The sequence below is a fragment of the Magnolia sinica genome, chromosome 6 (genome assembly GCF_029962835.1).
Source record: "Magnolia sinica isolate HGM2019 chromosome 6, MsV1, whole genome shotgun sequence".
Lineage (NCBI taxonomy): Eukaryota > Viridiplantae > Streptophyta > Magnoliopsida > Magnoliales > Magnoliaceae > Magnolia > Magnolia sinica.
This window is the reverse complement of record NC_080578.1, coordinates 48,328,681-48,387,491: the sequence shown is the minus strand read 5'-3', so window position 1 is coordinate 48,387,491 and position 58,811 is coordinate 48,328,681. Positions and strand designations below refer to the sequence as shown.

The 58,811-nt window shown below is 39.9% G+C and overlaps 1 protein-coding gene across 3 annotated transcripts; it reads right to left on the bottom strand.

The window, feature by feature from the left end:
• Positions 1–17,760: 17,760 nt before the first annotated feature.
• LOC131248749 (uncharacterized) lies at positions 17,761–45,749 on the bottom strand. Of its 3 annotated transcripts, none has more exons than XM_058249189.1 (4): positions 45,592–45,749; positions 29,597–30,486; positions 19,956–20,393; positions 17,761–18,347 (listed from the first exon to the last, which is right to left on the bottom strand). In XM_058249189.1, the coding sequence occupies exons 2-4, from the start codon at positions 30,441–30,443 to the stop codon at positions 18,154–18,156; spliced, it is 1,479 nt and encodes a 492-aa protein (XP_058105172.1). In that variant the 5' UTR covers positions 30,444–30,486; positions 45,592–45,749; the 3' UTR covers positions 17,761–18,153. The 3 variants fall into 3 exon arrangements, with proteins under 3 accessions (XP_058105172.1, XP_058105173.1, XP_058105174.1); XM_058249190.1 differs by lacking the exon at positions 45,592–45,749 and adding an exon at positions 42,469–42,534; XM_058249191.1 differs by lacking the exon at positions 17,761–18,347 and adding an exon at positions 19,213–19,445.
• Between the last annotated feature and the right edge of the window lie 13,062 nt (positions 45,750–58,811).

Below are 58,811 nucleotides of genomic sequence, written 5' to 3'. Positions count from 1 at the left end.
AGGTTCAAGCATCTCATGAATTCATGTCCACATCATGGTTACGAAATATGGTGGGTAATAAGCTTCTTCTATAATGGATTGACTTTGCCCATGCGCCTGTTTGTGGAGATGATGTGTAACGGTGAATTCATAAGCAAGGAGGCCGATGATGCGTGGGATTATCTTGATTCACTCGTAGAGAATGCACAATCATGGGACACCTCCCCAAGGCCCACCACTTTTAAGCCTACTCAGTCAAGAGAGAAGGGAGGGATATACGTCTTAAAGGAAGAAGACGACATAAGTGCAAGGGTGGCCAATCTCATAAGAAAAGTTGATGCCGTGAAACTTAAGAAGGTGGAAACAGTCAAATCCAATGAGGTTGTGGAAGTCGTTTGTGGTATTTATGCCAGCAACATACACTTAACAAATGATTGTCCTACAATTCCTATGTTTCAAGAATTATTGAACGAGCAATCAAACGCTGTAAACAACTATCAATGCCCATTTAGTGGACCCACCTGAAATACTTATAATTTCAACTAGAGGAACCATCCAAACTTTAGTTGGAGGAACGGACAAACGACCAATCCTCAAGAGCCCCTTACTCAACTTCTTAATCAAATGAGGCCTCAAGAGAATACGGTTAAAAAATTCATGCAAAACCAAGAGCTGTTCAACCAGAATATGATGCAAGCATTCTAAGATTTCAAAACAATAATGAGGATGTTTACATCGTCAATTCAAAGGATTGAGTCACACTTATCGATTGGGGAGAAATGGACTTTTCCAGCCCAACCCCTACCCAATCTAAAGCCGCAATGTGAAGTAAATGACTCAAGCTTGTCAAATTAAATAGAGCAAGCCAAGTCTATCACCACTCTTAGAAGTGGAAAGACAATTGAAAAAACTATTCCGGTGAGGACTGAAAAGCCTAAGGACTTGGAAGAAGTTGAGAGTGATAGACCTAGCATTGCTCCACAAGAGGAAGAACCGGAAAAAGCGTATAAGCCGATTGCGGCATTCTCCCCAACGGTTGATTGCACCAAAACATTTATCTAACTCTCAGGATATTTTGGAGGTGCTTAAACAAGTGAAAGTCAATATCCCTCTATTGGATGTTGTTAACAAATTCCTCATATGCCAAGTTCCTAAAATATTTATGTACTACCAAAAGGCAGCAAAATATATGAAAGAAAATTTTTTTGACAAAAAAAGTGAGTGCCATCCTCAAGAAAGATGTGCTACAAAAATACAAGGATCCCGGTAGCCCAACCATCACTCGTGTAATTGAGAATCATCGGATTGAACATGCACCCCTTGACTTGACTTGGGGGAAAGTGTAAGTATGATCCCGTACTCGGTCTACGAACAATTGAGTATAGGTGAATTAAAACCTACCTGAACCATACTACAAATTGTCAATCATTCGGTTCACGTACCGAGAGGGATGATTGAGGACATGTTAGTGCAAGTCGATAAATTCTACAATCCAGTGGATTTTATCATATTGGATACTCAGCTTATCATGGCTGTGAGCACTTAGATTCCAATCATTCTTGGTCACTCATTCCTAGCTACATCAAATGCCATCATCAATTGTAGGAATGGAGTTATGAATTTATCTTTTGGAAACATGACATTAGAGCTCAACATTTTTTTGCAATATGAGCAAACAATCAGAGGATGTTGTCGATACCCACGATGTTAACGTGATCGATTCTTTCGTAGAAGATGGAGAACTTTTGACTCTATACTTTGACCCTCTAGAGACGTGCTTGGCCCACTCCCCCGATTTAGATGATGACATGATTAGGGAGATAGATGCCTTGCTTAATGTAACACCGGTACTTGAAATTAACCAGTGAAGGCCATAATTTGAAACTTTGCCCCAAACCGATATAATGCCTTTACCGTCTAGCATCAAGGCACTAAAGTTTGACCTAAAACCTTTGCCTGCTGATCTTAAATATATCTATTTAGGTCAATACGAGACATACCCGGTGGTGATTTCTTCCCACCTTGATAAAAAAATAAGAAAGTATGCTCATTTCTACTGTCAAGGAACATAAAGGAGCCCTTAGATTGATGATTGCAGACCTCAATGGAATTGACCCTTTAATTTGCACTCACTGTATTCACTTAGAAGAAAATGCGAAAACCTCCTGACAACCACAACGACGTTTAAATCCTAACATGAAAGAAGTTGTTGAGGCCTAGGGACTTAAATTGTTAGATGTGGGTATCATATACCCTATATCCGACAGTCAATGGGTGAGTCCAACATAGGTGGTTCCTAACAAGTCAAGAATCACCATCGTAGCCAACGCCGATAATGAACTCGTGCCAACTAGAGTTACTTCTGGTTGGATGATGTGCATTGACTACCGAAAGTTGAATACCATCACAAGGAAGGACCACTTTCCTTTACCTTTTAGTGATCAAATTTTATAAAGGCTAGCTGGTCATTCTTACTATTATTTCTTGGATGGGTATTTGGGCTACAATTAGATAGAGATAGCCCTTGAAGATCAAGAGAAGATAACGTTCACATGTCCCTTTGACACCTTTGCTTACCGAAAGATGTCATTCTGTGTAATGCCCCTGCCATATTTCAACGATGTATGTTGAGCATTTTTTCTGACATGGTGGGGCAATATCTAGAGGTTTTCATGTATAATTTCTCTGTCTTTGGTCTACCCTTCAGCGAATGCCTTGAACATCTTAAACTTATGTTGAAGAGATGTGATGAGAAAAATCTTGTGCCGAATTGGGAAAATGTCATTTCATAGTTCCCAAGGAAATAGTTCTTAGACATATAATTTCGTCCATGGGAATTGAGGTAGATAAGGCTAAAATTGATTTAATCTCTAACCTACCTCTACCCAAAAGCATACGTGACTTTTGATCCTTTCTAGGACATGCTAGGTTCTATAAGAGATTCATTAAGGACTTTAGTCATCTCTCTTGTCCTTTATGCAATCTCCTACAAAAGGATGTTCCATACGAGTGGATTGAAGAATGCCAAGGAGCTTTCTCTAAGCTCAAGGCTATGTTGACCACCTCTCCTATCATGCAACCACTTGATTGGAATATTTCTTTTGAGATTATGTATGACGTGTCTGATTATGTTATTAGGGCGGGATTAGGCTAGATAAATGAGAAGAATGCCTATATGATTTACTATACGAGTAGAACTCTAAATTCTGTCCAAGTAAACTACTCTACTACGAAGAAGGAATTCTTAGCTGTAGTGTTCACTTTAGACAAATTTAGATCCTACTTGATCAAATTCAAGATCATTATCTACACCATGCGGCGCTGAAATACCTTCTCTCTTAGAAGGATGCTAAGCCCTGCTTGATAAGATGGATCCTTCTACTCCAAGAGTTTGACATTGAAATACATGATAAGAAGGAAGTAGAGAATGTAGTGGCTGACCATTTCTCTAGACTTGACCTACCCGATTATCTTGAGATGATACTAATAAACGACATGTTTCCTGACGAACAATTATTTAAACTTTCTTAAGTACCTTGGTTTGCTGATATCGCTAACTATTTTGCCACAGGTTTCACGCCGATCCATTGGACTGCTCAAGATAAGAAGAAATTATACACAGAGGTATGTAAATTTATCTAGGATGATCCATACTTATTCAAATATTACCCAGACCAAATTCTAAGGAGATGTATGCCTGACAACAAACATCAAAGCGTAATCTCCTTTTGTCATTCTCAGACCTGTGGTGGTCACTTTTCTGCTAAAAAGACCATGGTCAAAATTTTATAGTGCGGCTTTTATTGGTCCACTATGCTTAAAGATACTCATGAGTTTTTGCAAAGCTTGTGAGCGTTGTGAAAAATTTGGAGGATTGTCCCGTTGAAACATGATGTCATTGAACCTCATTCTAATTATTGAAGTATTCAATTGCTGGGGCATTGATTTCATAGGACCATTCGCCCATTCATTTTGAAACATTTACATCTTGTTAGCAATAGACTATGTTACTAAGTGGGTCGAGGCGATCCCGTGCTGGAACAATGATCATCAAACGATCATTTGATTCTTAAAAGAAAACATCTTTTCCCAGTTTGGAACACATCGAGCCATCGTAAGTGATGGAGGTTCATACTTTTGCAATAGGTTATTTGAGAACTTAATGAAGAAATATGACATCTCTTACAAAGTCGGTACCTCCTATCATTCACAGACAAGCGGTCAAGCTGAAATTTTCAAAACTGAAATCAAACAAATTCTGGAAAAAACGGTTAACCCCGATCAAAAAGATTGGTCAATTAGACTGTCTGATGCTTTATGGGCTTACCGTACAGCTTACAAGACCCCCATTGGAATGTCTCCCTTTAGACTTGTCTATGGGAAAGCTTGTCACTTACCTACGGAGTTGGAACATAAGGCCTACTGGGTGATTAAGAATTTGAACTTTAATTTGGACAACACTGGCTTGCTACACAAACTTCAATTGAACAAACTCGAGAAAATTCAAAATGATACATTTGAGAACTCAAGAATTTACAAGGATAGAATGAAGGTATTCCATGACCGGAACATTTTTCGAAAATCATTCACACGGGGTCATAAGGTCCTTTTGTATAATTCTTGTTTACATCTTTTTCTGGGTAAGCTTCGATCTCGTTGGGCCGACCTTTTTATTGTTACAACTGTTTGTCCTCATGGGGCCGTCAAGATACAAAATCCAATGAATGGAAACATTTTCAAAGTGAACGGTTATCATCTCAAGTCATTCGTTAAGAAATTTGACCCAGAGAATATATCCAGCCCTCTGACTGATCCTGTCTATGAGAATTGACTTCCTACTCTGATGGAGGTATAGTTAGGTTTATTACTTTATTAGGATTAGGTTAGATAAAATTTTATTTTCGTTATTCATACGTATCATTTTTAACCTTTGCATAGTAAGGACTTTGAATATTGCTGCATTCTTTCTTCTCAGGTACTATCTTTCTAACTCACTACTCATTTTCTTATATTTTTCTCATGTTGGTATTATTGATTATTTCTTACATTAGGGACAATGTAAATTTTAAGTCGGGGATGAGATTAGATGGATCTAATCAGTATTTTTCTAGGTTTTGAGCAAAATTTTCAAATTTTTTAGAATTTTCTGTTTTAATTCTCTCTTGAAAAGCAAAAATTCCATGTGATTTGAGTGCATGCTGAGTACTATGATAAAATATGAAATAAATATTTAGGAATCTAATGACTAGTTAATTAGTATCTTTTGATTAAGTTTTCGTAATTAGTTTATTAATAGAATGTTTTAAACATCAATTGAGTCTAGTTCATACTTCACATCTAATTTATATCATATGAAGTTATTTACTTTATAAGTAATAATATGCGAATTACTTGAAAGTGATTACAAACCAAATTTGGAGATTATTATCTACTTAAAAGGAATTAAAAGAAGAAAAACAAACCAGCTAGAAAACAATAAGATCATGGCTACCTACAGGATGCGTTTCAAATGAAAAATTCAGAAAAAGAATGAAAATAGGTGAAAGTCATTGATATAAAATCAAAAGCTGAAAAATAAGTGAAATAGGAGATAAAGATCAGAATCGGTATTTATGTTGAACTATTTAATGAACATGGCTAACATTATGAAAGGTATAACAAATTTATGGCATTTTAAGTTAGAACTCACTAAACACACTAAAAACTTAATGTTTTGACTTATTCTATTTGTTGAGTGATGAATGAAGGCCTAATTCATTTGATTGCTAAGGGCATTGGGATCTAGATTACCCATGTTTTATTTCCACACTTTGAATATTACTTACATGTATAGGCTTGCACAAAAAATTGTTATCTATGGGAGGGTTGGAATTTGAAAATTTTGAGAAGTTGTGTTCACATGTTTTGCTCGGAATTAGCAAAATGTTGGTTGGGGGTGTGTTGAGTGTGAAATATTGCATATTTCTCCTATTTATGCCTTGATTTTATGAACACGATAGTGTTTAATCGATCTAATTATGCATGTTTTCATGTGTGAAGTGATTTCAAGAGCTTAAAGTGAAAGTGATGCTAAAAGGAGGATTTAGAGCTCAAAAGAAGATAATGAAGAATTGGATATTTGGAAGTCACTAATAAAGAATTCACATGTCAAAGATTCGAGGAAACCAAGTGAGGATTGAAGAGAATTGAAGATTTGAAGTAAAGAAAATGAATCCTAAAAATTAGCTAGAAAAAACATATTCTGGAATTCCGAGTCTAAAAAGAGAAAGTCCTAAATAGACTTAGGTCCCACCGAAGTTCAATTTTGGTCCGACCGAAATCGTGCAAAACGGTCCAGCGAGAAGTGAAATTTTCTGCCTTAATTCAGTTCAACCGAAGCCAACTTCAGTCCAACTGAAATCGCGTAGAATTGTCTAACAAGAAAGTGAGATTTTCATCCTTAATTTGGTCTGACTGAAGCATAACTTTTTGCGTAAGATTAAAGAGGTTTCAAAGTTGGTCCAAGCAAAGCTTATAAATATGAGATTTTTTAGGAGTTTTAAAGCACAAATTAGGGTTGGAAGAGTAGAGCAAGGTGTTGGAGAACTTCAATGAGTCTTTCAATCTTTCCCAATCTTCATTATCTAGTTAGTTTTTATGTTTTCCTTAAGAGTTTTGATTTCAATCATGTCTTTGGTTGGCTAATCTCTTAGCTAAAGTTAAGAGGTGAAGCTTTTAGTTTGTTTAGATAATTATCTTACTTTGATTTACATTTATATTAAACTTCTATTGATTTATAGTTTGAATGAAGGAATATTTTCAGTTTTCTGTGGTTTATTGTGACTTCAATTATAATAGATGCTTAGAAAGCTTTTGATATATTCTTATCTTATTTTGTAATTGTGAGATTTGTAAAATTCGTGATCCACCATTGTCTCCTGAGTATGGTGGATGGTTGAATTCCCTATGATCATCACAATGGTGCTTCATGTGGGAACTAATTCAATGAAAAGTTTAAATTTGGTTTAAATGCTCTATCATCCAACTGTATATGATAGGACTTCGATTCCAGTTGTGTTTGTTGGATTAAGTAAGGTAGCATCTTAATAGCTACAAGTGGACCCTTGGCGCTCTAGTTTCATTCTTATTATTGATAATTCTTTCACAATTATTCTCTCTTATTTCAAATTCTAGTTTAGATCTTATTCTTGTCTAGTTCTAGTTATTGTCAAAATACCTACAAGTTAAGTCCCTGTGGATTCGACCTCGGCTTTACTGAGTTATTACTACATTGCGACCCTGCACTTGGGGTTGTGAACATTGGGCCACGGGTTAATGGTGTGAGGTTGGTTGGGCTTGGGTTGACCTCAATTTGATCAGACTTGCACAAATTACATCCTTACTACTCAAGTAGTGTAGAGCAAACTGGTTAGTAAACAAAAGATAGACCATTCGCAAAAATCACGACCAACCAATGTTCTTATTAGCAAGTTGGTGGGCAGCTAATGGACAGTCCAAATGGAAAATAGGGAGCAGTCTAAATGCGACTAAACCATCTCCATTAGATAGCGATTTAGATTGTCCTATCAATTTCATTTTTGGTGAGTCATTGTATTAGAACTGTTTGTTTCAATCAAATGTATGCATTTGATTAACATTTGTGATTATGATAGTGCGGATGTGACATATTCATACTCGACTCAAGTTTGATTGAACGTCGGTGCCCCCCACACTAAGATGGATCATTTAAGATCGAATTCTAAGATTCGGCCGCCCTTTCAACCGTCGGTTGTAATAGCGATTAGGCGATTTATAGAAGGGTAGGGGTTGGTCCTTGATGGATGCTATTTGTCTTTGTCTTAAAGACTTGTTCTTTCACCAGTAATTGCAACCAATGTATTTTTCAATGGAACGATTATGGACATATTAAAAATGAAAAAGGCTAAAAACAATGCCAATTTTTACAGATGTATAATTAAGCTCAATATAATCGACAAAATAACAACTAGAGAACAAAAATAAAAGAGAGATAAATACCTGAATCACCCATATGGACAAACGATTTAGGCAAATGGTAGGATGTGACCAGGGTATTTGATCCTCCAAGTAGTGACTCGATTGATCGGGATTCTACAACAGAAGGTTGCGGATATTTATTATACTCCTAAGCGTACTGTAGTGATGACAACAGTAACGATTTACATTAATTTAAACCTCAAACGTCCTACGATATAGCTGGACAAAAGCAAAGGTACTAAAACTACGCTAAGATAAAGATAAAGTAACGTTACGCTGTGAAGATAGATTATGTTTGGCGTGGGCCTAGAGCTCTTCATCGCATTCTTCTTTTCTAGCTTTGAGAGGTGGCAAGACCCTTCTAAGGTTTTCTTTCCGATATAGGATCCTTAGCAACTACGACGTTCAGTTGTTCTCTGATCATTCTCACCTAGCCAAGAGATCTCTATATATTAGAAACCATTTTCAGATCTCTTACTAGCGTGGCTATAGAGATCCATGGATCTTTAGGGCTCTATCTCATCCAATTGGATCATGATCCAAATCGCTTTCAAATCTCCCCCTATCGTGACCATGAAGATTTGTAGATCTGCTGGGACTAGTCCCGCTAGATCCGGATTGAGACCCAATCCATTGTTTCCCATCCGCTCAGATGTTGGTTCGATTCTTAAATCTTTATAACCGCTACAAGGGCACCGAACGTTTCAGGGAAGATCTCCCATTTTGGAAGGATTGTGAGAGACAACCTTACCGAGCATATTTGAATTTGCGATAAGATCCTTACCTCGGTGGGTATTTTATAGACTTATTGAGTGTACTACCTTGGTCACGCACTACATGAATTACACACAAATTAGAGTTATGTGTCATTTGTCGCCTTATCTTTTAATAAGACATGCGTATGGTTATGCGCCACTTTACTTTTGGTAGATGATATTTTGTTGAAGGATAAGAGAAAAAAGATATCATCAAGAGTACAATTTTGTCATCATTAGGTACGATTGCTGACATGTGGCGACATCTTATTGGTCCACGAGAGCGTTCCAAAAATGGGTGTAAACATCATGTATACCATTGCACAACTTTCACAGCCTGAAAGCATGGCCCATCTAAAAATGATGCCTCATGATATTTTCTCAAACTTATCCTACACAGGGTCATTAATCAATAAAAGAAAACCCAACTCATTGGTTAAGCATAATCTGCTTGAGCATGGGATTTTATGTGGTGTTTCAGTGAACACGTGACACACTGTGGACGTGGATCCTGGACGGAATCGACTTGTGGCTTCCACAGGATCCACCTCTTTTGAGGGCTTTCTAGCATTAGTATGTTTGAAAGGGTATTATGTTCGACTAGAGTCACTACTAGCCAATTACTTCGTCTCTGCAGTCGGCTAGACCCAATAAAAACCATAAGAAAGAGGATCCGAAGACACTCATCCCTTAAAATGACTCTTTGATATGTGGTAAGAGATTAGAGGTAAGGGACCACAGTTACAGATAGGGAAGGTGTTAGGCACCCACCATGCCTGTACAAATATATAGTATCTTCTTCATAGGATTTGACTAATTTTTAAGGATTGAGATTAGTTCTTACACACTGATGTATATAGTGTGTGTAATATGCCGTGTTTAATATGATAAACTAACCAACTAAAATTTCTAATGGACATGATTCAATTATATCGGCAAGTCACAGAGCATATGCTCATGGTCAATTAGGTGCTTGATGCTAATTGATGAAATGTTATGGGTTGAATAAGAAGGGGAAGTGGAGAAGGGAATCAGTGTCGCACAATGCTAATGTTAGAATTAGACGCAGCTGATTAAGGAATTGGATGATTGGATGGATAGATGTGTCACAAGGATTGGATTGGGATGTTAGGACTAGGGTTTCGATTGCTTTGGAGGCTTTGGATTGAATTGGATTTGGCTTGACCTGGATTGGGCTTTCCCCTATTACTCTCACTTCTCTTTGGTGGAGGTATAGAAATGGGTGGCTAAATGCGCGCATGCGCATGTGTGTGTATGTGTGTTTTGGGGTACCCTTGTTGAGTTGTGGATGATTATAAATGGGTGAGAGGGGGGCTATTTATAGGCTTGTGGGTTGGTTTTCTGTTAATTATTGGTAATTCCAAGGTTTAAAAGGCTTCAAAGGTTGGGATTTGAGATTGCCATACGGTGGAATCTCATGGATTGGATTGGGTGGTAAAAGAGTAAACATGTGTAAAGATAAAAAGAATCGAAGTCAATTCACAGATCCACATAAATAGAGCCGGCAAATGGGGAACTTAGGCACGTATAGGCCTCCCACCCTGGCAGGGGACCTGCCAGCTGTCCAGTGGCCCCCTGGGCGTCGCTGGGATATACATGGGTCCTCCTGCCTTGGCAAGGAGGATCCCCTATACATGTGAGGCCTCCTCTCGAAAAGCATTATGTTGCCGTATTCCTTGGATTCGGAATGAGCTTGGGTTTGGGCTTGGGCTTGGTTCAGGCCTAGTTCTGGGTTTGGCTTGACTAGGAGAATTAATTGGGTAGGCTGACTGGATAGGTTGACTGGGTGAACCGACTCAGCGAGTTGACTCATCAGGTTAACTTATTTTGACTAGTTTTTTTCTAGAGTTAGGTTCATAACCTAGGGCTTGGGTTAAGGTTTAGGGTTTGGATTTTAGGGTTTATGTTAGGGTTTGGGGTTTTAGGGTTGGATTAGGGTTTAAGCATCCATCTAAATCATCCAAATTTGACCAGTTTATCGGCCTGGGTTGGGGCGTCTACACACACCTGTACCTTGATCAAAACCATCAGATCATGGCCCAATGCTATAACCCTAAAACCACATGCAGTGCCCACGTGAAGGATGCTGGGCATGCAACAAAAGCTCCATGGGCCGGCAGTGATATGCATGCGACATCCGCACCATCCATCATCTGTTCCAACTACTCTGACAAATATCGCTGAGATTTTGAAAACCTTGCTATGATATAACAATAAATATATCAAACTATATTACCGCAAGATTTTCAATTCTTCACAGATTTTAAAATATTGCATTTTTATTGCAATAATATCGCAATTTTAACTAAAATATAGTAAAATTTTAAGGAAATTATTATATTAAAAAATTTAATTTATTTAATAATTCAGAAAATTTTAAATAATTAGATTTTGGCGAGCTTTTCCTATAATATTCTAAGAAAAATCTTAACAATTGAAGATTTCCCAATAATATCCGCAGTACATGTCTCATCTATTATTGGGCTGTCCAGCCTCAAATTGCATGGGACAGTATTATTCCTTGTGACGATGGTTCTAGATAGTGAATATCTGGATTTTGTCCAGAGCGGATCAATGCTCCTACAAAAGTTCTTAGTTGAAGTTCCCACTACCAATATTGTTGTCCTTTTTAAAAAATAAAAATAAATAAATATATATATATATATATATATTTAAAGTAGAGTGTAGACTCTTATTGTATTCCACGTTGAAGGCACCACAAATGTGGACTGTTGCTGTATTTCTGTTCAGCGTCTATCTATGGGCCACATATCGAAGTAGCCCTTATGAACCCACTTCTAGAAAAGGGAATTTCTATAAAAAGAAATTTTACACCTGCTTTTCCCTGCATCCAAACTCACATTCAAAACTGGCGTTTGGCTAAAAACAATCGTCAAACGCCGCCTTACGAGGTTGAGTACAAACGTATCCATAATATCTTCATTGGATGATCATTGCGAACTGGACCCCCATGAGTTGGTGAGACTTTGATCCTTAGGGAGACTTCTATTTGTTAATACGCAACGCATGCATGAGCTTAGAAAAGTAACATGTGGTCTATTATATATGGTTCGTGATAAACGGTCCAAGTTTGCGTGACCCATTTTTAGATGGTTGTTAACCAAAAGCCAGACTGAATTAATGTCCACCTAGATCGCATGATTGATGGAATGGCATTGCACTTAGAAGATGGTAAATAGTTTGGATCCAACAAATAGATATATCCATTAATCAAGGGTTCATGATTTTACCCAAAGGGGCTCGCATTGTTTGTACTTGACATCCCACCCTTCCAACAGTTGCACCTGATGTATGATTTGGATAGTGTACACAGAGACTGGTCAGCCAACACGACAGAAAATTGATTTAAAATCATGTGAAATCTAGCCTAAAACATCTAAGACCACTGTGGGATCCAGCCTATAACATCTAAGAGCACTGTGTGGGGGCTTGCGTGTTTTTTTAGGCCCATGTTCTATCGTGGAAAGGGAACATGTAATTGATGGGTGGATGCCAGACACATCATGGTGTGTCCCATAGAGCTCAACCTCGAGGTCGAGCTTTGTGGGCCCCACCGTGATGTGTGTTGGATATCTGCTCCGTGCATTTGGGGGGGTCCCTAGAAAAATCATCTGTATTTGAGACAGGTGGGCCCCACATTCTGAAACCATGTAAAAGCATAAGTAAAAACATCTAAAAGCACTTGGTGGAGCCCACCTGAGTTTTGGAACGACTTGAAACATCCAAGTGAGATACACGCAATAGATGGGTTAGATGTCTGAATCACGTCTAAGTGGACTCTATAAACAATCAGGAATGGTAGGCATCCACTCTCAACTGTTGTCTATGTTGTGGCCCATCTAAGTGATGGATTGGCCTGATTTTTTAAGCCTATGATCCACCGTGAAAGGGTGCATCTAATCGATGGTGTGGACGTCCAGCACACACCACTGTGGGCCACAAAGCTCGACCTCATGAAAAGTTTCCCTCAAGGTGGACCTCATAGAACCTCCCCAAAACAACACACACTCTATTGCATGTGTTGGATTAGGCACCGACTTAACAGATTAGAAGTCGTGGACTCTAAATGGCAGTCAACTACACCTAGATGATAACTTCCAACCTATTCAGTGCATGTGACATCCAACCCTTCCAATAGGTTGGCGGCCCCACCATCAGGATTGCTTTAGTGCAAAGGTCAACCCTATATGCTCATCAAGTGAGCCATATCATATAAAACAATGTCCAGCCATTGATAGATAGCAAAAACAAGTGTGGTCCACTCAACCAGTGTCCATTAATGAGTTTTGCCACAGAGATCCTTATGATTGGATCATCTTATTCGACAGGTTAGATGTTGCCTTTTTCTTTTCTTTTTCTTTTTTTTTCACACACACAACTTACACACTCACACACCCACCCATACCACATGGCCACTCTATCCCTGATCTCAATGTTGAAAGAGAGATTGTTTACCACTGAGCCATGGGGCTAGGCCCAGGTTAGATGTTGCCTACACATGAAAGGTGGGAAGTTACCTGCTGGTTGGACCTTACTTATAATCCAACTGATTGGACTTGAGACTTTCTCTCTCTATAAACCGGTTGGACCATGTAAAACAATGTGCAGCCATTGATAAATAGCAAAACACAAGTGTCGCCCAATCAATAAGTAGTTGTTGGATCCTGATGATGATGCCAATCCATTGGACAAGTTGGATGACGTGCACACGTGAAAGGTTGAAAATTATTTGTGTTGGACTGTAACTTATGGCCCAACGGGTTGAACTTGAGACCTTCATACACATATGGCCGGGTGCACCTAGGAAAGTGGTAACCTCCACGAAGCTTTTAAATGGCACATGGGTGACCTATCATCAATCTAAACCATTCATTTATGTAAGTGCTAGTACTTTAAGTACACGTGTATTTATCAAATTTCGTAAACAAAGTATGGTATAAATCTTTAGCACACTTCAGTTCTCTACGGCACTTCAAGAGCGTGACTCATCATTTCAAGAATTGAAGCTTAGGAATGGTTTCAAGTGAAAGATCAAGTGTATACCAACCTACAGGTAAAAATGACTTTAGAAAAGACCATAGGTTATAGTACATTTTCGTAATTGTGAAAATTTTACATGAAAATTTTAAGGATGTTCGGCTAGCCCAACTAGATCGGGTTAGCCTGACATCAACCTAGGTTAAGTTTATAGCAACTTAATTTGTAAAATCAGTTGTAAGTTCGGCCAGCCCGACCCTGGGTTCAGTTAGCCAAACTTAGCTCGGGTCAACCCGAGGGTGACTTGGGTCAAGTTTACAACAATATTTTTTTTGGATTTCAGGAAAATTCGGCCAGTCGAAACTTGTATTTGACCAGCCAAATTTTTGATAAAATCAAATCTTGCAAAATTTGTTAGCCATTGGAATAGTATCGTGGAATTTCAGCCAACCGAAGCAAATTTTAGGCTGAACGAAAGACCAAAACCTTTGACCATAAATAGAGACATTTTTCTCATTGTTTTAAACAAGAAAAAGTGAGATAATTCTTTTTCAAACAAAGAGAGAAACTTTAGTCATTTCCAAGCTATTTATGTGGTAATTTTTATGTTATTTATATCTTATTTAATTCCCTTTTTCAAATAGATTTAAATTCAATTAGAGAATATGCAATACTCAACTTGAGATTAAGGAATTGAATCTACAACTTTTACAATTTTATTCATTGAGAAATTATATATTCTTATATCATTTCTAATTGAGCATACATTGATTCATCATCATTCAAGAAAAAAGATCGTTGCATTAATTGAAACATTTAATTCTTAACACTTCATTAGTATCTTCGCATCGACATTTCATTTACGAGAAAATTAAATGTTTGTTAAGATTGTTTGGAAATCTTATCGAGTTGTGTAGTGGTTAGCCCGTGAAAATCACTTAAGGTTTTAGTGTGATAAATTTGTGGAAATCACAAAAATCGTAAGAGATTGTTGACGTGATTCTATGAAAACCTTGAAACTAGTGGAAAGCCAAAATTACGTGGAGTAGTGATTTTGGAAGTGGAGTATATGTGTGTTAAACACCGAACTACTATAATTCTCTTTGTATTGTGGTGATTGATTATCTTATTCTCTACTTTTATTATTTTGAAAGATTTGTTTCAAGAACGTCGTGAAATAATGTTATCCTACCTAAAGTTTTATGTGAAGGTTATCCTATGACTTAATTTGAAATCAATGTTTTAGTATATTTTGTATTTTAGAAGTTATTTTCTACAATTGATTATCAAATATTGATTTAGTCCTATCCAATACCTCGTAGGACATTTGTAGCTTATCTTTCAATTTGTTCATACAATTAGGAGCAAGCCATGGTGTAAAATTCACCCTAACTAGATGATTCCAAGTGTCCCATCAATAGCATGGATAATGGACAGCCAAGATTCAGCGAAGGAACAAAAGAAATCCAATTATGTTGAAAAATCTACAATATAGATCCCACTTTGTATTGCTTTTCCAAAGTCGCATTTTGGCATATGATGATTCTAACCATGTGATAAATGGCTCATAAATTATAGATGGTTGTAACATATTGGATCCATTCAAAGGGCTAGGATCATCCAATCAGCCTAATTTTTGCACCACGGCTTGCTCCCATTGGTATATTAAATGAACTGTCGTGATCGATGAATGGGTGTCGACACTCATTCAAAAGCTTTATGGTCACGTTGCATTAACAAAGGCAACCTTTGGACTACGTTGCTACGGTTTGTTCAGGCTCCTTTGCATAGGCAGACTATCCAACCATTCATTCCTCTTCCTTTTCCTGCGATTGTAGAGATGGAAGGACGGACCACCCCATTCTACAGAAGGCTATTCTCTTATCTCATCAAGCCCACGCGATTATCCAACACTAATGGAATTGGCTAGGCTGGTGGGGATTGGTTCGCGCAGGTGATGCTTTACTGATACTGGATTGCTTTCAATCTGCTATTAACTACCTGCTTAGGAGGGATCCATTGAAATTTTAACTGCTGAAAATTTTTCAACATTACCATGAATCACACATGCATTACCTTCTTTTTTTTCTTTTTCTTTTTTTCTTTTTTTTTGGGGGGCACACACCCATGTCAGTACACACTCCATGTTAGCCACCCCCGCTAGGGATCGATACCAAGACCTCAAGTGTTGAAACGAGGTATCTCCACTCAGTCTGCCAGTTTAGCTATGGATCTGGGTGTCACACATGCATTACCTTCTTAGCCCTGAACATCCACACATGGAAGACCAATCCTATCAACATTCGCCTAGCTTGATGGGCTTTTTTAAAAAATAATAATAAATAAAAATATTCCGTGTACAACAAAGTTTATTCCATACTTTAAAACCTCGAAAACACTTACCTGCTGATGCTGCTGTGTCTACGAATTGGGGTGAGAGTTGCATCTTACCAACTACAGTCTCTTCAAAACAAGAAAAAAGAAAAAAAACAAATAAACTCGGCTACCAACTCAGTTTGAGTCATGCTGAATCTGTGTCAAGTACTAAGGCAAGTCATGCTGATTCTAATCAAGTCAAACTTTCTGTGGTGACTCGGCTTGATTTCTGACCAAGTCGAGTTGACTCGCCTGAGTTTCAAGTTGAGACACCAAGGTTAAGAACTAATTGCAATGTTTGGAAAATTTACTCGAGAATTCATAGCTGACTAGTACCACATTGAGTTTAAGATGGACCTTGGTTTCTAGACCTTCAACTAATAATTTGGTATCTGAAAAATCAAACCATGGTGTAATCTTTTTAAACAGGAAAGCCTCCATCAAATGCTTAGACCACAACTCATATCTTAGAAGCCGCCTCCATTCACAATTATCTCAAAGCAAATAGCTGACTATAAAAGACAGATTATACCGCAGTTTGCAAGACTGGACACGGATACGTAATGTCAGGTCAACCAAGCGGATCAAGAAATTATTTTTTTGATTGCATATTTATTCTCTCTCTCTCTCTCTCTCTCTCCAGAGAGAGAGAGAGAGAGAGAGAGAGAGAGAGAGAGATGGCAGGCCCTGCTTATCTATGGCGATGTCCTCCAGCCCGTAAATGCTAGCAAGGACTGGATAAGCAAGCACATCCTGCTCACCACAGGCCGACCCACATGTTCCCAACTATCAGGAAGCACATTTTCTAAGATGGGCAGCTGTAAATCCCCAAGGGCCTGTTTGGCCGGCTGGATTAGATAGGCTTGGGTGGGATGGAATTGCATCTGGTCCTGTGCCAATTCCACTCCATGTTTGGGAAGAGTGGAAAAGCTTGGAAGTAGGCTAGATGGAATCGTATCGGGTCCCGTGCTAATATCACTCAATGTTAGCAAGTTGTGTAGGTCCCACCATGATGTGTGGGCTATATCCACACCGTCCACCCATTTTTTGAGATCATTTTAGAGCATGGGCCAAAAATCCAGGTAGATCTAAAGCTCAAGGGGACCCCACCATAGAAAGCAATGGGGATTGAATACTTACTGTTGAAAACTTCTTTGGGGCCACATAAGTGTTGGATCTGCCTCATTTTTACGCCTATGTCATAAAATGAGGTTACAAAACAAATGAACGGTTTAGATATAACACGTGTGTTATTGTCAATAGTTTCAAATGATGGTGGGTATATCCTTTCAATGTACCACCGTATTACAAACAAAAAAGGGAATTATGTTTATCCCACGGTAACAGGGAACAGTCCCTTGCCATGGGTGATAATGATGTTTTTTGAATCCCATCCCACCTAATACCGTGGGATCGGTCTGGCCAAACAGGCCCCAAAGTTCTAACAACGGACAACCATTTAAGTTAGTAAAAACACCACAAAAAGCGACATCAAACCACACCCAACTGAGCAATGGTCAGGACTGACGTAAAAAGGCATACATATGCTAAGACTTCACAACTGACTGTTCACGTGATTATTCGATGGCATCACGTGGGCCTCTGATTGGAAGATGACTGCAGGACTCGAGTGGGATTCAACAAAAGCTTGAAAATCAGTACTCGGATTCAAAATACAAGTACTGATCTGGATTCAACCAGTTGCATAGATCACCCGTGGATGCAATCACACCAAGCTTATACAAGTTATTGCTATTTCCAAGGGAAAAGAATGAGGAAAAAGAAAAGAGAAGAATAGAGTAAGAGGAAAGAAAAGCATGAGAAAATTACTCGGAACAACATGCATTCCATTTTTGAAGACGAGAAAGAAAAAATTACTTCACAGCAGAACGCATTTGATTTTATTTTCAAGAACTTGTAGGAAATGAACCTGGGACCATTCGAGTTGAGGCACAAAGCAGCGTCGGGTTGAACTCTTAAGGCCTTGACTCTTCTTCCTCCAGCATCAACACCGTTCCCTCCAACAAGCTTACCTCGAATGTTCGTGGCTGGCAACCTCATCACTCGTGGAAGCATAAGAAGAGGTCGTGATCGATGAGCCACTTGTACTTGGCAGGTAGGACCATGCAAGGGCCACGGAACCAAGCGTAACTGCGAAGCCAATTGAACCCCAAACCCACCTCCGCCTTCTTTTCCTTCTATGTCGTTGTTGCCGGGCCTTCTCTGCAATGAGAACTAAAATTAGTGGGAACAGTAAAAGCAGGGCTGCAACTTGGGTTCGGGTCAACCCAATTGACCCAACCCAAGATCATGTCGGATTGTCAAGGTCCTCAGATCGGGTTCAGGTTGGAAACGCCAACCTGATTTGGAATCGGGTTGGTTAGGTTGGGTTCGTATTGGGCAAGTTTGGGTCAGGCTAGGTAGGGTTGGGAATACTCACGTGTATTTAGGTCAGGATGGGTCAGGCTGGGTTGAGTAGCGAGGAATTTGGGTTGGGCACCCCAGGTTGGAATCCGGTTCAGGTTGGGTTGAGGGTTTGGGTCCTCTTGAGGTCAGGTCAGGCTTGGCCCTAAAGCCAACCTAACACACCCGACTTCCACTCCCAAGTCAAAGATGGGCAATCCAAGGGAAGCTGTACATGAACTGATGCATGCCACATGATTGAACCACATAATGGTATGCCAACTTGGACATGGACATGTATATCTGTGACTGACATGGAACCCTTGCAAATGAAAACCCAACACATTGAGATGCATCTGTGTAAATATATTAGGAAAACTAGAAGATGAAAGACGCATTAGGAAGAATGAATGGTACAAGGGTGCATCTGAATGCAGGCATTTTTCATTATATCTGAAAGTGGCATGCAGATGCTGGGAGAGCTGCTCCCTCCCTGGTTTTTCTTTTTTTTTTTTTGGGGGGGGGAGGTCAATACACACACTCTTACATCGCATGGGTTCTTGAACCCATGACCTCAGAGTTTAAACACCGAGTGTCTACCACTAAGCCATGAGTAGAGACCATTGACTTTTTTTCTTTTTCACAAAAAAAAAAAAAAAAAAAAAAAGAAGAAGAAAGAAGAAAGAAGAAGAAAAGAAAAGAAAAGAAAAGAAAGGGCTAAACAGGCATTGCTTGACCACCACTCAAACACATGTTATAATATGAGATGTTCTCAAAAATCTGACTGTTAATCAAACTCGACATCACAAAAAGCACATGTGAGTGAAATTTCGGGCCCGTTGGATGCTTGATTGGGCCACAATCTCATACTTAATTCTCCATCGGTACACTTCCAACATGTGTGGGTGCCTGTCACGCCTGTCAAGAGAAAAATGAGCTAAAACACATTTTTAGTGGCATCCAAACACATCCTAAATAGTTTATAAATAATTCAAAACAAAAAAGAAACAAGAAAATACTAAATGTTTCTTTTCTAATAGCCATGTCCAACTACATGTTCTATACAGCCTATTTTTCTCTTGCAAAAATGGAGTGGGCTTTTTGCCAATGAGTAAAGGAAGACTGTCCATTCTTCCCAACCAAAAATATAAAAGGAAACTCCTTTAGTGAAAGAAACACTGTTGATCAGGTCTCAAACTCGACCCTGCTTGTGGGAAGAAAGAGTCCACTTGTCAGAACATGCCCAATAAACTATGGGAAAGAATCGAGGCCCAATATTTTTTATAATGGAAGGGAAGAAAAACGAAAAAAAAAAAAAAAAAACCCAATATTGTATTATAATAGAAGGGAAAAAAAAAAATGAAAGAGGAAAAACTAATCAAAATAGAAAAACCGAAAAGGAAGGAAGAACAAGCAAAGCAATCTCACCAACAGCTTCTTGGTTCCTTTGAGACATTTCATGATTCACGGTTTCATAGTAATGTAACCGATCCCATAACCGAGTGATCTCAAAGTTCTTCAACTCGATTTGAGACTCCATCTCCAGCTCCAGCTCAGCCCTGGCAACACCCCTCCCGACGGAATTGGCCACAGCCCGTGCAAGAATGACTTGTTGGCACATCTCTTCTGCAGGGCCAACATCTGGCCATTCATGTTCCTCTGCTAGAACGGTAGAAACTTCTGGGAGGGTCAACCCCACGTGTGATAACTGTCGCGCAATCCTCTGCCATTGTTCCTGGATCTTGACAAGAGCTTCCTCCGCTTGCTTCCTCCTCTCAATCTCCATCAACAATTTCAACCTTATCTCCCGCAGCTCTTCTTCAACATAACGGCGAGAAGAATGGGGGGTACCCTCGGCAGAAAGTTCTACAACAGGTAGAAAGCTCGAGTAAGTCTCCTCTATTGGTAGGCAGTGAGGAGTCATTTTTAACATTCTCACGTTGGAAAAAATAATCACACATAGAAGAAAGAAACAGCACCTACCAACCTGCTTTTACCAAATGTTATGAATGCAAAACACTTGTGAGCATAGTTAGCAAAACAACATATTGGGAAAAAATAAAAAAGTATGGGAAATGTTCATGTTTAATTCGATTTTGATTGTTAAAAAGACAGTAAAGAAGTGGAAATTCCAAAAACCCAGAGAATGATAAGTTTGGGTTTAACACAGTTTGGACTCAAAATAGCAATGTGAAAAAATGGCTATACATGTGCATATATGTGTACATATCATGTACATAAGTAAGGATACAATGGAAAACTTCAATTAAATAATTAATTTTTTATATGTATGAACAGTAATGTACATAGATACTCGGAATTTGCCTCTAAAATCCTTACTTTTCAAGTAGTACTACCATAAATCGATTCATTTCTACTTTTAAAAAAAATAAAATAAAATAAAATAAAATAAAATTCTACTTGATTCTATCAATGGGTGAAACCACCGATTCTATTTTTTAAATTGCCCTCAAAAGTATTTATATTTCTTTTTTCTTTTTTTTAAAAACTAAAACGCATTTAAAAAAGGAATCGTCTTCAATTCAACTTGTCCAAAAAGGTGTTACGGGCCTTAATCTTAGCCTTTTTCCTGCTTCTCCTCTTTAACCTATGAATTTTATTCTTCTAATCTTTCTCAAAAAGTAGTTTCTCTTCTTTCATTTCCTAATCTTCAGTGGTTCCCTTCATTTTCCACACAACTTCTTAATAACCCAGTCTTTTTTTTTTTTCCTCTCTCTCTCTCTCTCTCTCTCTCTCTCTCTCTCTCTCTTGTCTGTTTTGAGAATCGTGATGCCTTTTCCTCATTGACTCGTTGTGATTCCTGAGAAGAGGGTGGCTTGCGGCTCTCATCCTCCTCTTCTTCTTCCTCCTCTTAATCTATGAGTTTTATTCTAATCTTTCTCAACAAGTAGTGTTTCCCTTCCTAATCTTCAGTAGTTCATTTCCTTCCCTAGACAACAAGAGCTTCTAATTAACCCTTTTCCCTTCACCATTTTTCTTTTTCACTTTCTTTTTTTTTTTTTCTTTTTTTTTTGAGAGTCGTGAGGCCTTTTCTTCACTAACTCGTGGTGACTCGTGACAAGGGGTGGCTTGCCGCTGGAATTTTTTCTAGAGCTTTGAATCATGTATTGCTACATTTGAAGCCTCTTTGATATGCGGTTGAAGCTCTTGCTAGTTTTTCTGCTATCCGGTTGAAGACGTCGTTGGAAATTCTTATTCTATTTTTTAAAAGAATTTCTTCGAGAGATTTGTTGTTTTTGCTTCATGGTTGGAGGTTCTATTTTTTAAAAGAATTTTTTCCAAGAGATTTGTTGTTTTTGTGCGAGCTTTTAAAGTCATTTTTTTCTCTAGATTTTCAACATCCAGCCCCGCCCCCCTTCTCTCTCTCTCTCTCTCTCTCTCTCTCTCAATTCACTCCTCTAACATCTTCAATAAACTAAATATATACAAATTAATTCACTAGTGCATGTCATGGTTCAAAAACTCAACTCGACTCAATTTTCATTCAACTTGGGTTGACTCAAAAGGCTCGGCTCGACTTGATATTTAATTATCCTCAATTGAAAATATCAGGAATATAAATAAACATTGAAACTATCTAAATTAAGTCTTAGTAACATAAAATGTAACTCAAACTAACAATGACATGGAAGCCTCACTGTTTAAGAGCATTGCTTCCCTTGGGTAAGGTTGGGGGTTCGAATCCCACTCCTGCCTTTATTTTTAATAAAACATCACCTTAGGAATCAAGTGACATGCAAGCAAGATGTGTCGTATCAATCGATGCCATTACCGATAGGGGTAATGGCCTAATATGCATATCAGTCAGATTCTTATTTTTATTTTTTTGTGCAAAAATACCAGAATATACCAAATATTATAAATATTTGAAATGTGCATTTTTTTTTTTTAAAACCATGTTTATGGTGGTGTAACAGTCTACTCTTTGGTGAGAATGCTATCTCAGCCTGTCTGATGATTTTATCAACCTAACAAGCTTAGACTGATCTCAAATTGGCCCACAATTCATGCAAGTTGTAGCACTCATCACACTAATGCACATCCCTAAGTATTTAACACCATTCTCCCGAAGAAATTTCAAGAAAATTTTGAAATTAAATTCGAATGCCCCCAAATAGTCTTGAAATTCAAGTAATGTATGTCATTCATCCCACTAATGCATGTCCCTAAGCATTTGGCATCATTCCTCCCAAATAATTATAAGAAAACATTACAATTAAATTCAGGTGAATAGTGTCGCTAATTTGGGGGGGCACATATGCCCCCAAATCGGCCCAAAATTCATGCATGCTATGATGCCCATTCCACTAATGCATATCCCTAACCATTTGACATCATTTCCCCCACTAAATTTTAAGAAAGTTAAGTCAGCCAACCATTTATTCTTGCACTGCTCTTTCACTGCATGTGTGGGCAAGGATCTTTGCTCTGTGTCAGTCCATTGGGCCATGCCACACTTCATAGACAAAATATTTCTTGCTTGGTATGCAATGGACGGGGGAAGCTTGGGAGAAAAAAGTGGAGACTTACTGATGCAGGACAATTAACCACTTGCTCTAAAAGCTCAAACTGTTAGAGCATGGCGAATTAATCCCTTTATCTCATAGCCCAGGCCCCACATCTCATGCGTTAGGACCTCGGCCGAACCCCCCTCGTGAGCCCCAAATCACATGGGTACCACCTCACATGGGCCGCCCACACCGAGTGTGTCCCCGCATCCCATAGGCTACCCCACTCAAGCTCGGTGTGAAATGCGCATTAATCACCTTCGGTGAAGAGTCTCAAACACGAGACCTCCCCCGTGGGCCCCACCCACCCTGAGTGTGCCCCTGCATACCACAGATGACCCCACTCGAGCCTGGTGTGAAAATGCCCCTGCATTAATCATCCCCCGTGAAGAGTCTCGAACACGAGACCTCCCGCTCTGATATCAATTTGATGCAAGACAATTAACCATTTGCTCTAAAAGCTCGAACTGTTAGAGTATGGTGAATTAATCCCTTTCATAGCCCAGGCCCCACATCTCATGGGTTAGGGCTTCGGCCGAACCGCCCTCGTGGGCCCCAAATCACATGGGTACCGCTTCACATGGGTCGCCCCACCCTGAGTGTCCCCGCATCCCAAAGCTACCCCACTCGAGCCCGGTGTGAAATGCGCATTAATCACCTCCGGTGAGGAGTCTCGAACGCCGAAACCTCTCCCGTGGGCCTCGCCCACCCCGAGTGTGCCCCTACATCCCACAGGCGAACCCACTCGAGCCCAGTGTGAAAATGCCCCTGCATTACTTACTATGCTAGTTGTTCTGCAGACAACCTGGGGAGAAAGGCACAAGAAGTGCTTCCGTAATAAAAGTATTGCGGTAGCAGGGGTGCTCGACAGAATCGTTCAGCTCTTCCGGGATTGGGCGCCTTGGTTGGATTGTGCTCTCAGGGTTGTCCTAGCCAAGGGGCTGGTTGTTGTTGTAATCTTAGTTTTTTAGGTTTTCTGTAGTTTTTCTAGGTTTGTTTTGGTTTTTCTATTTTTCTTTTGTTTTTGTTTTGTGACTATCTATTTGTTTTGTTTCTTATTCTTTTTTCTTGTCCTTTCTCTATCCTTGTTTTCTTTTCTTCCTTTTTTTCAGCCTAATAAAATATCATCTTTAAAGAATAAATTTTAAGAAAAAATGAAATTAAATTTGGATGAATAGTGACATGGATTTGGGGGACCACTCGATGCCCCAATTTGGCCTCAAATTCATGCAATCTACTGGCACTCATCCCACTAATGTAATTGGCCTCAGATTAGTGGACATTTATTGGATGGTGAAAATTGAAAAATATCCAATGGTCCCAACTTATGCAATTGGCCCAAACTTATACTTACTTCATCATCCTAGTAGTATCAAATCATTTGACATTTATTGGACAGTGAAGAAAGTGGTATGTCGTAAAGGTCGTTACGTAAAGGTAACGGTGGCAACTGTTACACATTACGATGGCAACCGTTACACGTTACAGGGTCATAATGGCCATTACGGAAAAAATTACCCATAAGGGCCGTTACAGCCCTCGTAACACCTGATACAAGTTCTTCGGGGTTTTTTTTTTCAATAAAGAAAAATAGACCGTAACATCCATTACAGGGGTCGTAACCACCATTACAACCCCTTGTAAAGGTAACGGTGGTGGCCGTTATGGCCACCGCTACCATTATGGAATACCTTGGTGAAGAATTTTTTATCTAATGGTCTTATTTCAACAAACAAGTGCCCATAAATCAATGGTTAACATCATTCACACAATATGATTTTGAAATTTTGACTAAGAAATAGCAGGCCCCATATTTTAATAGATTAAGTTTATTTAATAAATGCCAAGTGGACAAATTTCATGTATATCAAGATTTATACTCCACTAGTGGTGCAACCCGGTTATTGAGTTATTGAATCACAAAGAAAAAGACAAAAATTACACTCACAAGAATATTTAAGTAGAGAGGGAGAAATAGCTATAATGAAATTAAACTTCTTCCTACAATGCTTCAAAAAAGAAAAGAAAAACTCACACTTAGAAAATTTTGGAATGACTAACTCCTACATCACCTCCCCTTTTTTAGACCCTAAAAGAATCTTTAATGAAAATCCCCCCACTAAGAGATTGGTTTCAAACTAATCTAATCTACCTAAAGATGTTAAAAGCCTAATACTGGCAAAAGCAAAAATAGATAGCAATCCTAATTACATCTAAATCAGCCCCTTATCTTCAATCACATCTGTTAGTGCACTTATTTTTGCACCCGGTTTGTCAATCACATGAGTCATGTCATGTAATTGGTTGAGCCTTTGGAAAGTGAAGACTGAAGACACAAGCGAAGCCGAAGCATCAAGGAAGCAAGAACGGGTAAATGAGGTACCTTGGTGACCCTAACCCTTGACCCAAAACAACCCATAAACCCCTAGGTGATCTTGATCTAATAGGAATACCTAATTGAGCCTTAAGAAACCAAGAAAAAACATGATAAATAAGGCCAGAAGAGGTTTGGAGCTGCTATGTAAAAGATTGCCCAAAACAGTAGTTTTCAAGTGACGTTCGATGGCATCGAGCTGCCATCGAACAGTCTTCGATGACATTGAAGACTTGGCCGATGACATCGATCGAGAATCAGGGATGTCCAGAAACCAAACCAAATTTTTGTCTGAAATTCTCTATGGCATCGAGGTCCCTTCAATGACATCGAAACTTAAGTTTCGATGACATCGAAGTCACCTCGATGACATCGATTGAGAGTCAGAAATTGTCCAGCAAGGTTTTGGATTTTTCCTCTGACTTTCTCGATGGCATCGAAGCCCCTTCAATGATATCGAGACTTGATGTTCGATGACATTGAAGGCCGATCGATGACATCGATAATGATCCAGAACTATCCAACAAGAAAATACCATATATTGTCTAGATTGTTCGATGGCATCAAGGAACCCTTTGATGACATCAACAGAGCCATTTTCTACCTGTTTTTTTACCGTTGGAGCTCAAACTTTTTATAACGGGCATTCGGTACTTGGGCATTTTGATGGGTTTTTGCAGTAACCAGAGGTAGGGTGATTGCATATGCATATCCCTCATTCCATGCCTCTATTCCATTGAGTTTCAAGCAATCTCCCTTGAGAATTCAACTCTAATGAGGATTCCAACCTCACCATTGGAGATGTGCTTGAACTCCTCCATTTCCTAAAAATTTGACTTAAGATATCTTAGCAAACCATTATCCAAATCTTCTAGGAGACTCATCTAATTGAATCCCTTACGAAAATAACTTTCCATTAGTTGTAGAAGATTCAACTAACCTCCCATCACCTTGGTCACCTCAAGGGAGCATCACAAGCAAGGTGATTAATCGTGGAGTTGAAGCCTTGGCGAAGCAGAGACAACATGATTGGAGGAGCATCAAGGAGCTGATTGAAGCATGGGAAAGCGGAGATCAAGCAACCCAAGACGGAGCTACAAAAGAGACTCAATCCGACAAGTTGTCCTTTTAGGAGTTCATGTTTTAGTCTATTTCCTTATGTAAAATTGAGGCTAAGAGTTTGTAGACTCAAACTTGTCTAGGTTCTTGTGTAGGACCTTGGCCTTTGTGTAGGGCCTAAATCTGTGGTTCTTGTGTATGACCAAGGTTGTTGATTAGCCTAAGGAGAAACCAACCAAAGTCTCTTGCGGGAGAATACGTATCGGGTTCTTGTGTAGGACATTGGCTCTTGCATAGGGCCTAAAACCTTAGGTTCTTGTGTAGGACCTTGACTCTAGTGTGGAATCTAAATTACAGGTTCTACTAGAACCTTGGCTCTTGTGTGGGGCCTAAATCTCAAGTTCTTGGGTAGGACATTGGCTCTTGTGTAGAGCCTAAATTGTCAGGTTGTTCCGTAATGGTAACGGTGGTGGCCGTAATGGCCACCATCATTACCTTTACGATAAGGGGCATAACGGTTGTTACGACCCTGTAACGGCCGTTACGGTCTCTCTTTTTTATTTTTGTATTTATGGAAAAACAACCCCCAAAAAACATGTATCTGCCTCATAATGTTGATTAAAAAGTATGAAAAACATGTATATGTCTCGTAATAGACCATTTCGAGGTTATTATGGCCTTTATAGGGGATGTAACATGCCGTTAACGGCAATTACAGGTCATTTTTTTTCCATAACAGCTATTATGGCCGTTATGACCCCGTAATGTGTAACGGCTGCCACCGTTACCTTTACGTAATGGCCTTCACGGTCCTGTAACGGCCTTTACGGCACACCTTGGGTTCGGGAGTAGGACCATTGCTCTTGTGTAGGGCATAAATCTTAAAGTCCTTGTGTGGGGTTGTAAAAGTTAGAGGTGAACCTGATTTAAAACCTCTGATAGTGAAATCCGGTACACTCATGGGTTGAGTGTGTTCGCCGGGAGTGGAGTAGGCAAGTAGCCGAACCACTATACATGCTTGTGTTTGGGAGTGTTATTTGTGCAATTGTTTAATTATGCTTGTGAGTTTGAATGTTTACATTTTACATGCATGATTAGGTGAATGCTTCATGTTGATAGGTAGCACACCCCACACACACATGTTCGCTATCATTATTTAGACTAGTTGCTTATTTGCGCATCGTTTGTACCCCCCCCCCCCCCCGCGGCAACATAGCCTTCATTCTCTAGCTCCGCCAAGCTTCCGCACTTAACGCATTGCAGCCGAAAACTACAATTTCAACACACACCTCATATATCTTCACTCACATCTTTAAATCCAGCCCTAGTATCTTCCAAAAATAGTAAATTACAACCTTGATTTAGACCCCCAAATATATAAATAAACAATCCAAAATTCAGCACATATTGGGCCCGACGGTGGGCCGCAGGCCTACGTCATTGCCAGGCCCCATAGTAGGCCTAGGTGGGTCGTGGGCCTACATCAACTAAACTAGTGGGTGATGCCCTAACCATGGGGCCCACCTTGATGTATGTGTCATATATCCATGCTGTCCATTAGTTTTTCCACACCATTTTAGGGCACGGTCCACAAATGAAGCAGATCCAAATCCTATGGACCACACAGTAGGGATTGAATGCCCACCATTAAAAACTTGTCGGGGCAACAAAAGTTTTGAATCAAGCTTGTGTTTTCCCTTCACCCAGGTTTGTGTGACCTTATCAACATGTTGGATGGCAAATAAAGACTAATGTGGGCCCTAGAAAGTTTTTAATGGTGAGCGTTCAATGCCCTCTTTTTTTCTATGGTGGGATCTACTTCATTTGAAGGACCATGCCCTAAAATAAGCTGGAAAAACCTGATGGACAGCAGGGATATACAACACATACATCAAGGTGGGCCCCATGTTCAACGAAACAGTGCAAGAGCACTTAGTGTCATACACCACCTGAGTATTTAAATTGGTTGTGTTTTTTTTTTTTTTTTTTTTTTTTGAGTTGCAGAGGGGTTTTAAGGTAGGTGCAGTTTCGTCATTTCTCAAAATATGTCAAAAAAGTAAACAATTGTTAGAAAAATACTAACCGAAAGTGGGTTACAAATTAATGATGTGGTTATTTGCAAATTATTATTTTTATGCGGGTATTTGCAAATACCCTATTATTTAGGTTGTTATTTTCAAAAATCCCTAATTCAAATTACATAATAGGCATTTTAAACTTGATGAATATCACAAAAATGAGTTATTTGTAGCTCAAGTCTCACTTCCTATAATTCAAGGAAATAATGCCAAGACTCAAAAGCCAACTCGTAAAGCAAGAGTCCAAACAAACACAAGGTAGCAAGGAAATGTCAATCTTTGACCAAATAGAATCAGATTTTCCCCCCTGTACAATGTGACCATAAAATAAAAAAGGAAACAAACAGCTATTGTTGGATGATATACAATTAAATCATACATTACCATATTGAGATGCCTGGGGCCAAGACAACTAAATAACTGGTCCACTGCTAGATCGAGTTTCTCAAGTTAAACCTAGCTAGTAAGATTATGAATACTCCACTGAGGATCCAATTCTCCGTATCATATTGGCCAATATAGGCATATCGAATTTGTATTGGCCTGTAATGAGGCTCAAATCTCAATGCAGGGTGAAACCACCCACTTCCAAATCCGTGGCTGTATCAAACTTACATATTATGTACTGGCTGATATGACCATAAGAGGCCATTCTTTGACTTTTTTTCAACTTCCTTACTTTTTTGGTGTATTTTCTTTATTTCAAGCATTTGATTGAGTCGACTTCACGAGTGTTTTGAGCATTCAATCTTTGTCACATTTATTTGCACAAGTAGGTGGTATAAGCAGTAAACAGGTATACTACCAGTTGAAGTAATCACACGTAGAGACCACATGCATTATAGACTATTATTCACCAATTATTCATTTGTATGGAGAGTTAATTTCAATGTCCTTGTAATTGAAGGACTCATTGGTCAAGTCTGCTTTCCCAAACTACATTAGCCATATACATGAAACCTGAAACAAGGCATAACATGCATACAAGTACAATTTGGAACATGAAGAAAAATAGAAGGCAGAGTTTACCTTCAAAAGCATCGAAATATTCCCCAAGAAGCGTATAAGGCTTCCGCATGCGCTCGATGCCACCGTTATCCTCCATTTCAGTGTCAACGCTCACGGAATCTTGAGGATCAAAGAAATCTTCGCCCTCACCATCTCTCTCAGAATCAAGAGGTAAGGATTTAGTTGATTCATCGGCACCAACCAAACCATCACCAGGACTATCATCTTGGAGCTTCCTATCTTGGAAACCATTGACATGAACCTGTTCACTAGGGCTGCTGATAGAAACTGCTGCTGCACAAGAAACATCCCCAGTTGCATTCACCCCATCTTCATCGATCTTCTCTTTTCTATTGACTTGTTGGCAATCTACGGCACTGGTCTCAAGGGGTAAGGATTTAGTTGATTCTTCGGCACCAACCAAACCATCACCAGGGCTATCATCTTGGAGCTTCCTATCTTGGAAACCATTGACATGAACCTGTTCACTAGGGCTGCTGATAGAAACTGCTGCTGTACAAGAAACATCCCCAGTTGCATTCACCCCATCTTCATCGATCTTCTCTTTTTTATTGACTTGTTGGCAATCTACGGCACTAGTCTGAGAAAGGGTCTTCAGGAGACGGGGTCCGCGCCGCTTGTGATTGACGATGTATGGTGAGGGGGTGAACGAGGTTGGGGAATCCGGAATTGGAGTTGCCTCAGGAGTTGCATATAGCGCCGGCAATATATACGCTCGGTGGTTTCTCTTCACTGTTGACAGGCTTCGTTGCCTCTCCAGCTTTGCCACCGTGCCAGTTTTCGAACTTGATTTTGGATGCCCTGGTTCTATTAGCCTATCAAATGCAATTGCTGTGAATGTCGGCATGCTCTCGCATCATTGGCCCAATCCAAGCTTAAAGAGGATCCATCTGGAGCAACAAAAACACGAAAATCAAAACCTGAGACTTAAAATAAATGAAAGATTTAGAACCCTACGAATAAAGACACAAGACTGAATGGATATACCAAAAAACAAAGCCCTAACTGCACCAACCTTTGTTTTCTTTTCTACATTTTCTTTAGCTTTTGTTTCATGGAATGGAAACCCTAGCTTAAAGGATGGAGGTCAGGTCCAGTCCACAGACCATTCAAACTGGTACTATCCCTACGAATCATATGATTGCCAAAAAAGTAAACCTTTTTTATGATGAATGATAATCATATTATCTTATTTTAGATGAATGAAATGTCCCTGAACTCAATGTTGACGGAAAAGTTACCCAGCCAACTGTCCTCTTTGTGCCAAACAAATGGATCCCATATGACCGTGATACTTCCAGCAAAGCCAATCGAGTTCAGGGCCACCCATTTGGCTCCCTTACGACCCCAGGCCAATCTAATAAAAAAGAGGCATTGACATATTGCAATTTGGTTTCCTGCAACACAATCAAATGAGATTTGGATCTAATGCAAACATCCTTGATGATGGCCCTTTCCTCAGGGCAACCCAAACCCCTGACATTCCAAGATAAAATCTTCATTGAAAAAGACCACTTCCCCCTTTACCCCTCCTGACCACTCAAGCAATGGCCTCAGACACTCCTTCGTTATCTACGCCAAGATTTACTAATTCTCTATTTGTATTAGCAAACTTTGAGATTTTCTAATAGGATGTAGGACGATTGAAACTAACCTAGGATGCAAGATGTGATATCTATTACGCATTAATTTCAGCATTCAACATGTAAAACCAAACATATCCACATAATAGATTCAAAAAATTCAGATTTGTAACACAAAGGGCCTAGGCTATCACATACACGGTGCAAGAAAATATAAAATATTACGAGAGTGACCCACTTGGAAGTAGAGACTTCCAATCCAGCCTGGGTAGTGCAACAACCACGTGAGAAAATAGTGACATGAATAAAATCAAGTTTGGGGAATGGATTTACAAAAAAAAAAAAAGATTTTCATTAGGGTTTTGGGGTTTAGGGATTGAGATTTGGGGATTTTGGGAATTGGGGGCTAGGGATTAAGGGATTAGGTAGGGTTTGGAGGGGAATCAAGGAGGGAAAAGTACCAAAAGGGATCCACACGTGGCAGCCCATACAGATGCACGTGCATGCGTAGAACTGTACACGAACCGAGTTAGCTTGGTCAACTCGCTCAACTCAACTCGAAAAAGCTCGATTCGACTCGGTTCGAAACTAAGTTCGAGCTAAGTCGAGTTGATTTTGAGCTCAAAAAAATTTCGAGCCAAGTTCGAGCTTGTCCACGCTCGAATCAACTCAGATCGAACCTCAACTTGGATCGAACCAGTTCGGTGACTCAGTTATTTTAATATTGATGTTGCTCACCAAGTGTTTGATGAAATGACTCAACAAAGTGTTGTTTCAGGTGCATACATTCTTCGCGGGATAGGCTAGTGGCAAGGAAGGTATGGATATGAAACAAATCGCTATAAAAAAAAATAAAAAAAAATAAAAAAAATTTACATGATAAAACTACCATTGTAATACCTGTAAACTATTGTTGTTGTTTTGTATACTGTGAGAAATTGAAGGTGCACTTCATGTGTTTGATAAAATGTCACACAGGCTCAAACTAGCCCAGAGCTGCTAACTGAACCGAGCCGAGCTGGCCAGTCAGGCTTGAGGATCGAGCCGAGCCGAGTTCGAGCTGGCGTCAGCTAGTGGGAGTCGAGTCGTGCCAAGCTCGACTCGATTCGACTCATGTACAACTCTATGCATGCGTGCGGGTCCAGCCATGGATGGATCGGGGAAAAGAGAAAGGAGGTGAATTGGGTTGGGTTTTGATGGGTTTAGAAGAGTTGTAAGGGAAGGAAAAGAATAAGAAAAAGTGAAGAAGTGGAGTACCTTGTTGGAAAAGAGAAAGAGGAAGAAAACACCTTAGAGGAATCCACCACCAAGCATGCTTCTACCCTTCCACAATTCGATTGGAAGGGAGGGTTTTGCACAAACCCTAAAAACGAAGAGGAAAAACACCATTGCAACACAAGAAAGACTTCTTTTTTTCTTCCCACCCCCCCTCTGCTTATATATATATTAAAACTTTAAAAAATTATGAACATGCCACTTTAAGTAACATAGCCCATCATCCAAAATAATCAAATTAAGACACTTACCATCAATCTTAACCATTAAATAAATCCTAAAAATAACTATATATATAACAAGAACAGGATACAAGGGGTCCAGATCTTCTGGTGACTCGATGACCTAATTGACAAGATCCAACGGTCAGATCAACACGATAAAAATCATATGACTGAAACTCTTTCCTAAGCAGCCCAAATGCATCATCCCTAAGTGGGGTCTTCCTGATGCAAGTCCAACGCATGTGGGGTCTTCAAAGTAACCTGGCAGGCCCCATCTGAAACTCGTCTCCCATTCACAAAGAAAGATGCGCCGATGTGGGTGGACGCCTCCGTCTCTGGTACACTCGAGTAGGTCCTCCGCTGTCCCCATCAACTCTCCCTGGTTGAGAAGAATTCGCCATTGGCGAAATAAAGCTGTGGTAACGCTCGATGAGGTTAGGATCATTGCGCTGGAACTCTGTTTTTGTAATCCAGGTGTTACCTGACTCTGGCATGTTCTTCCACTTCATGAGGTATTTCTAATATGATTCATAGCGGGTAAAGACCGCTGGTAGTCTAGAACATCCTTGATCTCTTCTTTCCTTCTAGGTAGTGATGGAAGAGAATGCAATAGGTCAGAAGTAGGGTCTAGTAAAGGTCATGAGCTAGGGTCGAGATTAGGGACACCATCATTTGGGGTAGGAGAAAGGTCTGCAGGGCTAGAAGATGGAGGTGTGGGTCCATCACAAGGCATAAGGTCCTCCACGTTGAATGTTACAAATGCCCGTGTCAGATGGAAGATCCACCACATATGCATTAAGGCCCATTCTTGTCAAAAATTTATATGGACCTGCACTGCGGGCATGCAATTTCCTCACGGTTTCCTGTGGGAACTGTTCAAGCCTAATGTGAACAATGACTTAGTTACCCACCTGAAACTCTTTAAACCTACAATGCGAATCTGCATAGATTTTATAATGTTGATTACTAGTATTAATGCGCCACTTAATCTCGCTACGCAAGTCATGAATATGTTGTGCAGATGCTTCTGCAAACTCAGATGGCCTATGTAAGACGGACATGGGTATGAGATATATAGTTCTAGGCTTGTACCCAAATATTATCACAAATAGACTCATTCCCGTGGACTTATTGATCGAATTGTTGTATGCAAACTCGGCTACATGCAAAACTGCATCCTAGATCCTAATATGGTCTCCCACCAGACATTATAGCAGACTCCCTAAACTTTGATTGACAACTTCCGTCTGACCATCAACCTATGGATAGTATGCCGAAGAGAACTGTAACTTAGTTCCCATCATGTGCCATAAAGTTTTCCAAAATTAACTCATAAACCATAAACTTGATCTGACACAATGGTCTTCAGCAAACCATACAAAATGAACTACCTCCCCAAAGAATATTTTAACCATGTCAGTGGCATCAAACATTTTAAAACATGGAAGTGAGCCATTTTCGAAAAATGGCCTACGACTATAAAATTGGAATTATGCTTTCTAATAGTCTTTGGGAGCCCAAGCACGAAATCCATGATAATATCAACCCATGTCGCACGGGGGACTAGCAAAGGAGTATATAAACTGGTGTTCTGCTTCCTCTGCTTTGCCAACTGACAAGTCCTACATTGCCCTATAATGTTAGCCACGTCTCACTTAGGACTTGCCCAATAAAAATGCTCCTCTACAAGGGCAATAGTTTTTGTCATGCCCAAAAGACTAGTTATCCCTCCAGCATGAAGCTCCCAAACAAGAAAGTCAGAGGAATGTACGAGGTACACACAATCTATCACCTCTAAACAAAAAAAAAAAAAACCTTATTGATCAGGACAAACTCACTACTACCCTTATATTGACCATCTAACAACGATACATACACCTCTCCAAAATCTAAACAAGTAGGATAATCTTCCTTTAATCATTCACACCCGGTGACTTCGACGTTAATGGATTGGAGTAACATAATCCTACGACTCAACACATTGGCAGCTTTATTCTCAACCCTGGCCTTGTGCTTCAATACAAAAGTGTACTCCTAAAGAAATTGGACCCACTTGCATGCCTCAGGCTCAAATTCTTTTGTGAGTTGAGATAGCGCAAAGCCTCATGGTCAGAGAATAAGACAAACTCCTGTGGTAATAAATAATGTTTTTAATGGCACAAATATTGCACTACTGCATAAAATTCTTTGTCATAGGTGGAATACTTCTGTTTCGCTTCATTCAGCTTCTCGTTAAAGAAAGCGACATGGTGCCCTTCTTGACTAAGCACTCTACCTATATCTATACCACGTATCACAAGCAACCTCAAAAGATTTGGAAAAATCCGAAAGTCGCATGACTGGAGCTTCAGTCATTTTGACTTTGATCTCCATGAACACCCTAGAGGCTACTTTAGTCTATTAGAACTCTCATTTTTTTTATTTTTTATTTTTATGCAATCGGTAATGGGAGCCATGATGGAACTAAACCCTCTAATAAACCACCCATAAAAGGTGGCTAAGCCATGAAAGCTACACACCTCATAAATATTATGCAACTTAGGCCAACTAACTATGGTCTTGACTTTATCAGGATCCGCAGACATGCCCTCAGATGACACGATAAAATCTAAGAATATGACATTATTAGACAAAAATGAACAATTCTTTAGGTTGGCATACAACTTCTTTGCCCTAAGGATCCCACGCACTCGGTGTTCCAAATATCGATACTATCGGTCGATATTATCGTTACCATTACCTAGCGAGACGAAACCCATCCGAGACCCTCGGAAATTTATTTTTTTAAAAAAAAACCAGAATTCTTTTTATCATGCGATATATCCGACGATTTTTTTGCAAAATCACCGACATTAGCGATACTATCGTGTTGTATATGCAGATTTACCAGAATTTTGGAAAAGGAAAAAAAAAAAAACAGAAGAAGAAGAAGAAGAAGAAGAGGGAAAATCTTTCATAAAAGGAAATTTCGGTACCTTTGGAAGAGGATTGCGTGATCAGAAGATGAATTTGGTGGGCCACTCGATCGAGAGCCAGCAATCTGCCAAAAATCGTGGGGATTTGGGGGATTTTTTAGAGAAATTTTAGGGTTTCGAGATGACTAGAACCCTATCTCTGTTGCAAAAATGGCTTCGAAAGCCCTTTTTGAGTACGCGGATTGCGTCCTACCCCCGCTCGTCTCCAACTGGGAACAGGCGGCAACTTTCAGTGGCCACGTGATGTATGGGTCTTATCCACACCATCCATCCATTTTTTCGTATCGTTTTAGGGTATAAACCCAAAAATGAGGCAAATCCAAGGCTCAAGTGGACTACAAACTGGGGATTGGACTCTTACCATTGAAAACTTCTTGGGGGCCACAAAAGTTTTGGATGGAGTTGATATTTGTGTTTTCTCTTCATCCAGGTCTACGTAACTTTATGAATAGGTTGGATGGAAAATAAACATCATGGTGGGCCCTATAAAAGTTTCAACGGAGAGAATCATTGTCACCATTGCTTCCTGTGGTGTGGTCCACTTGGGCCTTGGATCTTCCTCATTCTTGGGCTTATACCCTAAAATGATAGGACAGTGTGGATAAGACCCATATATCACGGTGGCCACTCAAAGTTGTTGCTCGTTCCCATCTAGAGACGGGCAAGGTTAGGATGCAACCTTTTGTAATGGATGTGGCAGAGACCGACGAGATGTATAGACAGACAGTCTATCACAAGCTCTGTGGGGTCCACTTTGATGTATATGTTTTATCCAGGCTGTCCATTCGTTTTTTCATAACATTTAAGGACATTATGCGTAAACTTAAGCAGATCCAGATCTTAGGTAGACCACACCAGAAAAAGTGGTGAATGATCATTAAAAGTATTTTATAGGCCACAAGTTTTGGTTTAAGCTAATCTTTGTATATTACCTTCATCCAGTTTTGATTGACCGTATCAACGGGTTAGATGACAAATAAACATTGCGGATCTACTTAAAGTAGGCCTTGATATGTTTTTAATGGTGAATGTTCAATAATCATTGTTTCATGCGGTGTGGTCCACCTGAGATTTCGATGTACTTAATGTTTGGGACAACATACTAAAATGATTTGTAAAAACGAATGAACAGAGTGGATATACAACATATCATCGAAGGTGGGCCCTACAGTAAGGGTAACACCGGCTAAGCAATTACCCGCGTAACACCTAATCCACGCCCCTTAAGGGAAAGTGGATTCAATGCAACTTGGTTGCACTAAAAAAGGTGTGGCCCTTACGGTGGGGCCCACATAAATGTATATATTGTATATCCATTCTGTCCATTCATTTGGAGAGATTATTTTAGGTCATAAGACAAATAATGGGTCAAATCCAAAGCTCAAGTGGTCCCCACCACACAAAATAGTGGGGATTGAACTCCTACCATTAAAATCTTTGTGAGGGCCACAGAAGTTTTCGATCAAGCTGATATTTGTGTTTTACCTTGGCCCATATTTGTATGAACTTATGAATAGGTTAGATCTCAAATAAACATCACGGTGGACCCCATAGGAGTGGTTTGAAGTTTCAACGGTGGGTGTCATTGCCCCCATTGTTATCTGTGGTAGGGTCCACTTGAGCTTTGGATCGGCCTAATTCTTTGGCTCAGGCCCTAGTATGATCTCTCCAAATGGATGGACGGTGTGGATATAGCACATACATAATGGCGAGGGCCACAGTCAGGGTCCCACGCACATCGTTGGTTCTGTAGCAGGGCTAGGTACGAAAATGGTGGTACGCGGATTTCCTGATAACGCCTTTCATAAGAAGCTCCTATGCTGGGATGCTAGGTGGGGCCCCCATAATGTTTCTGAAAAATCCACACCGTCCATCCGTTTGTCCAGATCATTTTCGGACATGAGAACCAAAATCAGGTGGATCCAAAACTCAAGATGACCATAGGAGAAGGAAAACTAGACAAAGTTTCGTACCATTGAAACCTTCCTGGGCTCCACTCTTTCCTCTCGTGCAGCCCACTTGAGTTTTGTACCCCCCTTATTTTTGGTCTCGTCCTAAAATGATCTAGAAAAACGGATGGACGGCGTGGATTTTTCAAAAACATCATGGTGGGCCCTACCTAACGTCACAGTGCAGGAACTTCCTACGAAAGGCCTTCATAAGAAATCGAGTCCATTTTGGGATCCACTCAGTGGGACATGGATTGCCTACTAACGGTGTTTGTACCAGTAGCTACTAGTCGGTGCCCTGTGGGCCCCACCATAATGTATGTGTTTTATCCACGCCATCCATCCATTTTTTTAGATCATTTTAGGGCATTAGCCCAAAAATAAGGTAGATCAAAATCTCATGTGGACCACACTAAAGGAAACAGTGGTGATTAAAGGCTCACCATTAAAAACTTCATGAGGGCCACAAAAGTTTTGGATGAAGTTGATATTTATGTTTTCCCTTCATCTAGGTTTGTGTCACCTAATCAACAAGTTTGATGCAAAATAAACATTACAGTGGGCCCTACGAAGTTTTTAATGGTGAACGTTTAATCACCACTATTTTCTTGTGGTGAGGTCCACTTGATATTTGGACCTGTTTCAATTTTGGCCACGTGCCCTACAATGACCTGAAAAAATAGATGGACAATGCAAATAAAACAGATATCATGGTGGGGCTCACAGAGCATTATCCAGTAGCCACCTCACTATTGGCAGCGTCAATACGCAACCCCTGGAAGCATCAGTACGCAACCTGCGTCCCACTCGGTGGATCCCTAACTATGGGGGACACTGTAAGCTATGTGCCTTGCGTCCACACTGTCCATCCATTTTGAAAGCTCATCCAGTTATGTGTAACCTTATGAACAAGTTGGATCTCAAATAAACATTGTGGTTGGCCCTAGGAAGGTTTCAACAGTGGGTGTAACTGTCGCCACTGCTTTTTGTGGTGGGGTGCACTTAGTTGTGTTTTCATACATGTTTTGATACATTTATAAATGTTGTATATTATATTTGAATATATTTACCTTAGTTCAATCAGATAGCACGTGGCTTATGACCCTATACAAAGGAAACCTATTGTGTGCATTTTTTTTTAAAGATGTTATGATTTAAAAGTGTGTAATAAAGTCTTTTTTTAAACAATCTCTGAAGTTTCATTGAAAAATTCAACCATTTTGCCAATGTTTCCCCATGTTTCCCAAAAAGTGTGATAAATTATGCGATACAAACGATATATCCCAAGCGATAACCAATACATATCTGTATCCCAAGGGTGCAACACATTGCGCGATACTGATATTTCGAACACTGCACACACTTGCCTCAGATGGTGGTGTTGTTCCTTAGTCATGCTGTAAATAAGGATGTCATCAAAGTACACGATTAGGAACTTCCCTATGAAGGGTCTCAACACCCGCGTCATCACTCGCATAAATGTACTTGGGGCATTGGTCAACCCAAAAGGCATAACTAGCCACTCGTATAGCCCATCCTTCGCCTCGAAGGCAGTTTTCCATTCATCACCTGAGTAAATACGGATCTGGTGATACCCACTCTTGAGGTCTATTTTGGAGAAAATTGAGGAATTGCCCATCATGTCCAACATATCGTCAACAGGCGGAATAGGAAACCGAACTTAACGGTAATCTTATTGATGATTATGCTATCCATACACATACGTGCTATCCTTCTTAGGTGTCAGAAGGGCGGGCACAGCACGGCACATAAACTCATGCTCTCCTGAATGAATCCTTTCTTAAGATGCTCGTTGACTTGTTTCTTGAGCTCCGCATGTTCTGTGGAGTTCATTCTATAATGAGGAAGGTTTGGGAGAATCGACCCAGGGACAAGATCAATGGCATGATGGATGCCCCTCATAGGTGGAAGTTCATCTAGGAGGTCGTCAAGAAAGACATCACTAAACTCCTCCATCATCGAAGTCACTTCACTTGGCAATTCTACACCAACCTAGGGGTTAGCCTCTTTAGTCACAAGGGCATACACCATTGAATCCTCCCTAGTCTCTCTTTTAAATTATTTTGCATTAATGATGTGAAAAGACTTAAGCTTGGACTTCCTCGAAGTTCCAGGATGACCCTTCTTGGTAGTCTCCTTTTCTAGTATGCTCTTAGGTGGAAGAGGACTCAATCTAATTTTCTTACTCTCAAACATGAATGTACAAATATTTGAGTGACCGAATATTGTAACGTCCAAGTCAAATAACTAGAGCCTACCCAAGATGATGTGGCCGACATCTACGGGAATCACATCGCACCACAACGAATCCTTATACGACCCAAACTGGATGGGGATACGACATCGTTGTGAGATCGGAATGGACGACTCATCAACCCACGACACTCTGTAGGGCTGAGAGTGAGGCTCGGCTTTCAAGCCCAGTCAACTCACGGTGCTGGTAGAGACCACGTTGACACAGCTACCACTGTCCACGATCACTTTATAATTTTTTTCTCCATAGTTAGTATAAGTGTAAAAGATCGTGTTCCCACGCTAATCATCATTTTCTTTAGCTTGAGCAAAGGCGCATCTGACTACCACGAGAGTGTGAGTCTCCTACTCATCAAACTCCTCATCACTAGCACTAATATCAGGCTCATGTTCCTCTACATCGCAATTGCCATTGGCATCCTCATATGCCTCATTTATCATAAGAGCTTTACCTCTTTCTTTGTTTAGGTATTCCTTTGCGAGGTAATCATAACCATTGCAAGGGAAACACTACATGTGCTGACTTCCCTTCAAACTAGTGCTGACTAGACCCTTACCTTTAACATCTCAGTTATAGGTGGGAGCACCAGTTGGAGCCTTAGTCTGGCTCCCAGGTTTAGGTTTGGCTCCCTAAGGAGCAACCCTGCTACTGGAATCACGAAACTCAAACCACTTCATGGTCGGTTGCACTAGGTATCGTTCAAGCTCCTCTACCCTAAGGTAGGCCTCCTCTAGTGTACCAACAACATGAGGGATGAGCTCACACCTAATCTCAGGGCACGGGCCCATCCTAAAACAAGGCAGGGTCACAGTAGGGGACTCATCAACATCACATCGCATAATGTACTCCTCGAATCTCTCGATGTAATCTAATACAAGCATTGACCCTTACCTCAAGGACTACCACTGGTCTAAAAAATTATCACGGTAGGAAAGCAGGACGTATTTTTCTCTAAGGAGTTCTTTCATCTCAATCTATGATATAATGGGTCTTCCTCCACGCCGCTTTGCCTTCTGCTTTGTATTGGTCCAGAATAACTTAGCTTGACCCGTCAACTTCATCTTAGCGAAACTCGCTCAATGGCGATTAACATGTCATGCTACTCGATCAAGTGGTCCATGTCAGCTAGCCAATCAAGGAAATGCTTCGCGTTCAAGCAACCATTAAAATTAAAAGCATCAACTTTAACACTCTTCATAACCCGTTCCTCAGGGTCGTAACAATCCCACAACTCTCTACAAGGCGAGTGGGTGCGTAATCCTATATGACCTACTCCCGGACCAAAGTTCTTATTACGACCCCTAATGGGTTCTATTAGGACTAAACCTTGTTCAATTGAGTCCTTATCTGCTCACTCTCTTGCCTAAGACTGGTGGTCTTCCCCAGTGACAGGGGTACCATGAGAGGTAGCCTCTAGCCACGTGGTACGTTGGTTGCTGGCAGTCAATTGTGCAGCAATGGTCCTATTATGTGTCTCAATAGCCATTAGACGACGGTAAATCTTTTCAAAAACCTCGACAATCTAATCCAGGTTCGTGGTGGGGAATAAACTAAAACCACAACCTGTTTACGTTTGCATACACTAAACGACCCTAATAAAAGGCAACCTAGTTGTATGTGTACCATTTGATGAATGCGATACATTATGATGCACCGGTACTTTATGTATGATGACTCTACGTACCTTGAACCCTATGGACAGTCCTAGAATGATTCTAGTAAGCCAAAACTGAAAATTCAGCAACTAGGTGTATAAAAATCACTTAGTCTGAAAATTCAACAAATAGGTGTCTTAAAATCACTAAGTCTGAAAATTCCAGCAATATAGGACTTATAAAATACCCAAGCGAAAAATTCAGCAAGACAAATCAGAAAATTCAACAAGCTATGTGCGATCTATATGCTCTACCATTGATTTAAGAATTTCGTCGAACACCTACCCTACGCTAGACCAAGTCTCTGATGCTAAATTTGATGTAGGACGATTGAAACTAACGTATAATGAAAGATGTGAGATCAATTACACATTAATTTCAGCATTCAACATCTAAAACCAAACATATCCACGTAATAAATTCAGAAAATTCAGATTTGTAACACAAAAGGGCATATGATATGACATACACAGTGCACAAAAATATAAAATATTACAAGAGTGGCCCACTTGGAAGTAGGGACTTCCAATATAGCGTGGGTAGTGCAACAACTATATGAGAAAACAATGACGCCAATAAAATCAAGTTTGGGGAATGGATTCATAATAATTTTTATATATAAAAAAAAAGCATATTTTCATTAGGGTTTTGGGGTTAAGGGATTGAGATTTGAGGATTTGGGGATTTTGGGGTCTAGGGATTAAGTAGGGTTTGGAGGGGAATCAAGGAGGGAAAAGTACCAAAAGGGGGCCACGTGCGTGTGGGTCCACACATGGAAGCCCATACGGACGTGCGTGGCGTGGATGGGTAGGGGAAAAGAGAAAGGAGGTGGATTGAATTGGTTTTTGATGGGTTTAGAAGAGTTGTAAGGGAAGGAAAAGAAGAAAAAAGAGAAGTGGAGTACCTTGTTAGAGAAGAGAAAGAAGAAGAAAATACCTTAAAGGAATCCACCACCAAGCAAGCTTCTACCCTTCCACAATTCTATTGGAAGGGATGGTTTCTCACAAACCCTAAAAACGAAAAGGAAAAACACCATTTCAATACTAAAAAGACTTCTTTTTTCTTTTTCTCAAGCTCCAATTAGTGACATGCCCCCCCCCCCCCCCCGACTTTATATTAAAACTTAAAAAAATTACAAATATGCCACTAACTTAAGTGACATGGCCCATCATCCAAAATAAGCAAACTAAGACACTTACCATCAATCCTAACCATAAAATAAAAAATTTTAAAAATTTTTTAAAAAAAATCCTTAAAATAACAAAAATATATAAATAAAACAAAATCAGGGTCCAAGGAGCCCAGATCAGGAAGATTTGATGGCCCAATGGCCTAATCGACAAGATCCAACGGTCGGATTGATACAAAAAAAATCATAAGATTGAAACTGTCTCCTAAGCAGCCAACATGCATCATCCCTAAGCGGGGTCTTCCTGATGCACGTCCAATGCACCTGGGGTCTTCGAAGTGGCCCGGCAGGCCCCATCTGGAACTCGTTTCCCATCCACAAAGAGAGTTGCGCTGATGTGGGTAGTCACATCTGTCTCTATTATACCTTAGTAGGTCCTCTGATATCCTCATCATAATGTTCATAACCACAGGGTTCCGCAAACCCCTCTTCACCACCAGACGGAAGAGGGCAATGTAGTCATCATCCCTACAGTCTTATCAAATAGGTTGAGTTATGAGGTAATCAAGATGGTAACAGACAATGGAACATGATCTTCATTTAAGTTTCTCACCAAAATCACATGATCTTCATTTAAGTCTCTCACCAATATCACATGGAAGACAACAATGTTGTCATCATCCATATAGTCCTATCAAATAGGTTGAGTTACGAGGTTATCAAGAATGTGGCAAACAATAGAACATGGTCTTCATTTAAGTCTCTCACCAATATTACATCATATATGGCATTGATTTGCCATTTCTAAATATGCCCACCTTTTTAGATGTTTACCCGAGTACTCTAAGACGTTTCAAGAGAGTGAATAATGGTCATGCAATACGTCTCTCTTTTTCTGCAAGTCATAACATCATGTGTCAGGTTGGAGGGTCACTAACTCACATGCAGGCATTATGCAATCCTCGCATTCACATTAGCATCAATCTCACACTGATCTACTTACCATGCGCCAGGGTCCCAAAGATGCCACTCTATCATTTCCTACTGGTTGTGATGCTTGACACAAAATTGGCATCCACCTGTTGCCACACAACCATAACTGCCAAAATGCTGGTGTGTTGGGGTTTTACCACTGCCTCCACTTTCTAAAGGTAGTGAGGGATGTTAGAGCTCCAATCTCTTTCGCATTGTTAAGAGTAGCCACCATAGATCATCAAACGGGATTCCTCAAAACTCCTAGTTCTATTTCACATGTTTCATGCAAAAATAACCAATGATTGACATGTTTATACTGAGTTGGGTCTCCTGAGTTTGGTTTTTGGCTACACGTATGTATTTCCATAATGTTATAGGATGCACGAATCATCTTTTATGTAACTGTCCAGTGTTTAACTTTTTATGTAAGCCATTAAACAATGTTCCAGTACAAGTGGAACACATCTGATATTTGGAGTGTTCATTTGATGGGCCAAAACATAGATGTTCATAGCCACAAAAAATAAAATAAATTAAAATAAAATAAAATTGTTGGATGATCGACTCCACCAATCAAGGAAAGCAGATGTGGACTATTAATCAGACTTTTTCTACAACAGTCTTTTTTTTATCCTCAAAAGTTCTCCAATCAACCGTTAGGATCACCCGACAATATGACTTGTAGGGAACAGCCCAGCATATGAACAGTCCATCTTGTACATGTAGACATCATGTACCAAAATGGAGTTCTTGGAACTTAGAACATATAAGCTCTCCCTTTGATTTTATACCAAAAACATCTGTGAGAAAATCATTACCATCAGAGGAGTGTGAGAGAAAATCATTAAAAAGTCGAGAACCATAAAACAATGAGAATTTTCATCCATCGTAGAATTTTCAACAATTACCTTGCTGCTTTCAAATACTCAAACAATCAATTTAACTAAGTACAATCAAAACAAGGAAATGCTGAGGTGATTTTGAACAGTCGGATAGGTGATTCACAGCACAAATTCCAATGCAGCACACATGTTCAGGCTCCTGATCATTCATCAGGGCCTACCACCCCATGCATTGTGGCTAATAACAAAAACCAACAGTTACAAATAACCAACCAAACCGACCGACAAGCAGACTGGACTGATTTTTTTGCACCAGGGAGTGTTCTATGGGTAGCCCAACCTGATGAACCGTCACATTATCACATGTGTATGCCACCTCGGCATGTATGCTTCCAATGGCCTTAGCAATTCTCTATAGACAGGCAAACAGCATTAGGGATGGCGAAAAATAGTTCAGACCTTCGCAGGTATGGAGACCAGTGGGCTAGCAGTTCTTGCCCTTGTAGTAATCTCGAGGGCCTCTTTTCGAAGAGAGGATTTGGATTGACGAAGTGACATTTTCTTTCAAAGTGAACTCCCAATCGGGGGAAAAGTCTCATTTCTTGGAAAGAATTTTCGGCCCGAATATTTTGCAAGCTCCGAAACAGGCACTTACTAAAGTTTCGGTTCCAATACGACCCCAGCATACAACGGACAGATAGACATCCGGTGTTGACAGATTCGGGTACATCCAAACACAACAATTTTACAGGACTGATCAGTTCCATTCGCGGAAAGGGATACGACAGTCAAGGAGCTTAGATTTTGCGCCAATCCAGCAAGTTTTGATTTTGAATTTTGGCGTATTCGGGGTGGATCATTCACCAAATTTGAAGAAATTCTCGTCGAATGGAAATTGCAAGTTACGGTGAAATTAGGGTTCCGTGTTTCAAATCTTGATTTCGCTGAATTCGCGACGAATGAAAAACAGATTCGCAACAGGATGCGAAACAGTTCCGAGTTCGGCGAATCCGGCGACCAATCGACCGTCAAAAATCGTCAAAAGCGTGATTTTATTCCTGCAATCGGAGAAACAAATGGAAAATCGATGAGAAGAAGAGCGATCGAACTCACGGATTAGAAGATGGCTTTGCAGCGGGCTTCGGATTCCTCTTCGCTTCCTTCGACGAAATCCTGTGGATGAAAGCGAGGGCAGAGAAATAACGGAACGGGAATTATTATATGGCAGGGGTAGGATGCAATCCGCGCGCTTTGGGTGCTACCCCACCAGCACCTGGCTAGAGACGGACGTCCTAGCAGGGGCTCCGTAGGTCCACGGTAATGTATGTACTTTATCCGCGCCGTCCATCCATTTTAAAATATCATCTTAGGTAATCATTCAAAAATCAGCCAGATCGAAGGCTCAAGCTGACCACACCAAAAGAAGAAATGGAATTTGAACGTTTACCGTTGGAACTTTTTTGGGCCACTGAAGTTTTGGTTCAAGCTGATATTTATGTTTTCCCTTCATCCGGGTCGATGTCATCTGGGTCCATGTGACGTTATGAACCAGATGGATGGCAGATAAACATCATGGTGGACCATGAGAAGGTTTCAACGGTGGGCAACCCTGCTTTTTGTAATGTGGTTAACTTAATCCTACAATATGGATCCTTACTCTTGCTGAGGTGGTAGGCGGAGTTTCAACACCAGGTCAAGGGTTCGAGTATCCATAGGTGGTGAGCTTTTTATAATGTGGTTAACTTAATCTTACAATATGGATCCTTACTCTTGCTCGGGTGGTAGGTGGAGTTTCAACACCCGGTCAAGGGTTCGAGTATCTATAGGTGGTGAATGGATTGGCTACTACCCCTGCCACCCGCCAATGGCTGGTGGTTGGTGCTCTATAGGCCCCACCATGATGTATGTGTTTCATCCATGCTGTCCATCTATTTTTATAGGTAATTTTATGGTATGATATAAAAAATGAGGTATGTCCCAATCTCAAGTGGACCACATTATAGGAAACATTGTTGAATGAACGTCGACCATTAAAAACTTTTTGAGGGCCATAAAAGTTTTGGATCAAGCTGATCTTAGTTTTTTCCCTTCATATGGGTCTGTATGACCTAATCAACAGATTGGATATCAAAAAAACAGTACAGTGGTCCTTAGGAGGATTTTAATGGATATCCAATCACTATTGTTTTCCTTTGGTGTGGTCCACCTAAGATTTATATCCCTCTCATTTTTTAGATAAAACCCTAAAATGATCTGTAAAAATTGATGAACGGAATGGATGAAACACATACATCATGGTGGGGCCCACAAAGCACCGACCAACAGCCACCAGGGTGGTGGCAGGGGGAGTGGCCAATCCATTTCCACAATCTGCCTTCCAAGTGGATAAAGAAAGCACAAACATCAAGGTGGATCCCACGGAACTCCTATCAGGACCGTTTGCCCCTAACTAGTCCTGGTGGGGAAGTACCCAATCCTCATCCATGAAGGAGTGATCTTGTGTGTGGATTTGATGCGTGGGCTATGGATGGGCGTTCCATGTTGGGATATGTAGTTTGAAAAACTATTTAAATAAAATAAATTTAAATTGAGAAAAAGAGAAAACTTATCGGTTTATAAAAGTCGAGGCGTGACATGAGTCATTTAACTTGAAATCGAATTTGCTCCCCTTGGACAGCATCCCAAGTGCAACAGGTTTCCAGAGCAATCGACCTCCAGGATACAACGACTATGACCTGGTCCCAGCAGTGCACTTACTGTACATGGGCTCAAACCACTTTGTAGTCTTAACCTGAACTAGAAAACACTTAAACCATACTTTTAATATAAAATAAATTTTTTTCTTACTTTTTTAAAATAGATAAGAGAAAGTCTATTTATAGACTTTGTGAAGACACCCTTTCACAAAGGTTGAGACTATTAGGTTTAAACCCAAGTGGTGCGACCCTTAGGCTTCAAAAGATACAACTTTTCAAAACAAAAATTGAAAGGATATAACCTTTCAGTGAAAAGACACATCCGTAGGGCACATGCGCACCTATGGCCACAGCCATGGTCCATCCCAACGGATATTTTGAAACAGTAAATTATTTTTAAATAATTTAAATTACAACAATCCCCCACATGTTTCAAAATTTTTGACATTTCGGATTAAGATGGAAGAGTTGTGCAATGGTGTCAATGTCACCATAGACTTGAACCGTCATTAGAGTAAACATGACAAGTCTACAGGAATCAGGTGACACCATAGTCTTGAACCTGATTCCTTTTGATGTAGATCGTAAGTACATGCCACTCACACAACTTTTTCGCTATAAGTGATTATGCGGTTCGGTGTGTTTTGGTCATACACCATTACCTGGATTTCACGAGTGCTCTAGAGAATTCGCCTAAATTCTCATAGGAAGCAGCCTTCACCACCACACCCATATAGATGAATTCCATCAAGTATACGTAGCAATTAGGTACACCACCAAATATATGGTTATGGATTCATTAAGAGTTCAAAAACTCATCATTCTTCATTGTTGCTCGCATTGTACACCATAGAAGGGGCTCATTTACATCAATACAATTGTCTACATCGTGTCTTGTTGTTTACCCATTGAACCTATCTAATAGGATCTCTACTCATATTGGTTGGGTTGCCAACACTAGTAGCTCATATATTAGGCTCAACCACATTCTCTTCGATGTATCATTGACTAATCTTTTAGATAGTCACTTGGTCAGAGGATTTATGACCCGTAGGCCTTTTACCTCCACCCGTCTTTGCTCCGTCATGCTTTCTTCTCATACGAGTTTGATCATGTCTTAGTCTCATTGTTGTTAATCATCCTTTCAGATCAGCTAGAGATCATCGTATTGGCAAGCTATTGCCTCACCAACTAGCTACTCATAAATGAGTCGTAGCCTAAGCTGATTCCTCCTTTTGTTCCTCAATCAAGTCTTTCACAGTCAGTTGTAGTCTCTTTGATTATTCATATCTCAAGCCAAAGTATATTGAACTCATTTCTAACATCACAAAGTCAATAATTATGACTTCATCAAGTAACAGATACTGAGCATCACTTTTATTATGATAGTTATTGTATCACCGGCTCTCAATACAACCAACTTTCTTAGCCTTAAATGTACTCTTACAATTCAAGCAACTTCACTAGCCCACCATTCAACTAACTGGTGGTAAAGTCAATCGACCTTATTGTATCTGCAATACAAAGAGGCTGGAATAATCTGTCATGCATAGACATATGACAACTAAAATAGAGTATAACTTTCATATAATCATATCGCAACATTATCATGTTATCATATGCTCCCTAACACATGAAAGGTTGGCCAAATTATCAATTAGTGATTATAATTCAATACAATCAATGGATATTTGGCAAATGAATATGGAGGAGAAATGTCCAAGTTCATTATCAAGTACCTTGATTGATGGATTGAACAATGAGCTCCATATGTGCATAAGTTTGGCTATTAGATACATTTGTTGATGGTAAAACAACAAAGTTCATTACATAAACTTATAGTCTCATATGAATACCAATCTCAAATGTCCAAATCTAGCCTCCAATGAGAATAGAATATAACTTAAAAATCTTATTGATCCAAAATCATCTTATTATTTCAGATCGCTACCAATATTCTTTCTACCATTCATTTGATGGTTACCAATTTGATCATTAAAGCATGCAATATGTTTAATTACAGACACCTTGTCTCAAAGACCTACACATCAACGTAAAACATATGCATATTAATCCATAACATTCAACATATAGTTTACTTGGTGCAAATATTCAATTTTATGTCAACTCATTTATCAAATAAATATTGACTAAACTTGGTTTATGTATCCGAGTGCACCCCCACAAATTTAAATTTAGCCTTGATAGATATATCTATGGCCCACCTGATAAATCTATTAAGAAAAATCTTTCGTAGAAACCATCATATGAATTGACTAATACGTGTCTTAGGTTAGCACATGATCAGATAGAAATAACATTTCCTCTACCTTTCTAAGTAAGTAATATTGTCTAAAAAATATGGTGAACAATGCCAAAAGTGAATGTAACTTGTCTCATAAATTAGGCTTGTACACTCGTCACCCTATCAACAACTTTATGTATAAGAGTAATAATATGAACTATTTATAGAAAAACAGAGATAAGTGTGTTAAACAGTTAAGTGATATGTGCCGATGGTCCGTCTGTTATTAAACCCAATATTCTATATTACTTTCTACATAATAAAATGTAAGTCAAAATTAACATTGAATTAATGCACATTTACTACTAGTCCACTTGAAAAACTCAAGTTACTATTTGCTTTATGGTAAGTGAAACTCTAAAAAGACAAGCATTCATATAATGTGAGTTTCAAGCATTTAATATTCATAAAAGTAATACACATGCAAGATCTAGACTTTTCATCTATTGGGCCTACAAAAGGTAATATTTTAAAAATGCACCAGCCTAATCATCCCACATGGGCCAATATAATATTTGTATGGAACATTGGAGTGCATATAAGTACATAACCCCCATAATTTCAAACCTTTATAAATGGGATGTTTTCCACATATGTACAATTTCTAAGTGTCTATATATCAAGAGTCATACATTGTTTAATGTTTCATATTATAATGAGAATAATATATTTTGTACATGTTGTCTATAGATATATAGTAATGAGTGAGCCCATGGTTTGATAGACTTGGTCATTGATCTAATCAAGTTCAATATAACATACTCATTTATTCCTTGTGTGCAATCATTATTATAAAAGTTATTCATACTAATGGTTGGTCCACATTATAACTTAATTTTTAGGTCACTATAAATACAAAGAATAACCCACTATGAACTATTTATATTACAAATATGTGTGCAGTGACACCTTAGTGTGAAACCGTGCATTCTATTGTACTTTTAAAGATCAACATCAATATAGGTATTTATTCTGTAAGACTCGTATCCTAGACTGTACCGTTCATAGACTTCCGCGGTCTTCCTGGTCGAATTCTGGCAACCTTCAACCCTTAATCAGTATTTGCGCGCGACCTTGCGTCACACGCCGTTAACCCGAGTCGACTCAAACCGAAACTTGTACCCTTGCGACCGCACCGTCACCGCAGTTCTGATGCCGCATCTCGCGCGCCGATCCGATACTCTGGCCAGGAGATGTGGGCCAGCGTTCAGTGCGAGGAAAACGCCGCGCGTGCGAATTTCGAGAGAATCTCTACGACTTGTCACATCAATCAATCCCATCATGTCAAGTACATGTCAAGTACACATCACCTTTCACCCATTCTCAAGCAACCCCCTAAAGTCAAAAGTTTCTTACACACCCATGCCTTTCTTACACCAAGCAACCATAAAAGTCAAAAAGTTCTTACACACATCACCCACCACATCCATCATCCATCACCCATCTTTCACTCTCTTTCTTTACAACCCTCTCTCTCATTTTCATTTCTCAAAACTCTCTTTCCCAACCAAGAAAACCACCACACGTCCAAGCCTCTCCCCATCTCTTCCAAGCTACAAGTGTAGCCCACCTTTCTTACCCTTTCATCTCCCATCTCATCCATCCAAACCTCATCTCCTTCGTTGGAATCAAAGCTAAGGAGCTAAGAAAGCCTAGGGTGCAAGAAGAAGCCGGTGGGTGATCGTGGATGTTTGTCTTTTATCTCTTTTTTATTTAACGGTCCACATATGTGGGACCCACCTTGATGTATGCTTATATTCAAGAGGGGCCCATAGTAGCGGGGCCCCTCCAGTATTGCCGATGTCTCTCTCTATCTCTCCCTCTCTCTTGTATATGATGGCTTGTGGCCCACCTTGATGCATGATGTCATCCACCCATCTAAAACGGTGTGACCCACCTTGATCATGCCCCTTTTAACTGGCGTCGTCCATCTATTTTATCCAGGCCATCCAGTGGGCCTGGATGATGAAAAACACTTAACAGCTTGATCCAAAATCAGGTGGGCCACGTCCATGTGGGACCCACCATGAGACTTGTGTTATATCTACGCTGTCCAGCATCCAGGGATGCTGGACGTGTGTGACAGTGAAGTGTGAACTGCAGTGGGTGTACTGACAAAGGGTCAGCTAACGGTGGGGTCCATGGGAACTAACCCTGTCCTCCACCCTTCCAAATGGGCCACATCATGATGTATGTGCTTTATCCAAACTGTCCACCATTCTGGACTGTGGACCATGTCCGTGTGGTGCCTACTTCCATGCCCAAATCCATAGCTCACTGGCAGACTGGGTGGGGATACATCGTTTCAACGATGGGACACACCCACATCCATAGCTCACTGGCAGACCGAGTGAAAGATACCTCGTTTCACGCTGAGGTCTTGGCATCTATCCCTGTGGCGGTGGCTATCATGGAGTGTGTGTACTGTCATGGGCGTGTGCTGACAGTGAGGTCTAGGGACCCATCCACGCCGTCCAACTATTTGGAGTGGGCCACACCATCACGTACATGTGGTGTCCACCGTCCTTGGACGGTAGGACCCACCCCACGTGTGGGGCCCTCCTTGTTGTATGTGCTTTATGTAATATATATATTATATATATATATATATATATATATATATATATATATATATATGTATATATATATGAGGCCCATGTGATGCAGCCCACTTAATGTATATGAAGCTCATGGGATGTGGCCCATTGTGATGTATATGTAGCCCTTGTATGAGTCCCAACGTGATGTTTATATGCACAACAGCAGGTATGTTTATAAAATATATTATATATTATATATCTGTATGTGAGGGTGGGCCCTACGTGGGACCCACCTCTGTTGTTATTTAAGCAGCATTAGTTGCATGTACAGCAGCTATATAGCTGCCATGTGATGTATAGACCTGCTGCTATAAGCCCCACCTATCCCATCCAGGCGGTCTATTTATGAGACCCACCATAAGGCATGTGTTGAATACAAACCGTCCAACCATTTAAGATATCATTTTATGATGTGAGCAAAAGAATGGGTCAGATTTAAAGTTCAATGGACCCCGCCATTTAAATAGTGTACCGTGAGGTCCACCGTTCAAAACTTCTATGGGCCACCGTAGTTCCCAATATTGTTTCCACTTCATTTATCTCTATGTTAACTTGTGAATGGGTCGGGTCTCAAATATATATAAGGGTGGGCCCGATTTGATATTCATGAGACCCATTTGAATCGGCCCATTCGAATTGGCCCATTTGATCGGCCCACTTAATCGGCCTAATGCAATGTATGTGAGGCCCATGAGCGAGGCCCAATGTGATGTATGTGTGGCCGTTGCATTGTGTATGAATTCCTTATGTAGGCTACCCCTTGGGAGCAATGTCGGTTTGACGTCCACATTAATGGGTAATGATGGTTAGATGTCCTCATTGTGACCTTCCCTTAGGCCTTGTTAGGACCATTCTCTTCGTGGGTTAACCCAAATAAGTGGGCCCCATTCGCTATAGACGAATCACTTCATAACCACGGCCGACGCCGATTATTGACCCTGATCATCGGTGCCGATTGTCGAGGCCGACGCCGATTATCGGTGCCAATTGCAGAGGCCGACACTGGTTATCGATATCGATTATGAGTATGTGACAACATGACATCATAATAGCATGCCTATACGCATCATCTGCATGTTTGTAATGAGATGAGTGATTGATCATAGCATATGCCATTGGGCAAATTGTTATGGGACTTCTTGGTAGAGGGAGATGCCCACATGAGCGCGTAGTACGCGCATGATTGCTGTATGATTGGATTGCGTGATTCATACATCTCGCATTGTGTGACATGTATACTATATGCCCTAGCGACATCAAGGCTATAGCCGCCACAGGCATATCGTAGTTGGCAGGATCGGATACCGAAAATCTTGTTCCACATGGAGTGCTATAGATATCCCTTGGTGAAAGTCCCTAAATCCTTATAGTACCAAGAGGTTGCTCCAACGTCTAGACCGAGTGGGTGCATGAGCGCCGAGTGCCGATTACCAGACGGTCGCGCTTTCCATTATATCGTGGTCGGTTGGAAGGGGGTGCGGCCTTACCCGCCCGAGAGGAGGGGGCAAAGCTAGGCTGAGTTTTGTAAGTGCTATACTTTATATCCCTGTCTGTTGTCAAATTTGTGGTGCCAAAATCACTGTTATATATTACTTGCATAAGTGAAGCTCTCTCAAGGATCAACATTCATAAACAAGCTAAGCTCACAACAAGCAAAGCTCACAAGTACAAGGATCAATCTTGAATGCAAGAATTGCTCACAAGACAAGACTCAAGCTGCAAGACTTCAAGAAGAGTACAAGGTAGTTTGTAAAGAACTCAAGACTCTTTCAAGATTGAGCTACATCAAGATTTCAACTACATCAAGACTTCAAGGCTCATACTTCAAGGTCACTAGTTCCTAATGTTTCAATGTCCTTACTTCATGGTTGAGGTTTGACTGACCATAGGTTGACCTTAAAAGTAGGTCATTTTGGATATATAAATCGAATGTTTATTTTACATAAGTTTGGTCTATTCTTCAACTAGTCCTAGAGTTGCTTCGACCAGTCTAAGAAATTCCTCGATCAGTCGTGAGTTTGTTACAAATTTCGGATAAAATCTGTTAGGCTTCGACTAGTCCAGGAATCTGTTTGACCAGTCAAAGGAACAGTGTCGACTGCATCTTCGACCAGTCGAAAATCTTCGACTTAAAATCTAGCGATGTTTTTCAGGTTCTTCGACCAGTCGAAGGAGATCTTCGACCAGTCGAAGGTGACCTACGACCAGTCTCAAAGCGATCTTCAAATATCTGTTATTGTTTCGACTAGTCGAAGAGCTCCCTAGACCAGTCGAAGACGCGATCTGCTCACCTATAAATAGTGCACGAATCTCAGAAGAAATCATTGAATTAAGTAATCCATTCAAGCCAATCTTCGTCGAACTTCTAAGAGATAATTCTGTGCTCCATCTAAGCTAAGTGTGCTTATTTAATATTCTCTTTCCTTAGCTTTATTTAATTGATTTTGTTTCTGCTATTCCAATCTAATTTGATAAGAGGAATTGTTATTCCCTTTCTTTGGAATCAAAATCAATTAAGGCAAGCCCTATTTGGTTTAATTTAAAATCTATTATAATTAGAACCATTGTAATTGAGTACTGGACATTGAACTTGGACATTCAATCATCTACTCGACTTAGTTCTAGGCTGCTATAACGAAGGAGATAATCGTATTTTACATTTAATTGTAAATTCCTTTACTGTTTTGGTTTCTTTCAAGATTTGAAAAATCTTGTTGTATTGGTTATCCGAGGAGAGCCGGAAACTCAGAAGTGAGGTTTTTAATTGTGTAAGCCCACAGACAAAGACACAATTGTAAAGGTTTTGGGTGAACCTGGGAAAACCTATTTTGTTAGTGAACGCTAATATCCCCTGTGTGAGGATATTAGGAGTGGAGTAGCATTCTGTGTGGTTGTTGTTTAACAGTTGGTGAACACACAGGCGAACCACTATATTCCCTTGTGTTGTGGTTGAATGATTTATACTTCTGATCTTTAATTATTCTTTTGTGGGATGTATGTATGGTGGTGAATGTTGTAATCATTTAATTCAAGCATTGCGAGAATTTTGTAATAGTTTAGAATTTATTTCTGCTATTCCTTTATCAGCTTGATATTCAATTTCCTTTAAAAGTTGTTCCAGCAAGGTTGCCCTGCCATTTTTATGGTGTATGGCTGTCCCTAGAACAATACATTTGTGATTACAATTTATTTTAATTCAGTTTGTATTTATTTCTGTATTCCTCTTCGGTTTGAGATTTGATACAAAGATCTTTCTAGAAATAAGATTGTCCTACCATAAACTCTGGTTTTTGGTGTAAGGTTGTCCTTAGAACAACATTTGTATCAACCTCTCAAGATCTGAATTTTGAGGTTATTTTACTTTCTTGCATTGTGATTTATTTTGGCTATCATATTCTTTTTAATTCCGCTGTTATAACTTTTATTTGGCATTGTCCTATTCACCCCCCCCTCTAGGACATATAGCTAGGCCTTTTTAAGTTTGACCAGCTCGAGGAATGGGTCCACTATCGACAAGTCGAGCCCGATATTGGTAGGCGGATAGTGAGGTCTCTTCCACCCACCTTATTGCGCGCGATGGGGTGGCAATCTGGTTAGAGTGTATTAGACCCCGGTGATATTTCAGATTTGAGTTGTACTGATATGTGGACTTAGATGAGGATCCGCATGCTTGAGTTACATTTCGCACCGCATGGCCTTGGTATGGCCGACATCATTCATGTCTTGCACCGCATGGTCTTGGTACAGCTAATGGCATTTATGGATTCATCAGCATGTTCCGCATTACTTTGATATTGCATAATTGTATTACTACCTTATACACACACTTACACCACCCTCTAAGCTTTCCATAAGCTTATGCACGACCGTTGCATGCAGGTGACGTTGGAGCGTAGCAGCGTTGAGGTAGGAGCGCTTTGCAGATCATCTTGGAGCTTTTTATCCATTACCTTTGTATTTCCCTTATACTCATTGTACTTGTAAAGTTTTTGATCATAGTGGAAATGTGATGGAGTTTTTGGTTGTTGTTTGTGGGTTATGCCTTTGGTTATGCTTATTACGAATCAAATTGATGTTGAAAATCCTCCTCGTAGCATCCCATGATCAGAACCTGATGAATGGGCGCTGGAAGCCGAGAATGGGGTTCTACGGAGGCTGTTAGCGCCAGATTCGACGATCGAAAATTTTGTGAGCCCGATTTTTGAGTTTGAGGCGTGACACATTTTATGCACATCAATTACACAATAATCAACTCCTTAACATGCACTTGATCAAAATGATATGTTATATTTGTTTTAGCACCATTGATATAGTAGGCCCCATTTTTTCACAATTCAGACCATGCACTCTTGTGCTACCCACCATCAGTCGCCATCAAATATCTTCCCAAAATCTCCTATCATAAAGTAGACAGTAAACCATCCACTTGCAGTCTATAAGTTGGACATGTAAGATTGTCCAATGGAAGAATATTTTGGTGACACATTATACATGGTCTGACACATTAACTAATTAGTCTTGATCATCAAAATTGGGCTCGGATTAGATTATCAAAGATATATATCATATAGAATTATAGATTGCATGTGTATGAACCACAGTGATCTGTTAAAGTATTAAAAGGTTGCTTAGGAGAGGAAACTCATAAGAGTATAAACCCATGAGCAATTAGGATAGATGATTCTAACCGTCCACTTCATTTCCGCTGAACAAGTGATTAGAGTATCAGTTCATTATTACTTTTTTTTTACACCCCTTTGGATTTGAGCCATTTCCACATATTTATTTTTTTATTTAATGAGATTGTCTAAGAAATCTCATTATTGGGACATTCAAGTCTTTCCATATTTGGCGATTTTGTTCCCATGTGAGGTCCGTCAGATCAATGGACTAGATCAAGGGTCATCGGAATGTCGTTTGCTCTCATGCAACATGTCAAGTTCATATAGAACTGTTATAACCAACATATGCTCCTTGTTAGAACCCTTAAGGGTTGCACCAACTTGAAAATGATGGGAAGACACATAATTAACAACTACATTTCCCAATACTAAGAATTTTATTTATGGCACGTACGTGACGGATTTAGATCCATCAACCGGTTGACTGTACAATGAATATTACCCATCCGCATGTGAGCAACTAGCAGGCTTATGAGATAGTGACCACACTATCGACCTATCAGGCCAATTTTAGAAGATACTTTAGAAGATTACATTTTTAAGTTTCATTCACATTTTTCTTTCCAAAGTTTTCTTTTTAACCATGTATGGTGGTCTACAAAGAAGAATTCCTAATATAATGGGAATCCCAACACAAAATCTCATTTTGAAATGCATTTTGGGTTGATCTTTATTGTACATGGATGTTGAGATTAGTGTATATCCTACTCAGTATGGTTCAACAGTTTGATTTATTTTCATGTGAAGGTTACGTTGGCTCAAGCTATGAGAAAATAAATCGTAAATTTTGAGATCTAAAAAGAAATGCTCCTTAATGTCATATCATGATTTTGAGAAAATCTACTAAATACAGGCTTTCTTATGAGTGAAAAGGGCCTGACATTATCCAAGAGGTAGGATAGAATGACATGTGTGTGATAGAATGACCAGGCACTATAGATTTATTGGATTTTACATGTGTGTGATAGAATGACATGTCTTTGGGACATAAAAACCATATGTAGATTATAGCTCTAGTACCCAAGATAGCCTTAGCCCGACCTATCTGATAACTTGAGGATCATACTTTGTGCTAACGAGGGTTACAACGAACCCGGCCAATTGTTCAGGAATCCAGGCCTCTTATATGTTTGATCATAGTCTAATCATTCTCATTTATAGATATCAAGATCTAAAGTACTCTAACCATTCTCAGTCGGTGCATACTTTCACTTTTGTACATGTGGTCCAAAGAACTCACATAATAAGTATCTACAAGATCTTGACCATTAGGTGAGATATGACAACTCTAGGTTATATGAGTCATGGCCCATAAATCAGGTTGGTGTGGTTTCATTTTCGGCTATTCCAACCAAATAGATGCAACCGTAATTCTTAAATAGTTTTTCAAACAAATTCGATTTCAAGATTGTTGGAATATGGAGTTTGAAAAACTATTTAAATAAAATAAATTTAAATTGAGAAAAAGAGAAAACTTATTGGTTTGTAGAAGTCGAGGCGTGACATGAGTCACTCGGCTTGAAATCGAATTTGCTCCCCTTGGACAGCGTCCCAAGTGCAACAGGTTTCCAGAGCAATCGACCTCCAGGATACAACGACTATGACCCGGTCCCAGCGGTGCACTCACTGTACACGGGCTCGAACCACTTTGTAGTCTTAACCCGAACTAGAAAACACTTAAACCGTACTTTTAATATAAAACAAACTTTTTCTTACTTTTTTAAAACAGATGAGAGAAAGTCTATTTATAGACTTTGTGAAGACACCCTTTCACAAAGGGTTGTGACTATTGAGTTTAAACCCAAGTGGTGCGACCCTTAGGCTTCAAAAGACACAACTTTTCAAAACAAAAATTGAAAGGATATATAACCTTTCAGTGAAAAGACACATCTATAGGGCACATGCGTACCTATGGCCACAGCCATAGTCCGTCCCAACGGATAATTTGAAGCACTAAATTATTTAAAAATGATTTAAAATACAACAATCCACACTAAAGTGGATTTCCTAGTGACATGTACACCACGGATATCCATCGGACACTAGCATT

Excerpts from the sequence above, each read along its gene's own strand:
- LOC131248749 (XM_058249189.1), bottom strand. The coding sequence starts at position 30,443 with ATGCCGACATTCACAGCAATTGCATTTGATAGGCTAATAGAACCAGGG. Across the intron at positions 20,394-29,596 it reads ATATTTCGATGCTTTTGAAG|AACTTTCTGCCGAGGGTACC; the intron begins GTAAACTCTGCC and ends TACCTGTTGTAG. Across the intron at positions 18,348-19,955 it reads AAGGAACCAAGAAGCTGTTG|AGAAGGCCCGGCAACAACGA; the intron begins GTGAGATTGCTT and ends TTCTCATTGCAG.